The 72089-nt window shown below is 37.8% G+C and overlaps 2 protein-coding genes across 7 annotated transcripts; one reads left to right on the top strand and one right to left on the bottom strand.

Moving 5' to 3' along the window:
* Positions 1-82: 82 nt before the first annotated feature.
* LOC121300951 (interleukin-6 receptor subunit beta-like) lies at positions 83-10471 on the top strand. The gene is made up of 10 exons (XM_041229979.1): positions 83-263; positions 2057-2133; positions 2752-2950; positions 3201-3383; positions 4506-4607; positions 5003-5143; positions 5883-6020; positions 6580-6664; positions 7015-7096; positions 9402-10471. The coding sequence occupies exons 1-10, from the start codon at positions 113-115 to the stop codon at positions 9945-9947; spliced, it is 1704 nt and encodes a 567-aa protein (XP_041085913.1). The 5' UTR covers positions 83-112; the 3' UTR covers positions 9948-10471.
* A 3661-nt stretch (positions 10472-14132) lies between these two features.
* On the bottom strand, positions 14133-48295 carry LOC121300926 (interleukin-6 receptor subunit beta-like). 6 transcript variants are annotated; one of them, XM_041229928.1, is made up of 18 exons: positions 44573-44743; positions 42652-42729; positions 29018-29084; positions 26632-26712; positions 25561-25866; positions 25010-25145; positions 22873-23030; positions 22353-22507; positions 21953-22112; positions 21626-21708; positions 20475-20691; positions 19324-19518; positions 18642-18743; positions 18038-18184; positions 17431-17571; positions 16735-16831; positions 16074-16158; positions 14133-15584 (listed from the first exon to the last, which is right to left on the bottom strand). In XM_041229928.1, the coding sequence occupies exons 4-18, from the start codon at positions 26696-26698 to the stop codon at positions 14946-14948; spliced, it is 2688 nt and encodes an 895-aa protein (XP_041085862.1). In that variant the 5' UTR covers positions 26699-26712; positions 29018-29084; positions 42652-42729; positions 44573-44743; the 3' UTR covers positions 14133-14945. The 6 variants fall into 6 exon arrangements, with proteins under 6 accessions (XP_041085862.1, XP_041085882.1, XP_041085892.1 ...); XM_041229948.1 differs by lacking the exons at positions 42652-42729; positions 44573-44743 and adding an exon at positions 48195-48295; XM_041229958.1 differs by lacking the exon at positions 29018-29084.
* Positions 48296-72089: the final 23794 nt, after the last annotated feature.

The raw sequence follows: 72089 nt of genomic DNA, 5'->3' as shown, positions 1-72089 counted from the left end.
CAGAACATGTATAATCCTACTGGTAGAATAACAGCATGGTAATGGTTAAAACAAACACACAAAGCAAATGCTTTAATAGTTTTGATTTTAATGACAGGTTGAGAACATACAAATGGAAAAGGAACAAAAAGAAATAGGTTTTCACATTGGAGGTTTGGAGCCATTCAGCAACTACAGTGCTTCTGTTTCCTGTATTAAAAAAGAGAATACAATCTACTGGTCTGAATGGAGCGCTGATGGATACGGTCAAACTTTGGAAGACAGTAGGTATATTTAGTAAAGTAATAGGGTTTTTAGATAGAAGACATTACAATGGCTGTACTGATAATATCCTACAATTTGTGATTAGTCCAGGCATCTGGCATGCTGTGAGCAGTTTTATTTATTTTATGACGGCTAGGCATTCCTTCTCGATTACAGCACACCTGGTCTGAGTCTCTCACGCAAGCAGCTTCCTGCTAATGGGCAATACCAAATGCTCCACGCCCACTATCTCCTGGGAGGTATCCCTAGTCCTATGTCAGAGGCATCACAGACACGTCGTATTTGTCAACCAAATCAGCCCAACTCACTAGCTCAATTTACGTATTCATTAGGGAGTTTCAGTTTTAGGGCCAATTTAAAAACCTGTCCTGTCTCAAATGTGCACAGTATCCTCCTGACGTAAACATCTTTTGAAAGAATAAATTAATTCCCACAACCTAAATCCGTTTTTTTAGTCGTGCTTTTTCAGTCCAACACACAAGTATTACTCCCCGCGATTGGGCATCCGTCGACCTTTCTTCCTACATTCCCAGGTTATCGTAAACAAAGAGAGTTATATAGCATTGCCTTTATTACTTTATCGGTTTATGGCACGGCAACAAAAACATATAGTATTCTTTACATTTTTTATTTAAGTAAAAGTATTCATAACCATAAATATGTTCGAGACGGATCGTTTTTTCAGTGTAACTAAACTGTACAGCTCTGCTGTGTGACTGCTTGTAATATACGCCATGCACACAGTGCTGGGCAGTGATTATGTCACGTGACTACATGCAATCTAGGCGGGATATTAAAATACTACACATTGTGAACAAGGACATGGATATCTCTAAAAAGGCTAAAATGTGTCTGCAGCAGATCGTGTAAAGCAGTGTCCAGCAGGAGTTTTACCCAGCGATGGAGGTAAGCTCTTCGTTAGCAACATTACTGTAGATCTCTACCGGAACCGCAAGCAGTTGTCCAACTGTTCGTGCTAAATAACAACTCAGCTATAAGTGCCTTCGTCTCCAACTTTTAACTTTAGATCGCTACCCGTTCTCGTTCTGAATGGACACGCAGATTTAGAATCGAAATGTTCCACTGAAAACTGGGAAGCCAAAGTTTTACAGGTGAACTTTTGACAAACATTGGTGTTCGTTTGTCAACTTATTACATTTTGACCTGACAGAGGTGTCTGCACAAAATATCCCTCTTGAAAAATTGGACAACTAAAAAGTTACGTAAATTCTTCAGAAAGAGTGTAGCAAATGGTGGAGGGATTCCTTCATCAGCCCAGCTACTTGACATGAATACTTACCTAAAGTTGCCGAGTATCACAAGCAGGAGATTATGGAATTGTTAAAACAGTCTGTTTGCTTGTCAGTGGTCACTGACGAGTCAACTGATGCCCAAGATCAGTATGGGTTACACATTGCATCTGACGTCCACACTTTACCTACAGGCTGTTTAATTACAAAAGCTTTCCACACTTACCTACAGGCTGTTTAATTACAACATCGTTTCACAAGCTGTTGTGCATAGGGCCCCCAAAATATGGGTTAGCGTAGGGCCCCCTCGTCCCTTAATCCAGCCCTGGATCTAGAAAATGTAGCCTTTGCCCTGCGGCGCCATCTAGGTTGGCTACAGCAAAGTAGATGTTAGTGGTTTGGTGAAGTAGTCATCAGGGTCCTGACCTTGAGAACGGAATGTAATTACAATGGAACCCCTGTATAGTGTATGCAATGTAAATATAATTTGAAACCGTTATAAACAATACAAGACGATTAATTATTCCTATTTTTGCCACCAGGGCCTTCAAAAGCAGTGGATCTCTGGCGGAGCATGGAGGATCATGACTTCCCAGGAAAAATCTCTCTCATATGGAAGGTAATTCAGAGCTGTTTTCTCTCTAGTTAAGGATTCCCGTGAGGGGAGCTTATATGTTTTTGCCAGCAACCGCTGACATTGCTGCTACTTTAGCTGTTCATATAATATTTCAAATGGGCATCTCATCCCATAAAATTGAATGGAAAGACAAACCGCAAACCATATGGTTTAAAGACAAACATCTTAGCATTCAACTAAAGAGCAAGCTCTTTGAATTTAACACTGGCTGTATACTCAGAACTCAACTGTATTATTTAATTCTGTGTCTAGTTTGATCATCGGTATCGTACCAGAAAAATTAACCCTTTCATGACAGTTATTTTACAGTTACTGCTGCCGCAATGTCAGTCTTATATCTCAAACTGTTTATTTTTTTTAAGTTTGTTTTATTACAGGTGGTGTCCAGTAAAACAAACAAACGTGAAAAACCCCATTTTACTACCACATTATTTTACCCTCATACCAGTACTGTACAGAATAGGCACAGCATCTCACTTGGACTGATTCTTATGAACACCCTACCGGTAGAGAATGATGCAGAGGGGTTGTATGAGTACCTACTATTTGTATGAGTACTTACTGTTTAAGATAACTGAGTGTTCCTATGTTTGCCTGCAGCCTTTAAGTGTTTCTGACTCTCATGGAATTATACTTGGATACAAAGTATATAGAAGAAATCAGCCTTGGATAAACACCACTGATGTTAAGATATCATTCCTCCGGACCACAGAAGCTTGTGAGGTTACTGTGTTCGCTTATAACTCAGCTGGGGACTCTCCTGGAGCCACGCTGAGAATCCCTGCAATTTCCAAACAGGGTAAGCCAGTCTTTCACATCAATTTAGCTTAAAACAAGCTGCAATATTTTAAAAACGATTCAAGTGAATTAACAAACCCCCTTAGCGTGTTGGTTGCGTGGTGTTGCTTGCTGATGGTGACGATCTTCTCTGTTGACTAGTGTGATGTGACGGTTGTTCATGATCAATCATTTATTCTAACAATATACAGTATATTTTGGTTGACTTCATTACATTGACTGGTAAAATCATTCATGCATTTCATTTTTAGATGTTCTACCAGCAGTACCAGTGGTACAAGCTTCTCCTAAAGACAATCAGCTATGGGTTGAGTGGAAAGCTCCTCCATCGGCAGTAAGTGGATACGTGATTGACTGGTGTGTGGGTACAGAGGCCGTTTGTGAGAGAGACTGGCAGCATGTTAACAACACCACCCTTACAACTTATTTAAAAGGTAAGCTACCCTAGACTACTAGAATGAGAACATTATAGTCATAGGGCTTGGTTTTAATCACAACTACTGGTGAAAACCAGTGATATCAAATTCATGTAAACTGTGTTATTCAGATTAAAATAGACTGTAGTACTCAAGTTAATTGGTTACTTTATTATTTTATTATCTACAGTACCTGTAACATAATGGATAATGCAAACCCAGCTGTATGAAGCACTGAATTGACGAGGAATGCACTCTGATCAAAAGGAATTTAACAGACGCTTGATCTATGGAAAAATGTTGTAAACAAAGTCTGAGCAACCATGAATAATATGTCTTAAGTATGACAGTGAGGTTTAGTGGCAAATCAAATACTGGGTCTGGAACATCCAGTAAGAAAGTTACGTATGTTTTGGGAAGTACGCAGTAGAAATATAATAGACTTCCCAGGTATTCATCCATGGTATTTCGTAAAAAGTCAAAACACACTGACCGTGCATTCTTGCACACTTAGAAACAAAACGGCTTCACGTCAATGCTAATGTTTTCACCTACGATGGCTTCGTAAGACCCACTTGAAGTTCTCTTTCAGGGTAAAATACATTTATTTAAGTCTTTTGGATAAACATTGCATACATTGAGAAAGGGCCTACATTATTATAAATTCATGCAATTAACAGAGCAAATGTGGCAAACTGTGTATCTGGATAGCATACACACATTGTTAGCAAACTGTTAATTGTGAGGTTTTTAATCTCATAATACTTGTTGGGGATCAAGTGAAAAGCGGCGAATCATTCTGGCCAATCACATCGTTTTCACACGGCTAACCTAAGCAGTGGATGTTTACAAGCTACTGAAGTCCTGGAGTCCAGTCTGTCTAGTTTCTGCCTTGCCTCTCCTGTTATGATTTCCCCTCCCAGCCTGTGGCAATGCAAAGGCCAATCAGTACTCATTAATCTGCCCTCAGCCAAGAACAGCAACTTGCCGTGACTAGGTTTGAAGAAGCAAGCTCCTAATAACATCACTCATCTACACTTTATATGGCAGTGCCTTTAGAGTGAATACTTGCATGTCTACATTTAGATCCTTCTTATAATGAAATGAAATGCACTCATATCATCTGTGTTGCTTTCACAGGTAATATTGAGCCATTGAAATGTTACAACATCTCCGTCTACCCTGTTTATGAGCAAGGTGCTGGAACTCCTACATCAACTGAGGCCTACCTTAGGGAAGGAGGTAATGACACAATATTATGATTTGAAAGAATGTCATTTAAGAAAGCATTGCACACTCTACCAAATCCCAGTTGTAAAGGACACACCTGTAATTGTCTATGAATGGCTTTAAATACTCGCCCTTTCTTTCTGCTGCTTCTTCTACTGCTATTTGGTTTGACAGCCAGCAATTGCGGTAAGATAGGAAAGAGAGACCATTGTTTCCACTTAATTGGTCAAGGCATTTTTAATTTACTGACCACAGCCTTCAATTCAGTTGTCTTGGCTTTTTCTACACAACAGTTTTTAATAAAAATATGAAACTTACAATAGTTTTTTTCTTTTAGATACTATTATTATTATTATTATTATTATTATTATTATTATTATTATTATTATTATTATTATTATTATTAGCACCAGGAAAAATTCATACACCAGATGTATTGGATATTAAGACCACAGAGGCTACTATCAAGTGGAAAGAGATTCCAAAGGACCAAAGAAATGGTATCATCGTTAACTACACCATTGTTTTCCTCAATGAAGAACAACACTGTAAGCACAACATATACTTTTGATAGTTCAAAACTGTATGTTCGCCAATTTTGCTAAGTTTTTACTTTTCTTTAAATTACCTCTGATCGGTGTTTTACTTAAAAGTCAATGTGACTTCACCCCCTTACCTTACATTTGCCGTGTACTTTCTCAGTTATCTCTTTCTTATCTTTCTACCGTATGAGTGTTGGCCCATTGTGGCCTAAATGTTTCCCCCTGGACTGATAAGGGTCGAACACTGTAGCATCACCAAAATTAGAACCTTTAATTTTCTTACTATTACCAAATACTCTTCGTATTTGCCTATATGCAGTGCTGTAGTCAGGCAGAACTGTTCCTTTGTCTCAGGAAGAATTTGATTTATGTTACAGGGTTCATTCCATAATATTCAGTCTTTGTTATTTTCAGCCTGAATAAGAAAAGTGTGCTCGTTTTAAATGGTATTTGTTATTGTGGCACAGTTGTTTTTGTGTAATATTGTGGTTTCTGTGTGTAATGCCCCGGAACGCCTCTCTGTGATGGGCATACAGTTTCAAGTGTCTGAGGGAGAACACCCTGTTTTCTTGAGAGTGTATTGAGGTGTCAGGTCTGCTGGTCAGTAGAAGAAGAACCCAGTCTGGATGTTTACAGTGTGCTTGAGTGCTTAATCAATGTCCACACCTACAAAACTTCTTCAAGGTTTAATTGCATGTTGTAACTGTCGCAATCTATTGCTTTTACATCTCTCTTTGTTTCCTAGTTAAGACTGTCAACTCAAATGTGCTGGAGTGCACACTGCAGTCTCTGCAGCCCAGCACACAGTACAGAGTTTACTTAAAAGCCAGCACCAAGGCGGGAAGTATTAAAAGCAGTGATGTGATCTTCACTACTTCAGTGTGTAAGAAACCTGTATTTTGGGTTGGAAGCTACATTTTTTTTAAAACTTAAATTGATCTTCAAAATAATGTTAAAAAAAAGTAAATCGGTACATGTGGAATGTAATTTAAGAGAGTGGCTATAGATATAATTTACAATACACCTATAAAGCTATTTATACATTAGTAAATGCTAACATTAAACTAGTGTCTAGTGCATTATTGTTACTGAATTGACATTGTACAGTACGTTAATATTGCAGTGTTCATATTTTTTATATCAAGTTCTATAGTGTGTCAAATAGAGATCAAAAGATGGGTCTCAGGGGAAAAAAAAAAAAAGTGTGGTATGCCCTAATCTAGAAAACTTTTTTTGAGAACCATTCTGTAAGTGTTAATCTTCCTGTTTCAATGTAGCCTCAGCGAAACAGATATGCAAAAATGCACTAGAATCCATCAACTTGTACATGTACTAAAGGAAGTTAGGCTTAAAACATGAAAGGATCGGCTTAATTTAACTGTTATTGCTATTTCACACTATTGTCTCAATAAGTGAATCATGTTTTATTTGATTTTTTGCAGCAACAGAAGCCGTTATGTTTGTAACTGTACCGTTTGTTTTCCTGATTTTCCTCTTGGGAGTGATCTGTGTCATAAAGAAGCCTGTGTAAGTATTGCTATGTTTCTTACAACTATTAATATGATCACTCACAGAAAAATATTGATCAAACCGAATTATAAATAACTGGTGTATAGAATGTCATTATTCCACGTTCTACATGGTTAGTATAAGTAGCTTGTATGAGTTGTTTGAAAGTGTAAATCGGACGTTCCCAAAATGCTATTGGGCAATATCATTATATAACATGAGTGTTATAAGTAGATAGTTTGATACCCTGACGTACGGATTACTCTACTCACACGGACAAGTAAAGTCGTCATTTAGATACACCCCACCTTTGTAAATATTTTATTTATTTATTTATTTATTTATTTTTATTTATTTTGTTTCTGCAGATTAAAAGAACAGTTTTGGCCCTCTGTTCCAAACCCATCCAAAGGCTCTCTGGAACATTGGCTTGACGAATACCATCCTCAGGTAAAACAATGGTTTAATTTAACAAAGTCAGTTTCATACAGTATCATCTCTATGTATCTTCTATATGGTAGGTACTGTTCGTCAACAGGTTGCTGGTTTATCAGCTATACCCTGTTGCTTGATTGTTTGTTGGGACAATGTTTTACATTGAGTTTCATTATCTCATGTAATATGGCTGGGCATCTCAGCCTACGAATATAATAAAGAGTCTTACCATTCAGCTAAAGAGCATGCTGAAGATGCATACTGACATCAGCAGAAGGCGCACACTTTGACTATAGAGCATGCCTTTCAGATTTTCAGTTGTTCTTCTTTAAACCATGAAGTCCAGTCCCTTGCCTTTCCCATCATTTCAATAGGCTGAGATGCTAAGTCATTACAGTTCTTCTTTTTTTTTTTTTTTTTTTTTTTTACCATTTATATATGCTGGGATAACCACATAGAGATGTGACATGGCCAGGGTGCAACATCAATACCATGTCACAACAGTCATAATAAAACTTCAGTGCACAACATTACACATTCTAGTTGCATAATAAATAATTCAGCTCCAAGGAATTCCTTCATTTGAAGCGATGAATCAATTATATAAATTGGTGTTGGAAGGGTTACGTTTTGTTTTGCTGTTTCAGGGATGGAAATAAGACTCTCATTGCATAGCAGTTTAATTCATTCCCAGTTTTACTAAGAGTTTAATAAGACACACCTGAGCTTGTTACCTGTGCACTGTGGCTAATGAAGCATGTAGAAAAACCTGGAATGCTATGTAGAAATTATTTCTATCCTTTTTGTTTGTTTTAATATCAGAATCTATACAAATCCCAGCACACTAGTTTCTTGTGTGCTATTCAATGCTTTTACACAGTGAGTTACAATAACTCCTGCAATGCCATCTCCAGTTCTAACAGACTGAAATGTTGATTGAGTAGCTCCATAGAAACAGCCAGAGAATAAACTTGATACTAGATAACAAAGTTGTTTGCCTGTCTTGTGTCAAGACGACAAAGTGAATAGGTTTGATAAGTGTGTGGAGGCCAGTGGCTTCTTGTGGTGATTGCAAATCGTTACAGTTCTTGTGGTACACACACTCAGTAACACTCCTGAGAAAGCAGAAGGATGTTGCTGCATTGACCAGTGTGTACCAGGCATTTCTAGAATGTCAAAATCTGCAGAAAACCACCAACGGAAAAAACAACTGTGTGCACTGTGTTGTGTCAAGCAACATACGTGCTACAGGGGCCCAAATGACACTTGTTTCCACTTGAACAGTGTGCACAGGGAACTATGTCGCCCTACCCACTGTTAAGCTAGTCCCGTGAACTTTTATTGTGGCTGCTGTAGGCAGTACAGGTTTAGAAAAGCACAGCATTAAGTATTTATTTGTCACTGCTTGGCATTATAATGGTTTTCTAACACAGTGCATAAAGAAGACAAGTTGCCATTAACCCAGGGGATGAAACCGCCATTGTTCAGAAATTTAAGCCATGTCAGACTAGTAGATCTCTTATTGAAATCAGAAATGTGTGGGTCCCCAGGTGGATCATCTGGTAAAGTATGGCCACGTGGCGTGCAGGGTGAATCATACAGTCGACCCTATTGGCCAGGCGCATGGTGAGTTCGGGCTGACATCTGCAGGGCTGGCTTTTGTCCTCCAGAGGCCGGTAGCTTGATGACATCCACTCTCGAGTTCCTGGGTGTAAAATAGGAAATTGGCTTGGCTGTGGGATCAGAGAATGCCCACTGAAATCTTCAGTTTTCCTGAGCTGTGTGTGGAATTACTGCGGTGAGGGAACAATTGTATATTCTAAACTGGGGACAAAATCAGTGGTAGAATAATTGGGTACGTTAAATAAAATAAATAAATACAAAAAAAAATAAATCTTAAAACTGTTATGCAAGTAAGTCTAGTGTTACCCCGGGCACCTGGGTCACCGCTTAGATATTCTTTTTCAGAATTCCTGGTGAACATTCTTTACTCCTGTGATCAAGTTGCCATATTCCATGGGAGAGACTTTGGGGGTTTAAGGCTGTCTGTTCATCCTGAGGCTAATGCTCCAGAAACATCTGCACATAAACCTAATCCTCAACCATAAATCATCATTTAACCCCTGACCTGTAACTTAATCCTAAATCATCAGATTGGGAAATTATTATTCAGACCTCCAGCAGGACAACTCAAATAATATTTTCCATACAACAGATCCTACTGAAAGTAGCTGATGAATTGATAACCTGCATTTGTTTTAAGCCTACAATTATTTATTGGCTTTTTTCTTTATCTGTTTATGTTTATTTTTATTTTCAGACTATACTGGAATGGGCAGTACTGACTCCAGATGATGGTTCTTCCATTTGTGATTTACATCTTAGTGATAGCATTAATTCAGATCATTTGTATTCATCTTCAGAAAAACAGCTTCTTGATTCATATATTACAGAATTGCCCTTGCCATACCAGCCCTTGCCTGGCATTGGAGAAGACATAGACCAGCATTCTGCTAAGAGTAACAATTTTCTGCAGTTCTTTTCTAACAACGAGTATTTGCCCATGGTTCAAACTGCTGAGTTTTTAGCTCCCAAAGACAGCTGTGATGTAACTACGAGTCCAACAGCGACAGAAACCACAGGACCGAAGCAGGCTGCTGGTCAACTGCATGTCACACAAACCAGGCTGGACCTACTGTGTAACACCATAGCAAGAAGTGGAGAGGAAACGTCCCCTTCTCAAGAACTTGCCAGCACCCAGTCATATGTTAAAGAATATGAGCTAACTGCAATAGCCACACAAGGAACTGCAAATTCAGTTTTTCAGAATAGCACTGACCTCCCATATACCTGGTTACCCATGTAGAAACATTTCACGTTCTAATCATTTTTACCACTCATTTAGTTTAAACATATATTAGCAAATGCACTAGCGGTACTTCACCAGCAAGAAAAATGAGGTAGTATTGGTTTGCTGGTCTTTCAAATAAACAAAACATAATGCTGTTGTGTGTAATGCATAACAGTTAAATTAGACAGAGTTGTAATTTATGAAACTAGCAAAAGTTGGGTTTGGATCAAATTAACTCTCTGGACCAGTTTCATTTACATTTTTATTTTTAAAAGAAATAAACAAAGGCAAACCTGATACTGGTGCACTGTAATCAGAACGATAATTGGGCCTAACAAGTCTTCTGGTGTGAAAATACTTTTGCTACCAAATACAAACTGGGTGTTTATTGTATATAATAAAATTACTAGATTCTCATTGCTTGTTTGCCAAAATAAGAACTTTCATGTTATTTTAGTCCTGTTTTACAGTGGCTCTCAAAAGTATTCACCCCCCCCCCCTTGGACTTTTCCACATTTTATTGTGTTACAATATGGAATCAAAATGGATTTAATTAGGAGTTTTAGCCTCTGATAAACACAAAAAAAATCCATAATGTCAAAATGAAAAATAAAATCTACAAATTGTTCTAAATTAATTACAAATACAAAACAGAAAATCATTGATTGCTTAAGTATTCACCCCCTTGAGTCAGTATTTGGTAGACGCACCTTTGGCAGCAGATACAGCCATGAGTCTATTTGGATAAGTCTCTACCAGCTTTGCACATCTGGACACTGCAATTTTTTCCCATTCTTTGCAAAAGTGAATACTTTTGATAGCCACTATTAAGGACTCAACAGTCTCCCTGCATTTATCTGGACTGCTATGCTATGTCAATCCATATGCTAGAAGAATATTCACACCTCAGAGCCCTATGCAGTGCAGAATAAACAGATCCAGTTCTAGCAGAATGCCTGTTTGTGTTTCAGAACCAGTTTAAGTGTTCCCATCCAGTGGCTCTATGCAAAGTGGCAAAGTTAATGATTGTATGTTAATGAGATATTGGTAGAACAGCCCACAGTTGTTTCATATTTTGAAAAACAAGTGGTATCACAGTTGTGCAAAACAATACATATTACCATAACAACTGTGTAGTATTATGTTGTCAATACTGGTGGTCCAGTGGTTAGAGAAAAGGGCTTATAACCAAGAGGCCTCCCATTAAAATCCTGGTTCACTCACTGACTTACTGTGTGACCCTGAGCAAGTCACTTAACCTCCTTGTGCTACTTTTTTCGAGTGACACGTTGTTGGAAGTGACTCTGCAGCTGATGCATAGTTCACACACCCTAGTCTCTGTAAGTTGCCTTGGATAAAGACATCTGCTGAATAAAGAAATACTGCTGTGGTCTCTTGGTTCTGCTAAAGTTTACTCAGGGCAAAACACAGGTGTTGTAATGGTATCACTGTGTTAATTTAGTTAATTTTCAGTAGTAATACATATTTTTTATACTGTACAGCTTTTGCTGTTTAATTATTTTACCCAAACGTACATTTATTGTTACAAGATGTTTGGTTAAACGGTAAACCTCTATAAAATGTGGCCTTGTTTCTTTTAGGCTACAGTTAACAGCAATAAATACTAGGGATTTCCAGCAAGTTACAACTTTCAACCGGCTATTTGTTTACATTAAAAAAATAAATAGTACTCTCAGAACAAAGGTTAGCGTGTCTAGTAAATGCGTAGTGTACTGACTTTTGTGGTCGTTGCAAATCATTATTACAGTTTTTGTGCTGAATTCAAAACCCATGCTAGAATAATTTAACTCTGCAGTTCATTGTACCTGTTGTATCCAGTACAGCTGTAGAAAAGTACAAAAAAGACAAGTACAGAGTGAATAAATGGATATTGCCAGATTAGCAAATTAAAAGGGGTAACTGAACTTTGTTACAATTGGTTCACTGTGTAAATATATAAAAATAAAGATTTAATGTTACATCACGATAGTCCCTTGTGAATTCTTACAAATATGCAATGCACATTAAGTCTACTTTTGGTGTCTGACACTGTGTTTAATATGTTACAGTATTTTACCATACAGATTATAATAAATGGCACCTGATAAGCAGCAAGGACAAGTTAAAAATGAGAGGAGGCCATTCTGATAGCTCCTGATAGCTAATTGGCTTTTGAATAATCCCAACCAAATCAGCATCATTACACACACTTTCTTTGATGTTAACAAAATATATAAAAAGTAAAAAAAATATAACAAGTAAATAAAAAAAAATAACATAAATAGACATTCAATTTTTTATATGCAAAAATAAATATAATAAAAAATAAAAATATATAATTAAATAAAATTAAATATATTATTTTTATTATTTTTATTTTATTTTATTAACTATGAATGAAAATCAAAATAATTCGTTATCGATTGTGCGGAAAATCAATGAAAAATTAACTAAAAGACATAATAAACAATTTAAATTTAGAAGAAAAAATAAATAAAAAAATACAATCATAATAAAATAACAAAAATAAATGAAAAAATAAATTAAATAATGTATAAATTATAACATATAAATAAATAAATACGCTAATAAAATAATTTTTCCAGTAATTATCCATAATTCCAATGTGAAAATAATAATTATTATTTGAAATTAGATTCAGAACAATGACTTAATTAAAAAAACATTGTTGCAATAGCCAATATCACCCGTTACGCCAAATTTAAATAGGTTTGGTTTCCTCATATTCATATCCTTTGCCCATTGGAGAGTGAAAGTGGTATTCTGAATTCTTAACATCAATCATCATAACCTCAATTAATTTATTTTGTATAGTTTTTAACCATCTTTTTAAATTGCCCCAACACACATCAGCTAGAAGATACAGACAGGAGCATTCCATGACTGAAATTCACATTATGTTGAGTACTGTAGTTTCTTGGACAGATGACTTAGCTAAAGGAACAGCCATCAGCCAACCTATTGCAAGCCCAGATGCTTTAATAAGTAGATCACCATGGCAATTTACAGATCAGTTCTTTCCACTATTTTCCTGTTGCTGGACTTAAAAAAAACAAATCAAAACAAAACAACAACAAAAAAAAACCCCATAATAATAATGTTGATACAATTGTTAAAAGACAAATGCTGGATATAGCTGATATCATTGGTTATTTTACAGTATTTATTTCTTGAGTACATTTTTTGTTAAAACAGGTTTCGGGTTAAAATAATTTGGTTAAAGTTCTATTTACATTACTATGAACATGCATCTGTTTATTGTTTAATATGCCTTGGCAAAACATGAGCTATGTGAAAATAAATATATGCTATGTGAAAATAAAAGATTACTTAGAATATTACAGGTTTTTGGTTTGAAGCAGTAAGTGGAGACTCCTTAGAGGAGGCAAGGGAGGCTGAGCATCCTCAACTTTTCAAAAGGGGAAAATATATATGTATAGATTATGTGTGTGTGTGTATATATACACATAATCTCATTATAATATAATAATGTTCAATAAAATTAAATTATTGGCTAAAATTTCAGATTTTTTTTTTTTTTTTTTAAACCTAAACTCATTTATTCAACAATGCTAAATTAACAGCAATTCTGGCTGCTAACAGACACATGCTTACAATTGGAAAATCCTCAGCTAAAAGGCTTATAAATTAAAAACTAGATCGACAGTTGCAAGTCACTCAGTTAGCTCCCTGTTTGTAGGTATTTTCTTTTGTTTTACCGTAATGACTGATGACTAATACAGAGAAACAAAACACAATGATTTGTTTTGTTGGAGTGGAAAAAGAAAAAAAAAATAAGTATGTTGTTTTTTTTTTATTTATACAACCCATTTTTTAAGTTAATAATACTATTTTTTCAATACAATTCAATAAAAAGTGACTTTTACTCCAACACACAAACTCAAACAGAATGGAAAGAAATAGAAGCCTGTACTAGATTTACACTTTTGTGTTGTTCGCTGCGCCTGCGGTGCACATAACTTCATTTAAAATCAACCTAATTACATTTTTTAAAACGGTAAAAACTAAAATCACAGAATTCTGACAGTGCCTTAACTTAATTATCAACCTGTTTTTGCTTCATTGTCAGTGTTAATTTGTGATGTTAAAGCTGAAAATCATGTTTAAAATCCCCATTTCTGTAATGCTAATAATACTAAATACTAAAAAAAGAACTCGTTTGTTTAAATGTTCAATATTATTGTTATCATTTTACAAGAGATTATTGATGACCTTAGAATGCTATGGGGAAGGCAAAAAAATTAGACACATTGCACATTCTCAGAAGCCACCAGCTGCCACTAGTAAGATTAGTGTTGGTGCAACGCCTAAATGCTGTCAGTGAAGCATTTTACATTAAAATTTGAAACTTTACATAAAGAAAACATAAAACCGGTCAATATTTTGAGGCTGATCAAAATAGCTTACAATACAATCAGTTCACTCCTATTATCGACTACCCATAAAACAATAAAATGTTCATTGTTAGTTAGAACAAATTTTTGTTTTACTGTCAGTGTGATCTAGAGAAGATCTATATAGCTTTCCCCACCTACTCAGTTTTAATAATCTCAACTTGACGCTAAAAATATACTGTCGGAAAATGCTGGATAACCAAGAACGAAAAAGTTGTGCAGAGTAGATCATTTTTTTTTTTTTTTTTTTTTTTTAAATATAATTGTAGTTTTGTTGGGCTTCCAGGTGTCCTGGCCATTAATAACGAAGAACAAGTGTGACCTACTGATTTTTTTTAGCACATCCCCTAATATGTTTATGTAACATACTGTAAAAAGTAGCCTTATTGGGATCCACCCTTTGTTTAGATCTATGAATTGACCCTGATGTCAAATTCACTATGCACCAGTACAGTCCTATTGGTTTATATACAATGCCCCTAGCCGCCCCAAGGGTTCATTTAGCTTTTGTTTTGTGTGTTTTGTTTCTTAAACAGAGGCACTCCGGACGAGACAAAAGAAACAAAGGCCTTTTTTTTCACTGTGCCCGGTAACCATTCTGCTGTGGCACGTAGCTTTTTGTCTCGTTTCTTTCCGGGCTGGCGTTAATACCATTCCTGGGGACAGTTTGTCCTTCACTGTCAGGCTGTGAAGAACCTGTGGCAGCAGAGTCCTGCAGAGTTACCTCGTCAGCTGGGCAAAACCCCAAAGAATCACAGCTCGGGTCTGCATCTTCATTTATCATTCTGGGTCTTTTGAAGTACAGTCTGCTAGGACGCCTCACCCCTTGCTCGCTGTTTAAGTTTCCATACAGGTGCTGCTCTTCTGGCCTTTCCTCGCAGTCGAGCAGTGGCTGGGTCGACTCTGATCTTGCGAACACAGGTGCCGATGGTAACTGTCCCCTGTAGCCGGTCGCCACCACTGAGGAATACTGCACTGTGCTGGAAGTGGTTTGTGCCGAATCAGCCTCGTCGCTGTCCGAGACGCTCTGTCGGGGTGATGACATGCACGAAGAGCCTCCAATCCCACTGCTGTGCTCCTCCGATGTGTACTTTCCCTTCTTCAGGGAATCTGATGCCTTGTTGTAATCGTCAATGTTGTCATTTTCTATATTTATTACACTGAAGTCAGTAATAATACCTTCTGGGTAAACCTGTTCTTTTGGACTAAAGTTAGGCTGAAAGAAAAAAAAAGGTTTCTACATTTATATAATGTTTTTCATGGGTTGGACAAATAAATAAATAAATAAATGAATGAATGAATAAAAAAAAAAAAAAAAAAAAAATGTCTAATTCAACTATGTATCTGATTAGACCTGTATCTTGCAGGTATAAATGAACAGGACCACTCAAGTTCAAATTGTGAGACTATGTCGTGATAGGTGATGGAGCAGATCCCTACTGATCCGTTCATTAACCCTTTCAGCAATTCTCATCTACTCAATACCGGTAATCTGGGGCAAACATGATACGCAACTGCACTACAGCTTTGCAAAATAGGGTCCTTACTGAGGGTGTTACCCAGGGTACGTACAGTATGGTAAGAATGGACAAAAGGACTCTCTTGGAAAATACAATGTGTTTAAACAACATGACATACACCCTTTATTAAACTTTTGTACTTATTCAAACTGACTATGGATAACAACACAAAAAGGATTCTTTACCCGAATTGGACCCGAATCAGGTGACCAGTTTGCAATACGACTGTTCCCAGGATCAGGCACCTGTGGCCAAATGTGTTTCTTAATCCTAAAAGAAAAGCAGGAGGACGACAAAAAACATGTTTTAGATTAAATCAACTATATCAACTTATTATTCAGAAAATGTTCTTTATTTTAATGGCTTCAAAGTAAAACACATAAATGAGAATGAAAAAACAGACATTGAAAAAAAAAGAATCACATTTGAAAGTTATGGACTAGGTGAATTTATATGTTTTGATGCCACTGAAGAACTATAGAAAGAATCAAAGGTGACCTATAGTAAGCTGCTTGGGTTAACACAAGAAGTGTCCATACAGTATATGCTCAATACCAAGGAACCTGCAAAGTACAACCTACTGGTGTGAAACTACTGTATATAATATTGGTATTTGATGTACAGGGTGCTACTGTACCTTTCAGCTTACTACTGTGTGATGCTGCTGTGAAATTAAGCAATGCAACTTACTAAAACAAAACAGGCAAGGTGATCACAGGACTACCTCTACAGGTTGGAAGGGGCTCTTGTACATAACACCCAATGCGCAGAATGTAGCGTCTTCACAGGGATGCAAAAACACACCACGTTCTTCAAGACACATAGGACTGCAATGTCTGGACTTACAGGTCACGCTTGTTAAAGCAGAACAGCAGGGTCGCCACAGTGGTGATCAGGAAGCCCAAGCAAACTGGCACGACGATAGCTTCAATTTCCCCGGGTGCTAACAAAAAAAAAACAAAGGGCATTATTTGGTCTGACATTAAAAGGGGGTTCTGTGCTTCCATAAAGTTTAACATGCAAATAGCCTGCTTGAGACTGCATTAATATTATCCCCCAACCCCTGCCTCTCCTCCACTGTTAATATGATGAGGTGCCCCAATAGATCAGATACATTGACACTGAACGGCAGTTAACCATTTGGAGGGAAAATAATCTGTAACAACCCACTTAATCACTCATTTTCAGTCCTGTCTGTTCAAGTTACCGATAGCTGCAGCCCTGTCTTAATAGACTGACCCTGAAAATCCCCCTGGCCCTGCCAAAACAACTAGACTAAGCTGTCAAACCAATAGTAGACACACTGAATTAGAACACACACAAAGTTTGATTTGATAATACAGTAGTCTCTACATATAGGAATACCATCTAAGAGAACACTCTGCCTAACGGAACACCCTTGTGATTAAACAGATTTTTCCCACTGTAAATGCTTTGCCTAAAGGAACAGGAGCTTCACTTAAGATGAATTTGAAAAGTTTTTTTTTTGTATATTTGTTTGTTTTGTAGTCACTGATTAATACACGGTGTAGAATCGCTTACCGAACTTCAGAGTTGTAAATGTAAATTCAGATCCGTTTTTGCCCCCTGCATCAGTATTCGCACTTACGTGCACAGCATACATAGTACTAGTGCCGAGTGAAGTTAAAGTATATTGACGGTTTGTGTAATCAACTGTTATTGCTGAAAGAAAGAAAAGAAAATGATAAATTACATGCAACCGTACATGTTAATTATTTATTCCAACACACATTATAAAGATGAACAGTTACTATCTACAGGGCTGGCATGAAGAAATACAGTGCTCTACATTGGCTAGACAACCAACAGCAAATGCCACTTTATTCAAAGCCTGTATATAAGTTATTATTGAAACAGTGACATTTCCACTTGCATGCCTTAATCGCTAACAATAGCTATCCTTGTATGACAACAAGTTATTATTGAACATTGCATTAACACTAGATAGTAATCAAACTGTAATTGCAGATCAGGCAAAGGATGATGCTTAAATTCAAAAATATTTCCCCAAGATCAGCCAAGCACTTTAATAACCCATAATCAATCTTCGATCTTCTGACAGCCCGGCATCGCAGCCCCACAAAATAAAAATAATTTAAGAAGTAAAAGGAGCCATCTCCTTACTTACATTCTTCAACCCCACCTTCAGCCTGGTAAAATATTGTGTAATTTCTTATGAATCCATTTCGAGACATAAGTGGAATCAAATTCCATTCTAACAAAGCTCCATTTCTTTCTTTTTTTCTTGTTCGAACAGTAGGACCAATTGTAGGAGCTAAACAAAAAAAATATTTTGTAAGAAAAAATAAATAAAACCAGCAAACAAACAGCATGGCTTAAAAGTGGCTTACATGTTGTGCACTTTGATTCACTATATAGGTCTCAAAACATTTACTTTTTAAAGAAACACACCTTGCTGTCTAGACAACATCCATGTGTAAAATATAGAACATAAAAGAAAACAAATAGGAAATCAGCAGCCAGGATTCAGCGACCTTATGAACCAGGATTGTTCATTTTCCTTTCTTAAATTGTCATAAAAATGTTCCTTTGAGTTAAAGGGACATGCAATTTAATAGTGAAGGGAAAATATAAACCAGCTATTTTCTGATCAGTCATAGAAGTTACAGTTTATTTCTGGAGGTTTGTTAATTACACATTAAGCTAGCAAGTTAGAGTAAAACATTTAATAAAATACTGGTATATACTGTACAGGGCACTTGAATACTTACATCCTTGTTCCAGATATTCTTCAACTGAACGGCAAGCACCAGGAATTCCAAAATAAACCGGAAACACAGATATTTTGTAGCGCTTCAGAGGTTTAATATTGCCTAAGGAAAAACACATAAATTTAACTGTGATATTTCAAACGTTTACTTTTTATTCCCCATCACTAAGCCAGCAAATGAACTTGAAATCATGAAAGCAGGAATAATGTACCACACAGTGATGACCATTATTCGCTAGTGACGTTAGTATTATCGCTATCACACCACTAGTGGACTGTAATATTAGGTCGGTGCTGGTTATTTGCAACTACAGAGCACAGAAAACAATTGATCACAGAATTATATATCTATATATCTGTACTTTAGGTAATGGTTATTGATTGAATCATTGAGTCCAACTTACCTTATCAACTTACAGGCTTACACAAAAACAAAAAATTTTCAAAGCTACAGAATATATTTATAATGCTCCACATTATGATTAAATGATGCAAATGGCTCTCACATTCATTGAAAATGTATTTTCTTTCAATATTTATTTAATACAATAAGATGATTAAACCTTAAGCCTAATCCAACCACCACAAAAAAGACAAAAAGGATTCAAGTCAAGTAATAATACATTGATCTTCTTCCCATGACAAGTACTAACATACAGTCATTTTTGTGGTTGATTATTTACCTTTTAGGACTGTATTAATAGATAATGCTGATACACGCTGCCATTCAATGGATTCAGTGGAACATCCTCCCCCTTCCTCCATCATTGCACACCACTCAACAACATACTCCGATTCGCTCTTACGAGGGGCCTTCCACTCTACCCACAACTTGCCGTCCTGTGGAAATGCCTTCAAGTCTTCCACTGAAGGAAGCTCTGAAATAACAGTGAGAGTTAAATATAATAATGCTTAGAAAGTTTCACCACAATTGGATAAGCAGCTCCAGACAGAGAACAGGTCAACCACTAATAAGTGCCTCCACTATGGTATATCCCCGTCGCCAAAGCACCCCTGCAAGGTGACTATCATATCGGATGGAATGGTTTGTAAACATGAGATAAAAGACGTGTGAAAAAGTTATGCATTAGTCATGTCCAGAGATTAAAACAATATGGCTGTGAAATGGTTAATTTCTACTGGACACTACTTTTAATGAAACCTTATTGTGAGAATTCAAGAATACATATCTGTACCACCTATAAAAAGACAATATGGCTTAAGCTTTATAAATATTGTGGCACATACAACCCCAATATGGCAGCCTTCTTAGGTCAGAGGTCAAAGTAAAGGGTGCCACTAGAAGGAGTTTCCAGCAGAATTAGGTTTACAAAAAACATATTAGCTTCTCTCACATGGATGATCTAGTTTGTATTTAAATACAGTAATCTGTCACGTATCCGTCCGTCACATATTCGCCTTTGCTGTTTATCTGCCATGATCAACAACTTCAGCAATGTTAGTTTATTATTGAACAGAGAAGATTAGTTCAGATATTGCAGAGCCTAACAAAGTTTTCATACACTTGTAAGTGCTCCGTGCGCTGCCATTGCTGGTAGTGTCACGTGAGCCTGTTCAGTGTGCTGATATGTAAATAAATCCTGTTCGACCTCCGTCTCGGGATTTAGGGGAGCTCCCTAATAAAAGTTGAATCTCAAAACACTAATTGGGTGAACATAGTAATTGTTACAACTTTGTATAACGGTATTTAAAACAGGATTCATTCATCCACCTTTTTACATATCTGCCTTTACTCTGGTCCCAGAGCAGTCGGATATGCGATGGATTACTGTACATTCTGAAAAAAAAAAAAAAAAAAACTCTTCACACATACCTTTTTGACTGCCTGCTGGAATAAACAACCTTGCACCAGGAGATTGTCCTTTTGAATTAAAGGCAGCGATAGTTATATGATAGCTTGCTCCTTCTGTTAATGTGTAGTCCACACTTGTCCCATTAACTGTGAAGCGTTTTGCTGCAGGATAGTGTCTCCCTTCAATCTGTACTTCATATCCCAATATCTTTCCGTTTGCAACAGAGGGATCTGGTTCCTGTAATTAAAGGCAAAATATGCTTAATTTAAAATCGCATTTATTCAACTTTTTTTAATTGGAAACTTTCTAGACCCAGATTAGAATCAAAATTAAAGAACTGATGAAGATTAGAATGTAAATATAAATAGTGATGTATTCAATGTTTATCTGAGTGTCTACTATCAATGACTATCCGAGTGCTTACTACCTATTGTCAATGACTATCTGAGTGCCTACTATCGTTAGATAACTCTTGAAGGACTGTGATCGTGTAAACACAATCATACTGAAGTGAAAAAAAAAAAAAATGCACTTCATTTCTTTGACTTACTGTATCACTGTATGGGGGACAGATTCCCTTTCACTGCCTGACTTGGTGTTTTTTTTGTCACAGAGACAGACATTTCATTTTTAAGGGCGGAGACAGTTTACAGCAGCATGCAGAAACAAAACATTGCAGGAACTTGTTCAAAAACATTGTAAAAACACTGTAAATCTGATTATTGTATTTATAAATATTTATTTTGAGAAACATCCAATATTTGCCCAAACATCAATATTTTTCAACAAAACTCAGCAAGTATTGTAAGGTCCCTCAGATCATTGAATAACGTTTTATACACGTATCTCTAAGCAGAAAACATAATAATAAAACATGCAGCTTAAAAAAACTAAAAAAGAAATACTGTGTTGGAAAAAAGAAAAAGAAAAAAGGATTTATCGTTTCTAAAGTTATTTTGACCTGTACAAGTACAAGAACTGAATTGCCAAGGTTGTCTACTAATAAGATTGTAGGCAGGATATATTTCTTCTTGGGCACCTCTACAATGGTTTGCTCCTCCTGTTAAAGTTATGTGGACAGTTCATAAGAATGCACAGTAGAATTACAGTCCTTTAGTATGAAGGGTTTCTCCTTGTTTTAATAAGAACAAAGCACCATATGATGCATTACCTTCCATATCAGTGTTACACGTCGATTTTTGTCAGAATCAGAAGGGCCAATAACTCTCCAGAGATCTGGTCTTCCAGAAGGTTCTTAAAAAGTAAAACGAAATAAAAAGATAACAGAAGTAAATACATTTAATACATTTCACTGGATTCCTCTTTGAATAATCAACTAAAGACACGCACATTTCTCTTGCGGATTTAAAATGCAAGTTCAAATTTCAAGCAATTGGTGGTGATAACAATTTTTTTTGGTTGAGCACGCTAAAAGAAAACAAAAAAAAACAGTATCAAAGGAAAAAAATATAAAATAAGAACAAGTAGAGTTGCTTACTGGCTTCGGGTGTGGTTGCACTCTTTTCTTTACTCCAGTCACTCCAGTAGCCTAAACCATCTTCTTTGATGCACCGGACAGAAACTCTATACTCTGTATAGGGCTTAAGGTCTTGAAGTCTAAATGACTTAATGCTGCTTCCTGTTTCACTCAGTGGAACCTGTAAACAGTGTTTAGTGACTTAAGTAACTATTACGTGCCTTTTTATTTCAATAACTGCAACTTCTCTTAAAATGAATTAAAACTGGTATAATATTTACAAATAAATCAAGGCACTGCAACAAGCATGCAGCTCACAGTTTAAACTATTTTGGAATTATTTATTTTTTTTTACCTTTACTTTTGCACAACATAAATATCCCAAATGCGTAGATATTTTGTCAGTTTTTTTTCTTCTTACCTCTGTCCACTCGGAACTGCTGGCGCTCCTGTAGCGAATGTTGTACTTCAGTTTAAAGAGAAGCGGATTTAAAGTGAGATTCCAGGACACCACCAACGAGTTGGGAAACTCCTTTTCAGAACTAATCTTTTCAATCTCTGGGGCACTAGGTTTCACTGTAAAAACAAATACAAATACAAATGTATGAATGTGCTCTATACAAATAAAAGTATAATAATAATAATAATAATAAATAATAATAATAATAATAATAATAATAATAATAATAATAATAATAATAATAATTTACTTCATCACAACATGCAATCATCATATGATATGGCTTCTAGGATTTGTATGCATGCCATTTTATTTGCAGTTATCAATATTTAAAAGAAGTATGAAAGAATCAGGTCAAAACATTGCAACGTTACTACAAGAATGTCAGGTTAGGTGGAACAATGTGTCAGCCATATTTGAGATTCACAAAAAAGAGCCAAGTGAACGAGGCAGGGGCAGGTATACTCCACTAAACACTTACCAATGTCTACTGGATCCAAATGAAGTTTTTCTGATGTGCTTTTTCCAAGTTGGTTCTCTGCTTCAACCCAGATTCTCACGTTGACAAAAACAGGCATGGTTGTCATTTTTAATTCGCCTTCGTCAATTCTGGATATATTTTCTGAGGTATTACTAATCCTATAAAAGGAAGATGAAGAAGACTTTGAATCAGATATTAAATACTATTAAAATTACAAGTGCCCAGGTCTGTCAATTAAGATTCACAACTTACAGTACTCCCCCCTTTATAAGGTGGCTCCGGTTATAAGGAAGTATGATCATGGCTCCCATTTGCCCCAAGATTCCATTCCACTACCACTTGTATTCTCGTTATAAGGTTGAACACAAATAGCATGGTCTCCTAACTATGGTTCCCACCTAAAGCATTATAAAGGGGCAGCACTGTGGTTACAATAGAGTTGAGGGATAGATAACTGCAGCAGATCCTTGCAGACCGTGACAATTCTGTGAAATAACAACAGTAGTAAAACAAGCTGAAGGGATACTCTGGAGGATTTAAAAAGAAGTGAGTAGTGCTTTGTGATGTGATTCTTGTTGTCTTTCAATCATATAGAGCAGGGGTTTCCAAACTGTGGTCCACGATGCAGTCCCGAGTGGGCTACAGGAGCAAATGAGATTTTATATATATATATTATATATATATATATATATATATATATATATATATATATATATATATATATACACACACGCACACAGTCTAACTTCACTATAACGAACCCCCCCCGGGACCTCTGCTTAAAGCGATCTACCCATCCATTTGAATACTAAGTTCTCGATGCCAAATGAAGAGGCAAATTTTTCGGACTTTGCAGGTAAGACATATCACCCGACACTGGAATGTTTTTATCTCTGGCTGTTTTAATTCATCGATAAACTGCTTCATCAAGATCTTCATGAGTTGAGGTCCGAATTCGTTTTCACTGGGTCAGCGCTTCATCTTCAATTGCAGGAGACTTGATTTTTAAGGTTGGCCCACATGGTTGCAACAGTGCTCTTTACCAAGCCCAGTTATGTGCAGATTGTGGTTTGTGATTTTCTTTTAAGGTCCAGATCATCAATAATTTGAAGTTTTGTTTTCAGAGACAAAGACGATCTCTTCTTATTCGCCATCATCACACACTTTGCCTGGTTACAGGTTTAAAAATGTTTTTGTCATTTTTCCTAAAGAATGGCTAATAGTGGGCCTAATGTAGATGAACAGATGGGCCTCATGTAAAAAAAGTTTGGGAACCCGATACACAGTATTATTTTTCTGCAGAAGTTAGCACAAGTGGTATAAGGCAAGTTATACAAAGCTCCCTTAAAACACAAAAGTAAAAAGACTTCCTGTGTTACATTCCTTTTTTAAACTTTCTCACTATATGTCAGTTATGTACTTTTTGTAATCAATAAAAATAATTCAGCTCCCAAGTGGCGCATCCGGCAAAGGTACTCCACGTGAAGTGCAGATGCGCCCTATAACTTGGAGGTCGCCAGTTTTGAGTCCAGGCTATTCCACTGCCAACCCAGGAGACAGCGCACAATTGGCCGAATGCCGCCCGGGTGGGGAGGGCTTAGGTCGGCCAGGGTGTCCTCGGTTCACGACGCACCAGCAACCCCTGACTGAAAGCTGCCCAGAGCTGCGTGGTCCTCTAACGCTGTAGCTCTGAGGTGGCGGCATGGTCAGCCTGCACAGTGAAAAGAAGCAGACGGCTGATGGCACAAGTTTCGGAGGACATATGTGTCCGTCTTCATCGCTCCCGAGTCAGCGTGGGGGTGGCAGCAATGAGCCGGGTTGAAATAAAAAAAAAAATAATAATAATTGGGCTTTCCAAATTGAGGAGAAAATGACAAATTATTGATGATTCCAAAAAAAAAAAAAAAAAAGATAGATAAATAAATAAATAAATAAAAATTTGTGAACAGAAACAAAAATCCCCAGGAACATAGTGCAACCATAACCCATTGAAAGAATGAAGCTGAAATGGTTTATGAGATATTAGCAGTTGAAGTAACAGCCACATTGCAATGACAATTACATACAGGCCTAAGCACCCCTCACGGAACGCTTAATTTGACCGTTTGTTTTCACTTTGACTTAGGACAATACGTACGTCTGTGCTTTGAGTGTATATCGTGTGACCAAGTGTGATTCTCTCCCAGGATTCCAGGTACATAGCAGAGTATCAGAGAGGCTTTTACCATACTGATGCACAATGCAGGTCAGATTCTGAGGCTTCTCAGGGGGAACTAAAACAAGAAAATAATTAGAAATATTGTACCTATTAAGATTTTTAATTAAAAACAAGAAATCCCTGCAAAACACAACACATTTTTAATTCAAATGGATTTCTGCACATCACTACTATTTATTCCTCTTGAAGACTAATGCTGACAACATGTACTGTTTCATATAAACATGGCTTGCAAACATGACACAATTCGGCACACTTCACTTGAGAAGAGTCACTGGACTTAATGGTAGTTCATATCTGGATTTAAGTGTGCATAAAATATGCATACCACCAAGCTACAGTATTTCACAAAAACTTTGAAAAGCTAAACATCCATCATATATCAGAAAGTATTTGCTAAAATTACTTTTTTTGTGTATACATTTTAAAATTCAGATTTGTTTGCTGATAGACTAGAGATAAATACTTACATCCTTTGTTTAAAAAAATTCCGTAGATGTTGTGTTCCATCTGTCCATATGACATGACATTACAAGTTAAGGGGCTGCGTAATTCATCAGTGATGTTGACAGTGATGCGGATAGCTGTATCGTTTATCTTTGTATACTGCTCCTTTGGAACTCTGTGCTGTTGAAATTTCCAGTACATGTTGTCAGCATTAGCCTCATGTTGATCAATACAGGACTCAAACAGGACGCAGGTAGCTGTGAACTCAGTGTGAAGTTCCACTGCTGAAGGAACAGGTTCAATCACACCACACTGGAGATCAAGCCCACCTGCAAAGACACAGTTTACTTGTGTTAATGTATATTTAAAAAATAAAAATACACTAAAGGAATGGGAAAGAATACCTTAATTAAGCTTCAATCAATTATTACAAAACACTTACTGATGCTATAAATAGTAATGCTAAATCTATGGCAACAAAAACATTTTATGAAGACATTTAGGTCGATATGTTTTATAGTATGTTTCTTCTGAATGCACAGTAAAACCTGGATCCAATTGCTATGAATGGAGTCTCGTTCCTTGCCCTGTGGCACATTGGAACGTGAATTGTATCTCAGAACATTTACAACACAATGCTACCAAAAACTATTCACACATTTACCCTAATGCCTTGGTTCTATATCCCACTAGGATTGAGTTGAATGTGATTTGACAGAAAATCAATTCAGTGTGATTTGAACTGGGATTCTGACAGTACGAGTCTGGAATATGGACGGAGAACATTCTCTCTGGCCCAGAAGCTCTAACAGAGGAAACAACATTACAAGCATCCACATTCTTTCATGTTGACAGCAACAGTGACAGTTCATTGTGACATGGTTTTGAATGCAAGTCCCCAACTTTAATACTATAAATTAAAAGAAAATATTACTTACATATAATTTAGAAATATATACTGTATATATAAACCAACATAATCCCTACAGTTTAGACACACCGTGGTAATTAAAATGGTGTCAAATGAATACTCTATCTAGTGTTTTTTTTTTTTTTTTTTTTAATCATCAGGTACTATGTAGTTTATGACTTACCCATCACACATAACACATTGAGTTGGCCAAAGAGGATCAGCACCAACAGGTTCTGAGAAATGTGCATCTTTCTTGATTTCTCTGGAGGAAAAAAAAAAAGATACAATTTAACGTCATTTAAAAATTAAAATAACTGGAAAATCAAAAGTTATCCTTTTCATGCTAAATCTGTTTAACATGTAAATGTTACTTTACATTACAATGGCTTCACTTTAGGATGAATACTACATATCAAATGGCTGTACTCACTAGCAGGCTTGGTTACAATATATACGATGTACAGGAGAGGATGTGCGCTGCAAATTCATCACTTAATTGCAAGTTTACATAGAAAAGCAGTTCTACAGAAAACCACAAGGTGTGGTTGGTTGTGTTTTGCTGGTAAGAAAAAAAATATATATATATATATATATATATATATATATATATATATATATATATATATATATATATACACATGCCATACATGATTACATTTTAAACTATAAAACCTGATAGTAAAGCTTTTTATGCTCATGATGCATAAACCACAAGTGACTGAGAACATGGTGCCAGGACAGGTGTCATGTACAAAAGAAGAGCTGTGTAACTCACATGGTGAGCTTTGAACTACATTACAGTTAGATAGTGAGAATTTAAAACAGTATAGCAAATTGTAGCGAAATGTAAAAAAAAAAATGACTAGACACAAAAACCCAAGAACAACGTGCCCGTGACTATAAGGATTTCGCTGTGGAACACAGCAAAGGAAAGAAGGTACAACTTAAGTGTGCAAGTACTGTTGAGTTACTACTATACATATTATGACAGAAAAAACAGCTCAAGCATTTTGGAAAGTAACCAAAAACAATAATTTCACAAAGTATTTAAAAAGCGAAAGCTCTGCAAAAACCTGATTTACTTAAAACTTGAACAGCTAAAAATAAGCATAAAAAAATGAAATAAAAAAAAAAAAACAGAAGCTTTAATTATAATGCACGTCTCAAGGGCTTTCCAATAGAAAAAAAAAAAAAAAATTGTATTTATTTGACGCAAGTGGCCGAGTGACCCCCTTGGTATCCCTTTGTGTTTCTCAGAGGAATGACACACCAGTCACAACTGTAGCAACTCCAGGTATTAATGGTTTAGAGTTAAAACGCTGAATAAAATCTAGGATTTTGCTGAAGCTTTTGAACCATTTTTTAAAATATCAATGTGTTCAAACATATGTTTCTACAATCGTAAGCCTACAGTGTGAATGATTTTATGTAAGTACGTTTTTTATGTATTTTCCATCTAAACGCTGAACATATTTAGTCAAACATAAATGTTGCGAAAAAGTTTAAAACACCACAACAACAACTTCTTATAAATAAACTGTGATGTAAACGAACAAAAAGTCTTAATTTAGCAGATACAGCGCTAATTTAAAGAAATGTATTACACACCCCGCCCCCCGAGAAAAACAAACAAACAAACAAACAAATAAATAAATAAATAAATAATCCGGAGTCAGTAATGTTATCCATAAATTTTGTTTTAGTCTTTATTAAAATTGAATGTGTTGTATAAAATGTATAACAAGGATGTTATTTGTTGTCAGAGTTCGACAGAATCTTGTGATGTTGCATTTATACCAATGCACAGCAGGGGGAGCAGTGTTCCATTTACTACCGCATAAGATTAAAGAAAGGCAACCGCTTCCATTTCACTTGTGGGTTTCCAGATTTAGCTTTGTGCAGCTTTGTGTAATTATACGAATATGCAATTGTAACAATGTCCAGTTTAAACTTATGGGTCCAAATCTGGGTTTACAGTAAAACTATGGAATGGCTTTCTGTCCGGCTGTAGATTGTGACTTCAACACAGGGTATTAGTTACTCATTTACAAAAGTTGTCAGTTCTTGCCAACAAGTATAACCTTATGTACCAGATTTCAAGTTTGTTTTTTTGCACCAATTGATTTCTCCAGGAATGCTTTCCTGAAGTCAAACAGAAATTTGGCTTAAAGAAAAAGTCAACATTTGAAATACAGTAACACACCAGAAGTATATAACGTATAGAATGTAAAAAAAAAAAAAAGCTTCTTCTGAAGTTGACAAGTCGCCTTTATTGTAGAATTTTGATACATCACTCTTTTTTTTTTTTTTTTTTTTTTTTTTTGGCTTCTCCCTGACTCTAAGATCCATTCAATAAAACAGTTTTGATGAACAGCCAACCTGATATGCTGTCTTTTTCTAGTGCTGTACTGGCAAGTACACTGTGTGTTCACTCTACACTGTGCCCTATTTTTAGCAGGGCTCTCCAGTATTGCACAACCCAGCAAATGCATTGCAGTCCTGTTATCAAGCTCCATGTTATGAATAAACATACTGTCCCAATTGCAGAATATTACAAATAAACTCACCTGGTCAAGAACAGCATGAGCGAAATCTGCATCAAATCACCCTGACTACTGTGATAACAAGGAACACCTTAAAAGAACAACACAGCATACACATTAGTTCCAAACAGGTTTACAAGTTTGCATACAAGCAACAATGGTAAACAGGTCAACTATACTCTATTGGTTTTAATGTCATCAAAATGACTTTTGACTTGACCCCCCGCCTCCCCGCCTCAATATAAAAAACACAGCAAACAAAAATAAACAGTAAACACAGATTTTAAATTTACCAGAGGAGACAGTGTGGGCTAGTGGTTAAAGTCCAGGGCTTGTAACCAGAAGGTCTCCAGTTCATATCCCACCACTGACTGACTCACTGTGTGACCCTGAGTAAGTAATTTAACCTCTTTGTGTTCCATCCTCCAGATGAGGTGTTAAATCAATGTCCTATTGTAAGTGACTCTGCATATAATGCACAGTTCAAAGCATACCTGTACCTTGTACCTCTGGTTTGTACACAAACTATAATACTATTCTAATACATCATTCTTTAATGAAGTGGAATTAAATTGAAGCAAACCAGATAGCTATCTTCACCACAATTTATTCTTGAGGAATGCCTCAAAGACAATCGTTGCCTACTCTTCACTCAAACGCAGCGAGTGTCAACCACAGCACTAAAAGAAGAATGAATAAATTACAGGATACAGTACTTCTAATGCTAGTCTTTATTTTTTCAACGTTTGATTCTCCACTTTAACTAATGAAATCCAATCACATAATGCAATTCAGTATACAGTTCATAATACTATTACAGTACACCCTCGCTTAACACCCTTCATTATAACGAACCTTTGTTAGATAATATAAACACACACTGTCAACATCCTGGTCTCTACGCACAGGATGCCACCTGCACAGTGAAGTCAACTCTTGTCTTAATAAATAATATGCGCTTTGTAACTATGCCTCCCAATCGAAAATCATTTTATGTTGCAACAAAGCTGGGCACATAGATCTTTAAAAAAGCAGTAACGCAGGCATCTCTGTCGTGAATACAGGTTGTCAAAAAGCACTCTGTTTTTTGGCTTGTTCAGCAAACATGCAGCAAATCAAACAACAACAACAACAACAACAACAACAACAACAACAACAACAATTTGAGGATCTCATGAACTTTTCATGTCGGTTGATTTGGAATAGAAACTCAGTTTGGGATTTTTTCATGTTGGATTAAGATTTGGTGCACTTTGAAACAATTCGTGTCAGATTGATTCTGAATAAAAGTCCAGCTTCAATTCGGGATTTTTGCTTTTTGTACTGTGTTTTAATTCTTTAACTAATAGGATAAAGCAAAGGCAGAATACTGCAAACATGAAATGAACAGGTACATGTAATTCTACTTGTATTCACAATCTCATCTCATTATCTTATTCCAAAAGTTTATCGCTCATGTTGATTATCCTTTCGCTATAACAAACCGCTCGATATATCAAACAAAAGGCTTGGATCCCAAAAGGTTTGTTATAGCGAGGTTGTACTGTATAATAATAATAATAATAATATATCTGTTCTGATAAATGACTACAAAAAAACAGAAAGGAATTAAATAAATCTTAAAAAAGAGGAAATAAAGAACAAATTATGAGAGAATTGAGAAAAGCTGACAAACTCAATAGGAATGAACTACTTGATTGTGAGAAAAGGGAACAGAGGGTTAAGAGAGTACCATTAACAATCTCATATTTCTCAAATTACTACCAAACATTTCAAAAATTGTTTGGAAGCATTTATGTATACTTCATAATTTAGAAAAAAGTAAAAGCACTGATTGTAGCTTTTAGAAGGGATGCAAATTTGGCTGACATTTTAGTCCACAGTAAACATAAAGGGATCATAGATACATTAAAGGACATTGAAAACTGTAAAAGCACATGTAAAGTGTGCAAATATATTAATAAAGATAAAAGTGAAATCACAAATTATAAAAAAAAAATTCAGTCTTAAATCCGTCATGCAAGGATAGCAACCTTGTATATGGTATATTTTGCATAAAATGTAATAAATAAAATATGTAGGAGAGACCGGTACATCATATAAGGCAAACGGCATCCATATAGGCTCAGACAAGCTCAATTTGTGGACCAAATTTAGTGCAGATTTGGCTACGCAGCACCAAAGAAGCCATGCTTTACTGGCATTTAGTACATGTACAGAGGTGTTTTTTTTTTTTTTTTCCCCCATCTCAATCTGCTATATTGCCATGGTACTTCATAAATGAGGTAAACAACGCACATTTAACAAAAAATTTACTTGTCAAAGAAATTGCTTCTACCAACGCTTACACACTATTTAGAGGAAAGAAAAAAAATTCTCATAATTATCAGCTCAGCTGCATTTGTGATGATTCAATCAACTTTCTGTTATGGTTTCCTGTTTGACTCAATCCAAAAGCACAATCTACATTACAAACTGATAGGACGTCTTGCCCCACGGCTTTTTTGGGCTTTGATCCTGTGCTCCATTATGTGCAATGCCAATTCATTCAGGTATTATTTTACCTGCCTGTTCTATACTTTCATTGTCAATGCAGATTAATTTCAAAATATGTTAACAGTCTCTTTGCAACTGTCTTTTTAGATCAGACTTTGAACTCAGTTGGTCAGTTTGCAGCCTCTCTGTTGTTTCCTACCGTGACAAGTGTTAATGAAAGGGCTACAGGCTGTTCGGATAAGTCATATGCAAGCAAGTCAGACATTTTAAAGTTGTTATGAAACACATATCAATGGCTGTACTGTTTGTACCAAAGCTCAGCCCCGTCCTGAATTTCAGCAGCACACCGCTGGATTGGCATGTAAGCAAAGACACATTCGAAGCTTGTCCCAGTAAGCATGCTTTTCCACTTACATCATTCCACTGAAGTGGAAGAACAAAGAAACATTACTAGGAACCTAAGTCAAATGAACACTGTCAGCTTTTACTGAAGTTGCAGTTACACTGAAATCACTTTTTTTTAATTACAGAACAATGAAAAGTATTATAAAGTGTAAAAGTACAGTGCATTATATTACTAATATGGCTGCAAGTAAACTTTAAAAAGAATACCATTGCAAATGAACTGAACTTGAAATCTGCATATACCATTCTGATCACAGGCATTTTATAACCACAACAGTAAGGTGTCCTCCGATACAAAATGTGTGAAATGTAGGCCCTTCAGTATGTGTAAATACACATACTATATGAATTTATGGTGACGCCTGCTGGCACCTGTTTATTACAAAATAAAAGGTTTAAACAAACAGATAACAACAGGATACGGCACTCTACGTCAAAACAAATAGACATAAACAAAACAAACTACACAGACAAAACACGGTGAGTTTTTAAATAAACAAGTATTGTGCTGGTCCCACCAGCACGCAATAGCAATTGTTATTAAATTCTTTATCCTCTCTCTCCCGTTCTCCACTCACCGCACACCCAACCAGGAGTATGTGAAAACGTGCATCTATATATACTGTTGTGCTGGGATTCAATTCCTAATTAATTATTCACTTGAATCCCAGCACGTGAATTAATTATGTGCAACCTCGTGCTCACATTTTAACTACTTTAAATGTACGTGAAGTGATGTACAATCCCGTGCCTAAATACAAATATACATTTTAAACACTCGTGTTACACAGACCCGTTTATATCCCGTGTACCAATGACTATACACCAACATTTAACAAACCACACGCAACATATAACAGATAATATACACAGGGGCGGGCACTTTGTCACTTTCTCACATGGTAGTTTGTCTAAAGAATGCCAAAAAGCACAACCAATCCAAGAAACACTTTCCAAGCCTTAAGTATAATCAACCAAAAGCCAGTAATCATGTCTACACAGCCTGTGTAAGCCCTCTGATGAGATAAAATCTGAGAACCACGCGACTGGAATCCATTCATGCAAGCTGTATCTTACTGCAATGATCTGTTCTGAAAATACTGTCTTAGAGGGATGGCCAATTCATGACCGACAGTTCAATTCACAATAATGCTGAATAACTTAAGCCCAGCAATGTACAAGCAAACTATAATGACATTTAGGTGGCCAGCTCCTAAGATAAGTCTACATGAGCTCAACCAATCAGAACTCAAGTGTGTCACTCCGAAGCACCGGAGTGGCACCGAAGACAACAAATGGCCTAAAGCTGTGGATCCAAATATCCATGACCAGGGAAGAAAATCCCCATTGCAGAATACAGCAGTTTCACCCATTCCACGATTTAATACAAGCTTGATTAGCCACAGTGTACAGGTAACAACTTGCTCAGGTGTGACTTATTAAACCAGGACTGGCTCAAACTGCTATACAATGGGAGGTTGTTTCCATCCCCACCTATGACTTACAGAGGTCGCGTTAATGCAACATTTTGCGTCCTAGACACAAAATAAATCAACTGGATGGGAAAATATTTTGTCTTACGTTCACGGGACTCACACATTGGGAAAGGGACGTAGACATGCATATTCGTGGTAATTATTACACTGCAGGAAAATGATCGCATTGCTTGATAAAAAATAACTGTTCTGCAATATAACAACCTTGATTAAGGTACACTCCAGTCCTGTAGGTGGAAGCAATAAGACTCATATTTGGCTTACGCAGCAATATTAAGGATATTTACTTTTCGGCCCTGTCCACACTACACAGCCGATCTCGAGAACCGTACTCAAAAACGTTTTAATTCAGCTCAAAGCGTCCACATTGTAGTACCGTTTCATGTTTAGTCTGACATAATGCGTACCCACACTATTAATATTAAAATAGTTTGGTTATAGTTCCTAGCAGTGCAATGAACAGTGGAAATTAATATGATAGGTATCCCACCACACACTGTATTTTATTTTAAAATAATGTGTTATGCCCCATATTAACAGAAGCCCATATTGCTAAGAAATAAAAAGTATTTTGGAAAAAGTAAATGTGAAATCACACAAGTAGGCTTGAAGTTTTGTGGTTTTATTTTTAATCAGACGACATCCCTTTAAACAAATTTAGCGGATTCTGTTTCATAATTAAACTCGGAAAAAGCTGTTAATTATAAAACACTCTTTGCTTTTACCTTCATATTTTGCCTGAGCCTAATTTTGGTCCCTTTAATTTTACTACAAACAGAACTGACAAACTACGTGAATTGTTCATCCCCGATCCTACTTTTAACTCGCATTACATTTTCACATGTGCGTTTCAGGAACGCATGAACAGAAAAGCTAGTGTGATCTCTGGACTTACCTCTAAATGGCAAACCTTTTTCCCCTAGGAGTGATTTATAAAGGGTGCTTTTTACCCTACATGCACATCACTAAATACCACAAACACATAGTGGGAAGAGACACGAGAAGTTAAGAGTGGGTTAAAACCTACTGTAGCTAATGATAATAAACTGCCATTTATCCCCCCATTTATTTAATTCTTTAAGTCTTACAAAGTACAAGTGGTACTAGACAGATCATTATCAAGACAATAAAGGGGTCATTTAAAGCCATCTTTTAAGAATAAAAATGTACATTGTTTTTAATACAAATCTCAAAGAATTAAATAGCAGTAAAAAAAAAAAAAAAAAAAAAAGTCAGTGACCTAACTGGTGAGGTTGTAAAAGGTGGCTTCATAAACCTTTACTATTTCACTCACAAACTACACATGCAGTGATGAGGTTGTACAGGACAATGCACAGTTATTTAAATGCATTTTAATGTAAAACTAATAAAAAAAAAAAAAAATAATAATAATAATTTGGATCAAGAAAAAATCTTAATTCCATAGCTCACATGATGTTGATCTTTCATCTAGGTACCGTACAGCAAAGACATGCAACAGCCACACACTTCACTGCACTAGTAGAACAGTTAAAGCAAATGGTCTTCCTGTTGTTTTCACACCAGGGACAGTTTTATCGGCTAACCTCTAAATTCTAACTAACATGTGTGAGGAAAATACAGACAGCTACCATACTGAAGTATTCACCGAGCAATACTGTTTGGTTGTTCATGACGCCAACCACTGTAGCTCTTTGAATTCACAGCCATTGGGTGTGTATGCTACTGATGTACAATACTTATTCACTTTAAGTCTATATTTTTCTCACGCCTGTTAACTTAGAATTTAGCGGTTCAGTGGCCACAGATTCAGACTTTCAGACATAGAAACATAGTTTATTTGATGAGGGTTAAGAACCGAATCATTTGCTGTCTTAGTATGTACAATTATCAAAATGAACATTGTTTTCTCAGAACAGAATATCACCATTATTCACAGAACATATACGTCCACGTGTAAATAAACATTGTAGTACTCACATACTGTACTGTACCCAAGGAGTTTTATGGTTTTGTGCTGGCTATAAAGATTCCACTAATGAAGTGTCTATGTGGTTTGGTTACATACCGTGCTGTGGTTATGTACAAAAATAAAACTATAACAAACCGCAGGAGAGTGTACAAAGTTTCAAGAAAAGAAAGCTACTACTCCAGATCTCTTGGGTAATTTCTCATGAGCAAAACCGTTGCCACGTTCCTAGTGTAGCTACTGTAAAATATGTTTCAACCCAACTGGTTGTAATTAAATATGTCTTCTTCTGTAAACAGGGCATTTGGTCCGATTAATGTCCCTGGAATTGAAGTCTAAATACAGACACTCCCGTAAACTTGAGTACAATATAGTGATGCATGTGTTAAAATTGTCAACAAAAGACGTGACTATCCGAGTACACAAATAGCAACGTGCCTAGAAAAGACAAACCAAGTTTCCTTAGGAATTCCAAAAGAAACGTTTATAAATTTCAGCATTTCTAACAAACAGTACCAGCTTGGACAGGTCAGAAATGCTGATCAGACCCCCATATTTTTCAACATGCCAAGCAAAACCACAGTTCAGTGCTATCGTGGTTGCTAGGTTACATGTTGCCTGATGCAATGGAGTGTTGTGTCGCGCTTGCTGTTGTCGGGATGTGTGATGTCGTAAGTGAGTGGTGGTATGTGTAAGACAGAGATGCCATCTTAAGTATTATACAGTGCACAGTACAATAAACAAGCTCCGTGGTTAATCTACAACAACACTGTTTCGTGTCAGTTTTGTACGATACAACAGCGCAATTGAGGTTGTATCTTTGTAAATGCGTATTTATTTGATGTTTTATTTTTTCCTCAAATTGAGGGTGGTAAATTTGGGCTGCATCTTAAATTCGAGGGTATTTAAAAGTATTTAAAAGTAGTAAAACTGATTCCCTTCAACATCAATGTCATGGTTGCTGACACATTTACCCAGTGGTCCTACAGTACCCTAGCAAATACAAAGTCACTACTGGCACTTCAAATGGTCTCCAAAATATGAAAAGGTGGCAAAGGCAGCTTTGTAACATTACTGCTACAAAAGGGAAAAATGGATGATCATACTTGAAATTAATCTAGAGCTCTGAACTTTTTGCAGAATGTGATGCATAAACTGAAAAGTCACAGGACCACAAAGGGTAGACACAATTAAAAATCTCCATGCGAGATTGGCAAACTACTGTTTGCATTTAACTTTTGCAGAATCTTCGCAGACTTCAATTCATTCTAAAGCCTTCTCAGTATTATTCCTGATACTAAACACACAGGGCCTCGTGCACTAAACGGTGGAAAACTACCTGAAATACAGGAAGGCGTGGCCACTCTATTCACTAATATAATAATACATATGAATAAGGCAAGCTAAATTATTCATTTGCCAGTCATCATAGCACGTGAAATGCTGCACGTGTTACACACCATTTATTTTAGTATATGGGCACTCCAAAGGACAGGTAGTCCGGCTCTCACTTTGTCAGAATGACAGCGACCAAAGAGGCAGCAGACGGCACCAGCTACATCTTCAGTGGGTCTCCGTAGGATGAGGGGAGGCGGCCCGGAGTTGCACAGATTTCTGTATCCCCTTAGAATTGACGCCTGTGTAGATCAAGATCGTTATATGTGAACGCTTGATGTTTCTGAACAGTGTTTACATGTAATAAAATTAAAATGTATTTAAAAAAAAAAAAATACAGTTTTATAAGATTACTTTTAATCTAGGGTTTTGTGTATTCAGCAACGCAAGAGGCTATGAAATTAAATTGTGTAGCCTTTCATTTGATATCACTATGTAACACAATTTTTGTTCCTGGGTAGTAAGTGTTATTTCCTAATTGCTTATGCCTCAAAAGTATAGAAAATGGCTATTATTCCCCACAGACTTTGCTTTTGTGACCAGGACAGGTAAATTTCAAAATATCACTATTTTTTTCGTTCACATAAAGTCAGAAAAAAACAACATATGAATCCAAATTAACAACAATTAAAGTAACACAAAAATGACTACAAAAGATTTAGAAGTGAGTAGTTTTTCGAGATTTACGATTATACTGTAAATTTACTGTATAGTCTGTAAATTCTATAGTCTGTACAAATGTACTGTAACCGTAAGCAGCCCCAGACTGATAAGGTTGATTTTTAAAGGCTGTTTTATGGTGCAGCTGGAAAGAGTGCAAAAATTAAACTAAACAATGGGTCAGAAAGTTAAGCAATTGATCTCAAATATTGTTTTGTTGTTTTTGTTTATAACTAACTGTTGTTTTTTAGGAGGACTGTCTTTAAAGAGCACACTGATATCCAAAGAGGGACAGGATGTTAACCCCAGTCCAGGGCAAATTCTAATACAAGCCAATACAGTTCTGGTATGGTTACATTTCCCCTTGGCTAATCTCAAACAAGGCTTTCCAATTTCAAGGAAGAGGCGAATGAGATGGCGCATCGCAGTGAATCTATCTTGCTTGAATATCTTATAATAACTTACAGACATCAATGACAAGCACAGCATGAATAAATAAATAAAACAAACAAATACAAAATAACTATACTGTTAGCTGAGCTTAAATATTGTCTTTTCAGATGGAACTCACAACAGTTGAAAGCTACACAGGGAGAGATCAGTCTACTCTCTGAGACACCACCAAAAGTTTTACGTTTAAGTGGGACAAAACCTAGTGTGTCTGTGACAAGGCAGAAAAGCGCTATGTGTAAACCAGTGGGGCAGGGCAAAGCCCTGCTGATGAATGCATTGTTATTTGGGATTATGTAGAACGGGTGAATGTATTTGTGGCAGTGCGATTGCCCTGCACAGTGGTAAATTAGTGTTGGTGTGGTTTATATGTGGGAATGGGTTTATTTTGTGACGTTTTGGAGTTGATTAGTTTGATTGTATTATTGTTTACAGACGGGCGCTCGATTGAGACTTGCTGCCTGCTATGCTTGGTTGAGGGAAGGGCAGCAAGTGATTGGCTGTGCTGGTCCTCAATCAGCAAGTGGGCGGGTCTCGACCGAGTGTCCGTCAGTTTAAAAACATCTGCGGGAGATAGCTCGGGGCTGCTGCAAGGCCTGCCGTTTTCACAGCACCTTTTTGAGTTATAGTTTGGGGTATTGTGTTTTATTTTGCACTTTTTGTACAGTTTGCTGTATTTGTCCTCTGTGCGTTACCATCGCTGGTAACGTCACATGACCGCCTTTATTTTACTTTCGTTTTCTGTTTGTTGTTAATAAATCCTGCGCGCCTGTGCCGGCGTTTCAACACCAACCTCTGTCTCTCTGTATGCTTGAACAGCGGCGACCCACACGCGTGACTCGAGGAAGACCCTGTCACAGTATTATTTTGGGGTGTATTTAAAATAATGGTTTGTGGTGATGTACAGTGGCTTGCGAAAGTATTGACCCCCCTTGGCATTTTTCCTATTTTGTTGCCTTACAACCTGGAATTAAAATTGATTTTTATTTGGATTTCATGTACTGGGCATACATAAAATAGTCAAAATTGGTGAAGTGAAATGAAAAAAATAACTTGTTTAAAAAAATTCTAAAAAATAAATAATTAAAAAGTGGTGCGTGCATATGTATTCACCCCCTTTGCTATTACGCCTCTAAATAAGATCTGGTGCAACCAATTACCTTCAGAAGTCACATAATTAGTTAAATAAAGTCCATCTGTGTGCAATCTAAGTGTCACATGATCTGTCACCTGATCTCAGTATATATACACCTGTTATGAAAGGCCCCAGAGTCTGCAACACCACTAAGCAAGGGGCACCACCAAGCAAGCAGCACCATGAAGACCAAGGAGCTCTCCAAACAGGTCAGGGACAAAGTTGTGGAGAAGTACAGATCAGGGTTAGGTTATAAAAAAATATCCGAAACTTTGAACATCCCACGGAGCACCATTAAAGCCATTATTAAAAAATGGAAAGAATATGGCAGCACAACAAACCTGGCAAGAGAGGGTCGCCCACCAAAACTCACGGACCAGGCAAGGAGGGCATTAATCAAAGAGGCAACAAAGAGACCAAAGATAACCCTGAAGGAGCTGCAAAGCTCCACAGCGGAGATTGGAGTATCTGTCCATAGGACCACTTTAAGCCGTACACTCCACAGAGCTGGGCTTTATGGAAGAGTGCCCAGAAAAAAGCCATTGCTTAAAGAAAAAAATAAGCAAACACGTTTGGTGTTCGCCAAAAGGCATGTGGGAGACTCCCCAAACATATGGAAGAAGGTACTCTGGTCAGATGAGACTAAAATTGAGCTTTTTGGCCACCTCTCATCACCCCGAGAACACCATCCCCACAGTGAAGCATGGTGGTGGCAGTATCATGCTGTGGGGATGTTTTTCATCAGCAGGGACTGGGAAACTGGTCAGAATTGAAGGAATGATGGATGGCGCTAAATACAGGGAAATTCTTGAGGGAAACCTGTTTCAGTCTTCCAGAGATTTGAGACTGGGACGGAGGTTCACCTTCCAGCAGGACAATGACCCTAAGCATACTGCTAAAGCAACACTCGAGTGGCTTAAGGGGAAACATTTAAATGTCTTGGAATGGCCTAGTCAAAGCCCAGACCTCAATCCAATTGAGAATCTGTGGTATGACTTAAAGATTGCTGTACACCGGCGGAACCCATCCAACTTGAAGGAGCTGGAGCAGTTTTGCCTTGAAGAATGGGCAAAAATCCCAGTGGTTAGATGTGCCAAGCTTATAGATACATACCCCAAGAGACTTGCAGCTGTAATTGCTGCAAAAGGTGGCTCTACAAAGTATTGACTTTGGGGGGGTGAATACTTACGCACGCTCAAGTTTTCTGTTTTTTTGTCTTATTTCTTGTTTGTTTCACAATAAAAAATATTTGGCATCTTCAAAGTGATAGGCATGTTGTGTAAATCAAATGATACAAACCCCCAAAAAATCTATTTTAATTCCAGGTTGTAAGGCAACAAAACAGGAAAAATGCCAAGGGGGGTCAATACTTTCGCAAGCCACTGTATTGTTATGATTTAAAAAGGTATTGTTGGTTTATTTAAAACAAACTACAATGTTTTGCTATTGTTTGGAAGCAGGGATGGGGTTAAGGCCCATTGTTTGGCAGCAGAATGTGTCAGTCTCCGGATTGATTCATTTATGGCTAATTCGGAGATGGCCACGTGTATAAAAGCACAGCAGCTGCTCAAATCAGGGTGGGAGGTGAAAAGAAATTGAAAGAAAAAAGTAAAACAACCGCTACTCGTACTGGAAGGACCGGCACGATATTGGTTTGCTGTCAGGGTTTGCGATTTACTTTGTTCAAACCTTTCGTTTTTTGTCTGCCTCTTTGATTTGTTTTTGTAATTGTAGTAATACAGGCACCAGCGCTTCAGCTCGCAGTACCTGGTCTGGGACATCACCACCAAGCCGTCCTGTCACACGTGGTGTTAAAGTGGGATAACAGCACCTCCACGGAGTCAGGCTAGATCAGGTACACTTTTTTTTTTTTAAATGGAGAGAGACATGGAGGTAGCCGAAGATGCATTTAGAGGAATGGGGCCATCCACACTGCCCAACAATAACAATTTTCTTTTTTTTTTTTTTAAACAATAGAAGCCCAGCCTCAGTCATTTTGGTTTTAAAATGTAATTAACACATGTAACACATATGGAGCTGCGCATTAATGTACCTTTCTGTCCATATGTATTAAATATTCTCAAAGTATTGTGACAGGATGACAGAGGGCTGAGGCTCAGAGACAATGTAAAGGCAAAAAGTAAAGTTCTTTAATAAACAAAAATAATCAGGCACAAGGGCCAACAGAAAAGAGGTTCAAACAAAATAAGTGAACTTACAAAGTAAATGGTCAGGTTCCAAGTCTTTTTAAAAAACAAGACACTCTTCTTTCAAAACACAAAACTCTCCAACACAAAGCAAACTCCCAAACAAAAGAACACCTCCAGCCAGGGCCTCTCCCCTGGCTTTTATCCCCTGTGGCTGGAGCCCAATTAATCAATAATCATTCAACTAGAGCTCCAGCTACATTCTCACATGTTTTTTTGGCAGGGAGAAATTTAACCCCCCCCCTGCCAGTTCCAAACATATTCATATAGATGGGGCAGTTCCCCGTCACAAGCATGAAAAACAGGAGTGCGTAAATAAAGGATATATTACATTATACCTAAAAGCCCCGGGAGCAGTCACATTGACGGCCACCCAGAAAACAACTGTATTGTGATTATACAGAACGGTATTCTACTTTATTATTTTTATTTACCAGTCTGCAATGTGTTTAGCTGTAATCAGATCAGTCTCTACTCTCTGCCTGAGTGAATGACTGACAGTCTACTGTTTTTCAATCAGCCTTTTCAAAGGCAGGTGCCTGTTTGCAAGCTGTAAAATGCCACTAAAAATGTTGTATTATTGTCTACTGTAAAAGCAGGAACCAACCTCTTATCGTGTGACAGCCAACCTCAGTATGGGGCAGGTTGTCACAGGTGACCGGCGCATTTTCAACCATCTAAACATCATATTTGGAATAAAGTTACGCTGAAATAAAACATCAGTTTGTACGTGAAGGGTTATTCTTCAATATAATGAGGAACAGAACCTCGCCGCTTGTCACCAGATTGAGGAAAATAATAAAGAGTAAAGTGTGACAACCAGCCCGGCCTCCCCTACAGTGCTGTGTAAGGATTTAGAGAATAGGACATGTTGTATGTAGATAACTTACAAATATCAGGTAATTGGTGTATAGATTTAAATGTATACACGCACGCACATACAGTCTATTCCCACACATTTATATACACTCGTTAATGTATGTCATTGACAATAAGGCGTTGTGGCAAAGTGCCTGCCCCTGTGTATATTTTATGTTGTATGTTGTGTGTTCGGTGAGTGGAGAACGGGATTGGAGACAGAGGTAATAATAATAATAAGAATAATAAGAATAACAGTAATAGTTAAAAACATCAGCTCACTGTGTTTGTTTAGTGTTAGTCTGTTTTTGTTTCTGCTCTTTGTTTTGGCGAATGTGCCGTGTCCTGTGTTTTTGTTTGTCTTGCAACCTTTTATTTTCTGTCTTTCTGTGCACTATAAAATCTGAGCGAGAGTGTTCGATCAGCTCCACCCAACTCCACCTCTCTCTTTGTTTATTTCCTGGTTCCTGTTTCTGGTCTGACGTCCCCCACTCCAGCCATCTTTGTGGCAGGGGTCTAGTAAGCACCTGTCACCCAGCTGACAAGCTAAAGGTGGCACATTCAACGCATGACCAAAACAGCATCAGATCATTGTACTGAAAACTCACCATGCAGTAGAGACCTACTGATGGGAAGCCTGTATATTGTTGCTGTTTTCGCAAGCACGGAATGACATCACAGAATGCCTGAAATACACAGAAACATCAGTGTGCAAAGACTTCTGAAAATAAAAATTCACAAACAAAGAACTAGATTTTTGTAATACAGAAACTTTTAGAGAAATTGTTGCGTGGGACATTTTGTAAACCGCAGCACAGACATGTGTGAAGGAAATGGCAATTCAGTCAAGCAAGAACTGCACCTGATTATGTACACTTTTTATTGCTAACATGAATAAAATTGTACAGTAGGTAAGCGCAGTCCAAATGTATAGAACATGCCCACAGTTACAGAAGTTCAATCTCTGTGCAGATTCAGCACTTAATTGTAATGAAATCATTAGCTTAGATACAATGCACAACATTTGATCTAGCAGCACTGCAAAGAAATAGCCTGCCAGCCCCAGGGAAAGAATATGCCTATTTCAAGGGGTATTGTGGAAATATATTCATACAGTACATATTGCACATTTATCATTTTTATCATACAACGCTGAGTACTGTAGCAGAACATACCCCTTCAGACAGTAGTAGAGGGGCACCTCTTTGAACAACACTCAGCACAGCTGACAGCTACCTTGTTGAATGACTGCTGAAAACTTAACTTGCTCAAGTTCTGGGCCTTTGATGTTGCCCCTTTTACCTATGAGCTTTGCAAGTGAGTTTGCACTTGCTACTTCAATTACCAGAATCTGTAGTACACTCCAGTTGTATTTTTACTTTTTATGTGAACACAAAAAAATACAGACCTATATATAGTTGAAATGTTGACCTATGCTACAAAATAATACCACAGCCTCCACAGAACCAGAGGACAAACAGTAGATAATTTAAATAAGCATTATATGGTGACATATCCCACATTTTGGTGTAAAAAAGTAGAAAGAAAAAATATAAGACTTCTTCCTATAGGATTTACATGTGACAACCAACCCCAGAAACTATGTGACGACCTGCCCCAGCCAGACTTTACATGATAATTTAATTCTCTCAATACTACTGGGAGAACCTACTGGTTTTGTATCTCGTTCCAATACTACTATGAGTTATAACATATTAACAAGACATGCATTTTTTTTACTTTGGGCATGAAAAAAAAAGAACTATGTGCTAACCTTTATGTTAGATGCAATTGACCTCAAATTACAAGATAGTTGACTTCCAGACAATAGAACACACATTCAGTGTTATTATCACCTGTCTGCGCCATCTAGTTTCATAGCTATGAGCACTATGACAACCAACCCGTTTGATAATCAACCCCCGTCTCCCCTATATTTGTACATTCTTACACCGTATAGAGTAATATAGTGTTCCTGTAACAACTACACCGTACTCAGATTGTTGTTGCAGTTTGTGTATATGATTATATATTTTATATTGTGTTTCTCATATTTTAAAAATAAACGTTAAAACGTTAAAATAAATACCTTATATATATATATATATATATATATATATATATATATATATATATATATATATATATATATATATTTCGTCGCTTCGTAGCCTCCAGTAGGATATTCAAGTTAAAAAAACCAACTACAACAATGTTGTTATAAAAGTAAATTTTCAGTTTCAAATTTAACTTTTGGTAACTTTTGGTTCTCTCTCTCTCTCTCTCTCTCTCTCTCTCTCTCTCTCTCTCTCTCTCTCTATATATATATAATATATATATATATATATATATATATATATATATATATACATATATAGTTATGTTGCGACTCTACAACGCTGAGTCTCTGTATCTCTCTCCTCTTCTCTCTCTCTCTGCTCGACTCTCCTCTGAGTACTGCGCTGACTTGTGGGCATAGACTGTGCTACGTGCATTGTACAGAACTGAAAATTAAGACTGGAAACTTACCAATTCGTTCTATGTTCTTCAAACTCAATTAACCAAATAAACTATTCCGATTAAAAAAAAGAAACTATGTAAGAAACACCTTGTATTTAATTACATTATATACTTAAATAAACGGTTGAAAACATAGACTTTTCTTAACAAGCTCACTAGCAACTATGGGCGACTGTCTATCATGCGCAAGAATGTCGCTCATTGTACTGTAAATCCTTCCTACAAAACATTCTTCGGAATCTGATTCGTTAGTGCTGCAGTCAATCAAGCTTGTTCCGTCACAAGTTTACGCGAAATTTCCCGTTATTCTCCGCCCAGTTTATTTATTTTATTTATTTTATTTAAAATACATTGAACCAGCAGGAGTGACAGACGCAGACACACTGTTGAACTGTGCGAGCACGGTTGTCTTTGTTTCTAGTGCTGTTCTTAGAATGCAGTAGTCAACTATGAACACTGTTCTGTGAAGCACTATCTCGGTGAGTTTATAAAAAAAACAAAACAAACAAACAAAAAAAACCCCGATAGGTCTACGTTTTTGAGTATTGTATAGGTGACAGTAACACAGGGTACACAGGTTTCCTGTGGAAACAGAGATGAAAATGGCTTATTGTCAGGGACTGCAGTCATGTGGCTTGGGGGAATGAATATGATATCATATAAATGATGTAAAGTTTATAGTATTAGAACAGCTAAAAGTAGACAATGCCACATATAGAAGAATAAAATAAAATGGATAAATAGACTGAACACAATTATGCCAGGAGAACTCAACAGAAAATAATGAACTAATTAATTCCAATAAATACATACAAATTCAAAATAAATAAACAAAATTAATTCAAAAGTTGTGCATGCTGATGCGCTGGAGAGGCCAAATCAAGGCTGATCCTCAGAGCCAGCATTGCATGATAATAAAAATATGAGTTTATATAAAACAATGTTAATTAGAATTAATATAGATTTAAAGATATAAGTAAAAATGATGTCACAATATATAGAAAACCATTACATCATGTAAGAATAAATCATGGATTTGAATATAAACAACAACCAGTAGTTGTCATGCCGTCACACACCTATAAATACCTCCAATGTTTTGATTCAAACATAGGCTCCCTTGAGAAAGATATGTACAACACATTGAAATATTGGGCAGCTGGCTCTTTGAGCTAAAATATATACATTAGCTCTATAAGCCAGCTGCCCAATGTTTTGATATGTTGTACATATCTTTCTCAAGGAGCACTTGTTTGAATAAAAACATTGGAGGTATTTATAGGTTTAAATTAACTTTTAAATGCTACAACTGGGGCCTTAAGCAATACTTTTTTCAATTTTTCTGACTTATGTAAAATCTGCAAGTGTTTCCAAACTATCTTAGAAATATTAGGCAAATGTTTAGAGTGAGTCATTACTAATGGGACTCTTTTGACCTTTTTATCTCAATTTTTATAATCCAGTAGATCATCTCTTTTTAGTTTATCCACTTTTCTTAACTCTGTCTCTATAATTCTTTCAATCCTCTTTTTTAAGATTTGTTTTTAATGCATTTCTTTGTTTTACACAGTCACTTTCGTATTCTTATTCCTAGCTCCTTTGGTATTGCCCTTTTAGTGTGTATTGGATGTGCAGAGGACATGTGTAACTACTGGTGCCTGTCAGTAGGTTTACAGAACAGGTCAGTCTCAATTGAACCTTCTTGAAGTTTTACTACGGTATCTAAAAATTATATTTCTTTTCTTGTCCATCGAAAGTCCACCTTAATATTACTGTGTATTTCATTTGCCATTTTATGAAACTGGAAAACAGATTCTTCTCCATGTGTCCAAACCCCAAAAATATCATCTTCAAACCAAATGTATTTTAAAGGTTCTCTTTCTGTTTTCTAAGTAATTGTTCTTCCAATTTCCACATGTATGTACTGGTAAAATGCATTCCTAATTTAGATCCTATTGCTGTACCATCGTTTTGTTTGTAATTCTTATGAACAAATGTAAAATAACTGTTTTCTAAAACTACGCTGAACATGTTCAGCACCTCTGCTGTTGGTATTGATTTATCTAGTCTATCATCTAGTGCTTTTTGACAAGCTTCTAAAGCTTTTTAAAGTTTCTAAAGAGCAGGTGGAGGCGGCAGAAACCCCCGCAGTCCCCATTGGTGAGCAGCTGACCCAAAAACAAAGACAACAGGTAGAGAAACTATTATGTAATAACACTGTAACAATTTTTTTTTTTTGTTGTTGTGCCTGGGTAGTAAGTGTTATTTCCTAATTGCTTATGCCTCAAAAGTATGGAAAATGGCTATTATTCCCCACAAACTTTGCTTTTGTGGCCAGGACAGTGAGATATTATTATATATATATATATATATATATATATATATATATATATATATATATATATATATATATATATATATACACACTGTATTTACAGTATAATCGTAAATCTCGAAAAACTACTCACTTCTAAATCTTTTGTAGTCATTTTTGTATTACTGTATTACTAAATTAATTAGCATCACAAGGGTATCAATGTATTATAAAAAAAATAATAATAAAGGGGCCTCTTCAGTGAGTTACAGGAAAATAATTATATCTCGCGTTTCTGTGACAACACAGAAACGCGAGATGTAATTATTTTTCTGTAATTCACTGAAGCCCATCTATTCTATATATCACTACTGAGGTATTATGCTTTTTTTTGTTTTTTGTTTTTTTTTTAGAATGGCTCAGGATGCAAATATAGCCGTCATCCATGTATTTCTATTGAGAGGGAGAGAGAGAGAGAGAGAGAGAGAGAGAGAATTAACGTAAAACCAAGGCACTGAAGTACCCTGCATCAACAGGTCAAAGGTAAAGACATACTTTCCAAAAACACATTTTTGTTACCACCTATCAAATTAAGAAGATAATGGTTTTCATTTTAACTTGTTATTTTTTTTTTGCAAGTAAAAGTTTCCATAAGTTATATATTAGTTAGTATAGATATGCCTGTCAGTGTCATCTTCTGCTTATGTGTGCCACATTATCACACTCCAATGACATTTATCAATATATTGAATTTCACCCCACTTAATCTCTTTGAGAAGATTAGTGCATAGGATTATAAACTGTACTGCACATTGCTGTCTGGTATTGTTGAACGTTTTGATTTACAGACAGAACGCTGCAATGTGTATGTTTGCAGTTTTTTTTACAGTCTGTGTTGCATCAAAATGTGTTCCAAGTTGTATTACTTACTTTGTCAGTTTAATGATGAACTCCTGATGAAATCAAACACCTACTGACTCTATTTTTGCTCAGTCCCTTTGTTGTGATATTAAAGGGTTTGACTGTACATTTAAAACAGAAGCTACCTGTACATATATATATATATATATATATATATATATATATATATATATATATATATATATATATATATATACTGCGACGGTTGCACACTGAGGACACTGACAACAAAAAAAAGAATTACAAACAAATAAATAATAAATAAATACAAATAAAATAAAAAAAATAAATAAACTGGAGGCAGGTCTTTTTCTAGAAGTAAAAAAATAAACAAAACACAAACTGATCTTAGTAGTCTTGCAACAATGTCCACAAGCTCCTGTTCATTCACCGTACCTCCAGTACTTCTCTTCCAATGGGATACTTTCAGTTTTATATGGTGTTTCAGCACTCCATTCAGACAATCCAAGCTGTTCCCCAAACACAGAAAAATGAACCTTTTATAAAGGATCGCTATTGCGGCCCAGATAGACCACAGGTGCTGCCAAATGAGATCATTACTAATTTATAAGCAAACTCTGTGTCCTATACTAGCAGCACCTGTTGCCTATAATTCAGTTAACTCCTCAAACTCATGGCAGGCTGATCCCAAACCAAATGTGGATCATTCCTGCTGTCCCCTGCTGTGGGGCCCAGCTTGGTTTCAGCCAGCCACGAGCGCCTCCTGCTGGTTATTTTGTGAGCTGGCTCATATTCCCCCCTCCTTTGCTTCAGGGCATTCATGTGATAACACATCTGCATTTATATGATCCTTATCGGCCTGGTGTGTCACATCAAATCAATATGGCTGAAGGGTCAGAAACCACCAGGTCAATCTGGGTTTAGTGTCTTTCTGTCTATAGAACCAAGTTACTGGGGCATGGTTGGACTAAAGTGAAATGCCGGCCCCACAGATAATACTTCAGTTTTTCAATAGCCCACCTAATTGCTAAACAGTCTTTTTCAATTGCTGAATATGTTTGTTCCCTAGGTAAGAGCTTCATACTCAGAAACATAATTGGATGTTCTTCCCCATTAAAATCTTGGGATAGAACAGCACCTAACCCGACTCCCGAAGCATCAGTCTGTAAAAATCTTTTGAAAAATCTGGGTTCCTAACAGGCTTAGAAGACAATGCCTGTTTCAGGTATAGATGGAAAAACGGGCAAATGTGTGTCTTTTCGTTCACATAAAGTCAGAAAAAAACAGTTTTTCGAGATTTACGATTATACTGTAAATACAGTAGACTGTACTGTAAGACTTTATGTGAACGAAAGACACACATTTGCCCGTTTTCCCATTGGAAATAGTGATATTTTGAAATATCACTGTCCTGGTCACAAAAGCAAAGTTTGTGGGGAATAATAGCCATTTTCTATACTTTTGAGGCATAAGCAATTAGGAAATAACACTTACTACCCAGGAACAAAAAAAAAAAAAAAATTGTTATACAGTGTTATTACATAATAGTTTCTCTACCTGTTGTCTTTGTTTTTGGGTCAGCTGCTCACCAGTGGGGACTGCAGGGGTTTCTGCCGCCTCCACCTGCTCTTCACGGGACTCAATAAGATCAGCTTGTCTGGAAAACAAACAATCTCGGGCTTTCCAAGGTTATAGTAAATTTATGTGGTAAATTTGGAACCTTTTTCTTTTTCCAAGCTGGTGCACTTTATAATTAACAGGTCCTACCTTTTCCACAATCTCGACCCTGCCAGCGTGCTAGAAGTTTATGAGCATCCATGGGCACCAGAGCCATGACTCTGTCTCCCACTTGAAACTCTTGCACCCTTTCCCCTTTATTATATTGCCGTTGCTGCAGTCATTGTTCCTGCTGTAGGTTACTGCGGACGAGCTTCGACATTTTCACTAAGCAATTTCTTAAGGCGGTTACATATTCACCCACTGCCCGCCCCCTAGTTGGCTCTGCTTCCCATGTTTCCCTCAGGACATCCAGGAGGCCCGTAGGCTGCCTGCCAAATAACAACTTAAATGGGCTGAAGCCTGTAGACGCTTGGGGAACTTCCCTATACGCAAACATTAAATATGGGATGACTACTTCCCATTCATTTGGGTTTTCCTGGGCTACTCTTTGCAACATCTTTTTCAAAGTATGGTAAGCATTCAACCAAACCATCCGTCTGTGGCTGGTAAACCGACGTGCGCAGGGTTTTAATTTTTAAGAGGGCATACACCTCCTTAAATACTCCTGACATGAAGGGGGTTCCCTGATCTGTAAGGACTTCCTGGGGCAAACCCACCCTATGGAAAATGTGCATTAAGGCCTTGGCTATGGCTTTGGTTGCTGTATTACGTAAGGGCACCACCTCAGGGTATCTTGACCAACATATGTTGAAACCCAGACTTTGATTTGGGCAGGGGTCCAACTAAATCAATTCCTACCCTTTCAAATGGGGTCTCTATCATAGGCATGGGGACTAGTGGAGCTTTTTTTTTTTTTTTTACTGGATATCCGCTGGCATTCGGGACATGAACTACAAAACTCAGCAACATCATGACTTGTTTTTGTGTTCTCTGTACAATTAACTGATAAAACAACTCGCTGGGCAGTGAGCCCTTAATAACCCTCTATAATAAACCCTGGTCATCAATTAAATGGGGAGTAGCGCTATGTTCACACGTACCCCAATATTCCTCGTCCTCCTCCACAGCCTGATCGTAAGCAGCTCGCAGGTTCTAATCTTGTAATTGAGCTTGTCTGAATCCCGAGTGAAATTCATATTTCAGCAGGACTGTAACGGGGGAGATCTGTACTGACTCTGCTGGCGTGTTCATAGTGCTGCAGGAAGAGGGCAGCAGTCATCCAATACCTGCCTGTGGGTCATGGCAGTGACACGGAGAGGTGGGAAAGGGGGTATGTGGACTTTCCCTCTCTCTGAGTGGCTGAGAGGTGGGTCTTGGGGGAGGATGGTTAGCCCTATAAAATAACACTCTACTGTTTCCTCATGTCTGCCCTTCTAAGACGTACCAGGTGTACGGAAGCTTGGGTCAGAAACCGACAATGACGGAACAGAGACAAAACCGGGAACGAAATTGGAAAGACCCCAAACGAAAGATAAAGAAACCTAGTGTTAGCGGGGACACTGTGGGCACACCCCTGTGTAGTTTTAAAAAGCCTGAGGAACGGTCAGATTAGGACAGAGACCCTGGCCGTGCGGGTAGTAACGGCTGGGGTAACACTGCCGAGTGCAGCACCTTTTGTTTGTAGTTTGGTATTACTGTGTTTTCTTTTCCCTTTTTCTTTCACCTTTGGTTTTTGAATTATTATTTCGAGCACCTGCAAGTGCACCCGCCTTGGACTTTCTTACCAGTGCTGGTATTCCCATGGTCCTGTCTATCATCGTTGATGGTCAGGCTACAGACAGCAGCGCACTCTGCGGGCAAAACTAAATCATTGAATTAAATAAAACTGGGCACCTGTGCGGTGTTTCAAGTACACCTGTTCTGTGTTCCATGTGTTAGTGAATTACCCACCACTCTTCCACAAGGTCAATGACCTGAAGCACAAAGCCAAAGCCACACTGGACTGGTTGAACAAGAAGAGAATTAATGTTCTGACTTGAATCCAATTGAAAATTTATGTCAGGACTTGAAGATTGCAGTCCATCAACGATCCCAAACAAACTTATCAGAACTGGAGCAACTTTCCTGTGAAGAATGTGCAAAAATTTCACCAGTGTACTGTGCAAAGCTAATAGAGACCTATCCAAAAAGACTCATAGTAGTAATTGCTGCAAAAGGTGCTTCTGCCAAGTACTGACTTAAGGGGCTAAATATTTATGCAACCAGTAAATTTCATTTTGTACATTTTTTTTTCAAGTTTTGCTGACATTTAACCTCCTCCTCATATAACAATGTTCAGATTAACCACTACAGCTTTGAATAAAAAAAAGTTTGTTTGAAAAACTGTGCTTCCTTATGTTGTAATTCAACAAAATGTGACATTACACACACACACACACACACACACACACACAGTGCCATGAAAAAGTATTTGCCCCATCTGATTTTCTGCATTTTTGCACATTTTTCACATTGAATTTGGTCAGATCTTTTTGTGGGTTGTAGTATTATATAGAGGGAATCAGAGAAAAAAATGACACTAAAGTTTAGTGCTTCTTTCATTGGTTTGGTGTGCAAGGTAATCAAACACGCAATCTTCAGGTGTGAAAAAGTTATTGCCCCCCTAGTTAACTCAACCCAATTAAAGGGATAATTGGGTCAGCTGTTTGAATACTTTGGTTAAAATCAGGTCTGATTTGGGCCAGCCCTGTCCAATATAAATCTGACTAACTTTGGCCCTAACCATCAGAGGAAAGTTGTCAGCACAGAGATTCTAGAGGTGCATCATGCCACAACCAAAAGAAATTCCTTAACGACCTCCGGAAAAAAAGTTGTTGATGCCTGTCAGTCTGGACAGGGTTACAAAGCCATTTCTAAGGCTCAGGGCTCCACCAAACCACAGTCAGAGCCATATTGTCCAAATGGAAAAAGTTTGGGACAGTAGTGAATTTTCCCAGGAGTGGCAGTCTGCCAAAATCTCTCCAAAAGCAAGGCGTAAAATTGTCCAGGAAGTCACAAAGAACCCTAGAACAACATTCAGTGTTCTAGAGGCCTCTCTCACCTCGGCTAAGGTCAGTGTTCATGACTCCACCATCAGAAAGACACTGGGCAAAAATGGGATTCATGGCAGGGTAGCAAGGGGGAAACCACTGCTCACTAAGAAGAACATGAATGCTCATCTCAAGTTTGCCAAAAAACACCTGGATAATCCTCAAGAGTTCTGGAACAATGTCCTATGGACAGATGAGTCAACAGTTGAACTTTTTGGCCAACATGGGCACCGTCATGTCTAGCAAAAACCAAACAGTGCATTCCACAGTAAAAACCTCATACCAACGGTCAAACATGGTAGTGGGAATGTCATGATTTGGGGATGCTTTGCTGCATCAGGACCTGGACATCTTGCCATCATTGAAGGAACCATGAATTCTGCTCTGTATCAGAGAATTCTACAGGAGAATGTCAGACCATCCATCCATGAGCTGAGGCTGAAGCGCAGATGGGTCATGCAGCAAGCCAATGATCCAAAACACACAAGCAAGTCTACATCAGAATGGTTGAAGAACAAGAAATTTTAAGTTTTGGAATTGCCTAGTCAAAGTTCAGACCTAAACCCCATTGAGATGTTGTGGCAGGACTCGAAACAAGCAGTTTATGCTTGAAAACCCACAAATGTCACTGAGATGAAGCCATTCTGCATGAAGGAGTGGGCCAAAATTCCCCCACCACTCCGTGAGAGACTGATCAATAACTACAGGAAGTGTCTGGTTGCGGTTATTGCTGCTAAAGGTGCTGTAACCAGTTATTGAGTCTAAGGGGGCGATTACTTTTTCACACGGGGTGTTGCATAACTTTCTTTAATAAATAAATGAAACAAGTATCAAAATGTTGTCCTATTTGTTCATGCAATGTCCCTTTTATCTAAAATTAGAATTTAATTGAAGAGCTGATAACATTCAGTGTCAAAAATATGCAAAAATGCAGAAAATCAGACAGGAGGCAAATACTTTTTAACAGTACTTTATATAATAGCATGGCTTCAGAAAATAACAACCCCTGATTGGTTAAACAGCACCACATGACCGTGCGTGCATGCGTTTTATTTTTATATACACACACACACGGTGCCTATAGAAAGTCTACACCCCCTTGAACTTATTTACATTTTGTTGCGTCAGTGCCTCAGAGTTTCATGCATTTAAATGAGGATTTTTTTTCTATTAAGCTACACACTATACTCCACACAGTTAAGGGGAAAAAGTTTTTATTGAGAAAAAAATTATATATTAAAAATACAAAACTGAAAGATTGTAATTGGATAAGTCTCCACCCCCGAGTTAGTACTTGGTGTAAGCATATTTGGCAGCAATTATAGCTGTGACTCTGTTGGGATACGTCTCTACCAATTTTGCACACCTAGATTTGGCAATATTTGACCATTTTTCTATACAAAACTGTTAAAGCTCTGTCAAGTTCCTTGGGGAGCGTTGATGGAGAGTATTCTTCAAGTCATGCCACAAATTTTTGACTAGATTTAGGTAGGGGCTCTGACTGGACCACTCAAGGACATTTACCATTTTGTTTCTTTGCCACTCCAGTGTACCTTTGGCTATGTGCTTTGGGTCGTTATCATGGTGAAAGGTGAACTTCCGTCCCAGTTTCACCTTTCTTGCAGGTTTTCCTCAAGGACTTCTCTGTACTTTGCTCCATTCATTTTTCCTTCTATCCTGACAAGTGCCCCAGTCCTTGCCGATGAGAAACATCCCATTACATGATGCTGCCACCATCACGCTTCACAGTAGGGAAGGTGTTCTTTGGGTGATGCACTGTGTTGGGTTTGTTCCAAACATAACACTTTGCATTTAGGCCAAAGTGTTCCATTTTAGTTTCGTCAGACCACAAACTTTTTGCCATATGGCTACAGAATCTCCCGAGTATTTTTTTGCATACTTCAAAACGGGATTAAAGGTGGGCTTTCTTGAGTAATGGCTTCCTTCTTGCCATCCTACCATATAGACCAGATTTGTGGAGTGCTTGGGATATTGTTGTCACATGCACACTTTGACAAGTCTTGGCCATAAAAGTCTGTATCTCTTGCAAAGTTGCCATTGGCTTCTTGGTAGCCTCTCTGATCAGTCTCCTTCTTGCTCGGTCATCCAGTTTGGAGGGACGGCCTGTTTGAAGCAGGGTCTTGGTGGTGCCATACATCTTCCACTTCTTAATAATCGTCTTGACCGTGCTCTAAGGGATATTCAAGGCCTTTGATATTTTTTTTATACCCATCCCCTGATCTGTGCCTTTTCACAACTTTGTCCTGGAGTTCTTTTGAAAGTGCCTTGGTGCTCACAGTTAGTCTTTGCTTTGAAAAGCACTACCCAGCAGAGGGAACCTACAGAAACTGCTGAATTTATCCTGAAGTCATGTGAATCACTACAGTTTAACAGGTGGAGGCCACTTAACAGTGTGTGGACACTTATCTAACCAAGTGTGACAGGGTCTTCCTCGAGTCACGCGTGTGGGTCACCGCTGTTCAAGCATACAGAGAGACTGAGGTGGTGTTGACACGCCGGCACAGGCGCGCAGGATTTATTAACAACAAAAAGAAAGTGAAAGTAAAATAAAGGCGGTCATGTGACGTTACCAGCGATGGTAACGCACAGAGGACAAATACAGTAAACCGTACAAAAAGTGCAAAATAAAACACAATACCCCAAACTATCACTCAAAAGGTGCCGTGAAAACGGCAGGCCTTGCAGCAGCTCGTGGGTATCCCCACCCTGCCCCAGTACCCGGGCCGGGAGCTCCCGCCGACACCCCCCGACCAAATCCTGGACTACCCCTTCCCCCCAGTCCCTTCGCCCTTTCCGGGGCCAGTTGATGGGACGATCCAGCAGCCACACTCCTCCCGGGCAGTTTCGCAGGCGTTGGCTCCGCTGCCTGGTACTGCTCGGCCAGTTCGACCGCCCGGTCCAGCGTGTCCGGCGCCTGCCGCTGGACCCACAGCCGAGGTCCCGAGGCTAGACACTCCAGGAAGCGCTCCACCACGATCATTTCCACCACCCTGGCTTTGGTGTTTAGGTCAGGATTCAACCAACCCAGGGCGTAATCCTTCAGCCGGTGGGCGATGGTTCGTGCGTGTTCCCCTGCCGCAAACTGCTCCTCCCGGAATTTCTTCCGGTAGCCCTCCGGTGTGGCCCCCACACGATTTAGGATGGCTGCCTTCAGCAGGGGGTAATCCAACATGTGCTCCGGGGACAGCGTCCTCGCAGCTGCTTGAGCCTCCCCGGTGAGTTGGGGCAACACATAGCTAGCCCACTGGGCTTGGGGCCATCCGGCCGAGATCGCCATAGCCTCGAACACCTCCAAGTAGGCGTCCGGTCGATCCTCGGCCGTCATTTTGGTGGGTCTCTGGATGGAGTGGTCTGGAGCTGCGGGTCTAGCCGCCCCCTGTACTGCCGCGGTGAGCGTCTGGCGCAGGAGGTCCATCATTGCGGCAAACTGAGTCGCATCCATCGCTAGTCTGCTCCTTCTATAGTTGCACTGCTTGGGGCAGTGCCAGTGAATCCCACTTCTGACACCACGTGTGGAAGGGGTGTGGGTAATTCACTGACCAGGAGACAGACAGGTGTATTCGGGAAACACCACACAGGTGCCCAGTTTTATTTTAGACCGGTTCTTTTTTCTCTCCGGCAGAGGGCACTGTTGACCGTGGGCTGCCTATCAACGATGATAGACAGCACCACGGAAATACCACAGCTGGTACACGAACAGCAAATGCACTCGCAGGTGCTCAAAGAAATAATAATGAAAACAGAAGGCGAAAAGAACAAGGGAAAATAAAACAGTAATAAAACTACAAATAAAAGGTGCTGCACTCGGCAGCGTTATCCCGGTCGCCGCTACCCGCACGACCCGGATCACCGTCCTACTCTCTCGGCTATCTAGCCTGCTCTTTCACAATACGCCGGGGTCTGCCCAAGGGTTCCCCGCTCTCTCTCTCTCGCTGATTCCCGGTCCCGAATCAAAGCGTCCGCACCCTTAGCGCGTCTAAGTGGGCAGACCTGAGGAAACAACAGAGCGTTATTTTATAGGACCAACAATCACCCAAGACCCGCCTCCCAGCCATTCAGAGAGGGGGAAAGTCCACACACACCCTTTCCCACCTCCCCGTGTCATTGCCATGACTCACAGGCGGCTGTTGGGCGACTGCCGCCCTCTTCCTGCAGCCCGTGAACACGCCAGCAGAGTCAGCACAGATCTCTCCCTGTTACACCAAGCTATTTCAGTTTTTATTTTAAATTAATTTTCTACAAATTTCTAGAATATTTTTTTCACTTGGAAGTTGTGAGGTAGCATGTGTAGATAAATGAAAAAAAATAAAAAAAAACTATTTCAATGCATTTTAATTCCAGGCTATAAGGCAACAAAAGGTGAAAATTTTGAAAGGGGGTGTAGACTTTCTATAGGAACTATATATATATATATATATATATATATATATATATATATATATATATATATACACACACACACACACACACACAGTGGCTTGCAAAAGTATTCAGACCCCTGACCAATTCACTCATATTACTGAATTATAAATGGTACATTGAAATTTAGTTTTGTTCGATATTTTATTTTAAAACACTTAAACTCAAAATCAATTATTGTAAGGTGACATTGGTTTTATGTTGGGAAATATTTTTAAGAAAAATAAAAAACGTAAATATCTTGCTTGCATAAGTATTCAACCCCCATACATTAATATTTGGTAGAGCCACCTTTCGTAGCAATAACAGCTTTAAGTCTTTTGCGGTAAGTATGTACCAGCTTTGCAAACAGTGTCGGAGTGATTTTGGCCCATTCTTCTTGGCAGATTTGCTCTAGGTTGTTCTGGTTGGTTGGATGACGCTTGTAGACCGCAATTTTCAAATAGTGCCACAGATTCTCAATGGAAGTGAGATCAGGACTTTGACAGGGCCACTGTAGGACATTCACCTTTTTGTTCTTGAGCCATTCCAATGTTGCTTTGGCCTTGTGCTTGGGATCATTGTCCTGCTGAAAGGTGAATTTCCTCCCAAGCTTCAGCCCAGTCCTTGCTGATGAAAAACATCCCCACAGCATGATGCTGCCATCACCATACTTCACTGTAGGGATGGTGTGTCTTGAGCCATGGACAGTGTTAGGTTTGCGCCACACATAGCGCTTTGAGTTTTGGCCAAAAAGCTCCGTCTTGGTCTCATCTGACCAAAAAACCTTTTCCCACATCGCAGCTGGGTCACTCTCATGCTTTTTGGCAAACTCCAGATGTGCTTTCAGATGGTTCTTTTTGAGTAACTTCTTTCTTGCCACCCTCCCATACAGGCCAATGTTTTGCAGAGCTCTTGATGTGGTTGACTGGTGCACCATTACTCCACTCCCAGCCACTTAACTCTGTAGTTCCTTCAAAGTGATTATTGGCCTCTCTGTTGCTTCTCTCACAAGTCTCCTTCTTGTTTGAGCACTGAGTTTTGAGGGACGGCCTTTTCTTGGCAGTGCCTGGGTGGTGTGATGCAGCTTCCACTTCCTGATTATTGATCCAGCTGTACTCACTGGGATATCCAAACACTTGCATAGATTAGGGAAAGTGTACAAAATAATATCCAAGTGTTTGGATATCCCAGTGAGCACAGTTGGATCAATAATCAGGAAGTGGAAGCTGAGGGATGGCCTTTTCTTGGCAGTGCCTGGGTGGTGTGATGCAGCTTCCACTTCCTGATTATTGATCCAACTGTGCTCACTGGGATATCCAAACACTTGGATATTATTTTGTACACTTTCCCTAATCTATGCAAGTGTTTGGATATCCCAGTGAGCACAGTTGGAATACTGCAAGAGAATCTTCTTCAGTCTGCTAAAAAACTGAAGCTTGGGAGGAAATTCACCTTTCAGCAGGACAATGATCCCAAGCACAAGGCCAAAGCAACATTGGAGTGGCTCAAGAACAAAAAGGTGAATGTCCTACAGTCCTACAAAAAAAAATATCGAACAGAACGAAATTTCAATGTATCATTTGTAATTCAGTAATATGAGAGAATTGGTCAGGGGTCTGAATACTTTTGCAAGGCACTGTATATATATATATATATATATATATATATATATATGGCATGGCTTGCATACTAATGAGCTGCTTCACACTGAATAATCACTATCCACCACTACATTCTAAATTCCATGACAAACTGCCATTTTATTTGTTATTAGTTACAAAATCACAGCCAAAAATGAACGACATTCCACCTATTTCCTTTAATATATTTGGGGATGAAACTCCACATAACTGGTACAGCACCAGCTTTCTGAGGGAACATGGCTGATATATATATTTTTTGTTCCATATTTATGTAAAGAAAATACAATGTATTTTCAATGGGAGCTGTATCAGGAACAGGGCAAAGGAAGTTAAATCAGATGGGTTTAGGTCAGGATGCTGCCACTTGATTTACTCCATTGTAATCAGAGGAAAAGGATGTCTTCTTGAGCAATACTTACAATCTAAAATGTTCCATTTACACACACACACACACACACACACACACACACACACACACACACACACACACACCCTGCCTAGAGTAAGTATTCACCCCTCTTGGACGTTTTCACAGTTTGTTGTGTTACAACCTGAAAATTTAAAAATTTCTTTCGATTTACACAGCCTACTCAACACTTTGAAGAGGCAAGATCATTTTTATTGTGAAACAACAGTTAATGAAAAATAAAAAAATAAAAACCTGAAATGTCTTGGTTAGATAAGTATTCACCCCCCTGAGTCAATACTTGGTAGAACCACCTTTGGCAGCAATTACAGCCTTTTACAGTCTTTTGGGGTAAGTCTCTACCTGGTTTGCACATTGGATCGTACATATTCGCCCATTTTTTTTTTTTGGCAAAATTGTTCAAGCTCTGTCAAGTTGGATGGGGATCATTGGTGGACAGCAATCTTAAAGTCTTGCCACAGATTTTCAATCGGATTCAAGTCCGGGCTTTGATTGGGTCACTCTAGGACATTCACTTTCTTGTTTTTAAGCTTTGTCTATGTGCTTGGGGGTCATTGTCCTGCTGAAAGGTGAATCTCAGTCCCAGTCTTAGGTCTTTTGCAGACTGAAGCAGGTTTTCCTCAAGGATTTGCTTGTACTTAGCTCCATCTATTTTGCACTGACAAGCTTCCCAGTCCCTGCTGATAAAAAGCATCCCCATAGCATGATGCTGCCACCACCATGCTTCACAGTAGGGATGGTGTTACCTGGGTGATGTGCTATGTTGGGTTTGCGCCAGACATAACGCTTTGCATTTAGGCCAACTAGTTCAGAGTCTCCCACATGCCTTTTTGCAAATTCCAAGCGGGATTTTACATGGGCTTTTTTCAGAAATGGCTTCCTTCTTGCCACTGTTCCATATAGGCCAGATTTGTGGAGTACCTGAGCTATTGTTGACACACGGACAGTTTCTCCCATCTCAGCCATGGAACAGTGTAGGTCTTTCAGAGTTGTCATTGGCCTCTGGGTGGCTTCTCTGACCAATGCCCTTCTTACCCGGCTGCTCAGTTTGTGAGGACAGCCTGCTCTAAGCATATTCTGGGTGGTGCTGTATACCTTCCACTTCTTAATGATCGACTTGACTATGCTCCAAGGGATATTCAATGCCTTTGAAATCTTTTTATACTCCTTCCCTGATCTGTGCCTTTTCACAACTTTATCCCAGAGTTGTTTTGAAAGATCCTTGGTCTTCATAATAATAATAATAATAATAATAATAATAATAATAATAATAATAATAATAATAATAATAATAATTAATATAATAAATAAATAATATAAATAAATAAATAAATAAATAAATAAATAAATAAATAATAAAATAATAATAATAATATAATAATAATAATAATAATAATAATAATAATAATAATAAATGTTATTTTGTATAGCGCCCTTAAAAGCGATCATCTCAGAGCATATCACAATTAATAGTACTGCAATAAATAAGCAGACTATGCATAAAAAAACACAAGGAATTAAAACAATCATAAAAATGCCTTTCTAAAAAAGTAAGTCTTTAAATTAACTTTGAAAACACTCAAAGAAGCTGAGTCCCTCGTCTCTAGTGGAATAGAGTTCCATAATTTGGGTGCATAGCAACAGAAGGACCTGTCGCCCATAGAGCACAGGCGGGACACAGTAGTCTGAGATCAGTAGAGCAGAGATTGCGAGTGGGAGTGTAAAAAAATAACAGATCTGACAGATAACTCTGAGCTAGTCCATAAAGAGTCTTACATGTCAGCATTACAATTTTAAAATCAATTCTTAAAGTGATAGGCAGCCAGTGCAAGGCCTCCAAGACAGGAGTGATGTGATCTCTTGAGCGGGACCGAGACAAACATAGAAGCCATGCAAAGCCAGGGGGTTGCACCTGAGCTTATTTAGGAGTGTCATAGCAAAGGGGGTGAATACTTATCTAATGAAGGCTTTTCAAGTTTTTATTTTTAATTGATTTGTTTTTTCACCACCCCCCCACACATATTTTTTTCACACATTAAAAGTGTTGGGAAAAAAATCCCATTTAAAAGCATCAAGATTCAGGTTGTAACACTACAAACTATGAAAACGTCTAAGGGGAGGGAATACTTCCTATACACACTAATACTATTGGTACAGAAAGGAAAAACTTAAATTATCAGTTCACATGCACACCAATGCAGCACAAGCAAACACTTACTCCTTGAATGTACAGTTTATGCTTCTACATATTTAGTTTCTCAATAATGCTGTGGCAGGAAACGACGTTGTGGTCACTCAAACCAGAAGAAAGCACACACAGCAGATGGGTACGGTGCAGTGGCGCGTGCGCCATTTTATTAAAGAGAACAAAAATAAATAAAATATTTAAACAAAAATAACACTGTGCTCACAGAGCACAAAAACAAAATAATAAACAAAACAAGTCACTAACACCAAAATAACAGATCCAGGTCAGGTCAGGTAAGTAATCACTTAATTAATTCGGGAGATGGCCACCTTCTGCACGAGTTTTTAATGTGGATGGGGCTTCCCAGCCACGCTGCAAAATAATAACAAAACGCACGGCGGTTCACTGTCATCTATACAGAAATATAAAATAACACAGGGGCGTAGGGGGAGACCCCGTTCTAAAAATAGACAAACAATACGATTAAACAGCAGGGCTTTCCTACCGCCCTGCTACAAATGCATTTAAAACTATAGTACAAGTGGAATCATTTCTCTTTCCTAACATCCAGTATAGGTGGAACATTAAATTCTAACATTAACATTAACTCCTCTGTATCAATCTCAGTACAGGCTGCGCGGGTCTATTAGCAGGTGATGACATCGCTTTGCTTACAGTTCCCTCAGCTCAACTACACAGACAGTGGCCCTGTGTCTACCGCTCACAGGCAATATGGCTAGTTAAACCCAAGCATTTATCATTTAAATGCAAAACAAACCTTGTTCAATTACAATTCGTCTAATAACATATCTAAGACTGTCTATACTAAGACTGGACTACAATTGTTTAATAACAATGACACAAGTACACTTTCAAATAAGCACTTCCTATGACAATTTAAGCAGCTTATTTACTTTTTAACAAGGTTCAAACTCTGAGATTTTGCATACGTGCTGTAAAAGCACAATTTAAGATAACTATTTTATCAACTTATGTGTGTTGTAATTGCAGTTCATTACTCTAGTTCTACAAGAGAAAGTTAATGAAATATTCCACGGTTCCTTGCAGAAGACCCAAAAGTCTGCAGAATAAATCTTCCATTGTAAAATTTTCAGTTTGTTGCCACAAATCTTTTAACCCAAGTGGGGCTGTGGGTCAGGGTAGCCATGTGGTGATGTCAGGCCAGATGCAGGAACAACAACAAATAGACACTGCAGGTACTGTGCAATGGTGTTTGAGCCGTTTTATTTTTAAATAGCAAAAATTAAATAAATATTTAAACAAAAACACTACTCACTGAGCAAACCTAAAGGTTTAAACAAAAACAAAAATCACGAACACAAAACACCAAACAAATGACCAGGTCAGGCTGGGCAAATCGCTTTCACTGTTCCTAGATTATTTCTCTCCTCTGAACAACCCACCCAGAGTGCAAAGAGCTGCAGGCTTTTATGCAGGTGACCATCTCCCTATTAGCACAAATTAATCACTTAATTCGAGGAGATGGCCACCTTCTGCACGAGGTTTTTAATTACTACTGGCAGAGGATGAGCTACTGACCTTGTCTCTGCCAGAACACATTTAAATGAAAATCACAACAAAGCAAAAAAAGCATGACTACGTCATCACATTTACATAATAAATCATGATAATAATAATACAAAACAAATATACTTTATAGAAGCAGGGCTTTGCCCTGCCCCCTTCTCCTGTACAAGGCTCCTAGACCTGTTACAGGCTCTTTTATTTTCAAAACACACGTTGGGGTTTTTGCACACATCCCATGTGTTTTTCTATCTTCAAAATCCAAGTGGGGGTTTCACACACGGCCTGTGTGTTTTCTTCTTTCCTTCAAAGCTTCGCCTTGAAGGCAGACAGTCTCGTTATGCTGTGGTTACGACTGGAAACAGAGCTTGTATCTTAGCCGGGAATGCTTATTTTTGACACGTAGATAAACTGACTTGCAGGTGTCTCTTTTTCCTCAGCAGGAGTCCTGAACAGAGAGCTTTCTTTGACATTTGTTTATTGCAGGGTACAGAGGTATAAAGTTTAACACTATCTTGTCTTATGAATCCATTTTAGACTCAGAAACCAATTCAAACGTTCTGGCTGCAAGTTGCCAGTTCTTATAGGACTTTCACATAAAGACCTGTACATTACCCCTACAGTATGAAGCCTTGGTGTACTTCTTGACAGCACTCTCCTTTGATGCCCACATCTCCTCCATGGTCAAATCTTCCATCTTCGAAACATCTCCAAAGTCCGCCCCTACCTTTCTGTCCCAGATGCGGAGATACTTTGTACTGCATTTGTCTCCTCTCGACTCGACTACAGCAGCTCTCTATATAATGGCATGCACAATAAACCCACTGCAGCTAGTTTAGAATGCCGCTGCCAGGATCCTTACCAGATGTAAAAAACGTGATCACATCACCCCGCCCCCCGTCTTGCCCAGCTGCACTGGCTACCTGTAAAGTTCACGATTATATTCAAAACTCTCCTGCTCATCTAGTGCCCTTCATTACACAGGTTCTGAGTACCTCCTCAACACGCTGACCCGGTATGTCCCTGCCCGCAAGCTGAGGTCCTCCGACTCTGGCCTGCTTGTTATCCCCAAGCAAAAGTGCACCACACTTGGACAACACTCATTTAGCTTCATGGCTCCGACTCTTTGGAAATCTCTTCCAGCTTTGGTGCGTGATGCTCCCACCGTAGCTCGCTTTAAATCAACTCTCAGAACCCACCTGTTCTTTCTTGCTTTTCATGCACCTTAAGCCTGAGACCTGTTATAGCTGCTGCTACTACTTCATGTATTATGTTACTATCATGTATTCTGCACTTTCCACTGTATTTAGTGTACTATTTTGCTACTATCACGTATTGTGTACTTTCCACTGTATATAATGTATTATGCATTTTTTAAATGTATGTTTTCCCACTGTATATCATGTATTATGCATTTCTCTGTATTTGAAGTTTTATGGATTTTCTTGTATTTACTGCATCTTGTAAAGCGCTTTGTGATGGTGTTCCACTGTGAAAGGCGCTATATAAAATAAAGATTGATTGATTGATTGATAGATATAACTGTCTTCCATTGTGTTGGACAATGGGTTGTCTCACTCTGCATGGGATGAATACATTATCTAATTATAACTTCCTTCAGTTGTCTCCAGCTTTCATTTCCTCCATAAATTCTGATCGGATGCTCCAATCTAATTACGATCCTGCAGAGACCCTTTGTATCGGGTTCAGTTAAAGTCCACTGGTCAGAGAGGTCACTACTCCCTCCTCTGTTCTGGGTGCTCGGACGTTGATCCAGTCAACAGTTCACATGCTGCCCTGCATACTGTGTGCTCAAGAATGAATCCAAAAGATTAGTTCAGATCTGTACTTATATCAAAAATAAGTATTAATTCCAGGCAATTGTGCCTACATCTCACACTACTTAAAATGCATGCATAACTCAGTAACAATGCTACTCATGGCATATAAAATTATAATTATACCACCCAAATGACTTTTTCTGTGGTGCTTTCATGAGAATAAAAACTATCATGGTAACAGTCCCAGTGAATATTTTTACAGCCTGCACCATCTGCAGTCCATTGCCTGTCACACATCCACCCACGCAGACACAAACTATGTGAGGCGAAGATGATTTAGTTTACCGGAACTGCACTGCCTGAAAATCCCTTAAAGTGTGACCTTCTGCTGTGCATGAAACCCTGCTCTTAGCATAAAATAAATAATCTGCGAAAATCCTCCTGTTAGGAGGATCAATAAGTATGTTAGATGTACAGTATTGACAGATTTTTTTTTATCCTATTACTTGTTCTGTAGTGTTGAACATTGTATGCTGTATTTCTTATATATTTTGTAAAGAAAAAAGAAAAGAGAACTCTCCTAATTCACTGCCCTCTTTTAATATTTATTATTTTATGCTTTTTTTCTCTTTTTTGTTAAATTATCATACTAATGAAAGAAAACTCCTTTGCTGATATTATTTATTCAGGAAACCTCTTCTGCCTTGACACTAACTTTTTGCTGACTTGTTACAATAACCTGTCTTATTATTAAGGAGGCTGTGTGGTACAGTGGTTAAAGAAACAGTCTTGTAACCATGAGGTCTCTGGTTAAAATCCCAGCTCAGCCACTGATTCATTGTGTGACCTTGAGCAAGTCACTTCACCTCCTTGTGCTCCATCTTTCAGGTGAGACATTGTTGTAAGTTACTCTGCAGCTGATGCATAGTTCACACACCCTGGACTCGTATTTTGTGAAGTGCTTTGTTATGGTGGTCCACTATGAAAGGCACTATATAAAAATAAAGATGGTTATTATAAAAATATGAGGTCTTGAGGCAATGAGAATTTAAGAATGGTGATTACTTTTGTATCTGACTGGAATATGAAAGCTGTCTTCATAGCACTTGATCTGAATTAAAAAATGTCTGCATTTAAAAGAATTCCGCATACTGTGAATGGAAATCACTGAACGATAATCTTTCCACCTGGCTAAACTATGGAGGGAATACTATTTATTTGTTATGCATATGCAATCTCTGACTTTAAATTATGCATTTTTTGTTAGTTCAGAAATGATGGGTAAGACAGCAGATCTAACAGGTTCTGATAGAGAAATATATTGTATAGTGACTCATTTTGGTGATCCACTGCAATAGATTCTTTGAAAAATACTTAATTTGTATATTTGTATACTTTTAGTATTTCATTCCCCTTCAGAAGAAAAAGTTGAAATGACATGCGTACACTTCTGCAGTACAAGATAGAGATGTGTGTATGTGTATATACACATACACACACACACACACACACACACACACACACACACACACACACTATTAACCTGAGCAAAAGCAACTTGCAACAATCAGCATCAAATCCCTTCATTCTTACCCTCACACATTTTTTGTAAAGTTGCATTAAAAACAAAAAAAACAAAAAAAAAAAAGGGGGGGGGGGGGGGGTTTGTTGAACTGTGTTTTCGACCATTTTATAATTCTGTCCAGGACAATGACTTGATGAAATTGTGAACCTTGCAATGCCTAGGGGATATGGTCTCCGAGCCACAGTAGAAGGAACTTCTACTTGGGTACAGCTGCACAAACCACAAAGAGATATCAAACATGCACTAAGCCAAGAAAATAAAGTAGCAATTGACAGAGAGAAATTAAGAAATGGAAAATACATTACATTTAATACTATAAAACACAGTCAAACCTGTACTAAACAGCACTTGTGAATTGGGACCACTCTGATGAATCCCATGGGTTATGTTTCTAAGCACAAATCACCTGGAAATAAATACTTCTTTTAAACAATTCAACTATTTTTTTTTTTTATAAACAGGTGTATATAAGGTCTCGAGCAATTAGTTCTTAAACAGGTGACTAACATGGGGAGAAACAAATACTGTTTGATAAGGGAAAACTATTGTGGCATTTGAAACAACTATTCACATGAACCCATGCACTGACTGCAAGTAGTGAGCAAACCTATTGGGAGATACCAGGGAATAAGAAGTTACACAGGAGAGATCTTAACGTCTTAAAAACTGTACAAAAGAGCCAGGCTCATTTTGATGAGCAGATATAGGTCTGAAGTGCACCCTCTCCCGAAAGTAATAGTACCTAAACCTTAACACATTTTGCACTTCAATTGGCTACATAGGTCTTAAAAGTGCAGTTTATAAAGAAACACATGCTATAGTATTTTAATGTTAAAACATGACTTCTGGTATTACACCAATTAAAAGATAGCTCTCAGTTTGCTTGACTTGCCCTCCAGGAACTTCGTTACTACTTTATTTCCTTGGTCATTCGCCTCAGCAGTTTCTTTTAGGTCAAAGCACGTAACTGTCTAAAAGCACATCAAATCAATAGCAGAAGCAGCCGACTGGTTATAGAAGAGAAAGAAGCCAGTGAAGGGGTTGGGACAATTTCACCTTCCAGATGAAGTTAACCAGGAAGTGCAAGGCAGTCTAAAAGCTGGACTTGCAAACAGATTTCATTTTAAAGTGAGAGCAAACAGATACCATGTTTTAAAAGGAAAATACATGTTTGCTTAAACATGTGCTTCTTTTCAAGCTCTGTATAATGAATGGCAGAGAACATTTATGGGAATATGTTGTTAGCTACAATTTATTTAAGGTGTTTGTGGCAAAGTGGCTGCTGATTGTGAATAGGTGCAAAGGTGATGCAGTGCAGGAATAATCACAGACAATTGTAATCCGGTTTGGAAAAGTTTATTTTCTCTTCAATCCAGGTCTGGTGACCAAAAGAACAAGCCCCGGCAATACACAACAATGTGTAATGCGCTGAGCTAATAACAACGGGTTTACAGCCCAAATAATAACACCTTAACCGCCCCACAGTATTAAACACGGTCACCAGTCTGGGGAGTGTGTATTAGTGCTCGTGGTGGGAGATAACAAGTTTATTTTGTGACTGTGGTGAAGTGATGTTCCGGCTTGTGCTGGTCCAAGGCGACAGCTCCAGATAAGTGCTTAGCTGTCTAGTGATACACAAACACAGACAGTTACCAAACAAACAAAACACTCAAATACTTTTACAACGCTTTCTCTCACAGTCCTTCCAGTTTCTCAATACAAACAAAACCAAGCGAAGGAAAAGATTTACGATTCTCCGCCCCCTTTATGCTATCACGCATGACTCCTTGGTAAACGATTGCAGCCGTCTACTGTCTGCAGCTGCTACATCGTTTACCTTCCGGGTCAATATCTTCCTGCAACGGAGTCTTGCCTTCTTCCAGGTTGACCGATTTCCCGACCCAGGAAATGAACTGTCAGGCCAGCCCGTCCAAAGACTTCCCCTTTTGCTACTTAGTGCCCTCACAGGTCAGGAGGGAGATTTACAACCAGACTTCATTATATTTCTGTCAGTGTTGTAAAGACGGTTTTATTTTGCTTTATACATTGAACAATTTGGGAAATGTGATCCTGCTTCACCATACTTTTTTTTTTCTTCTTCAGAATCTCATTTCATGAAGACCAAACCATTTACATTTACAGACAGCAAGATCCCTCTTTGCACCTTTGTAATTGTAAACCAGGAAAACTGCCAGAGGAGGTTAATCCCTTTATTCTTAGCATTTCTCTGACCCTCATGCAAACCGTTAACAAAATAAAACATGCTGTAACTTGATTGTTGAAAATAGTTTTTTTCAGAAACATTAATTCACTAATTACAGCACAGAATACTGATTGTTAACAAAACAGCTGGCCTTTTTGACAAGTTATCAGGACTAGAAACAGATTAACAATTATAAATCCTTTCTGAACACCATGTACCTGTCCCAGCAATATCGTTTTCCAAATAACTGAGAACGATTCAATAATTTGCCATTTCAGGAATTACCTGTGAAATGAAACCAAAACAGACACCCTTGCCTAAGTCATAGAATATCTTGTGAAGTCTATATTTTGCAGTAAATGTTGAACAGCACCAGGGTAGCAGTGAATATGATACTGATGCTAAGAAGAGGAAAGGGAATGGATTTTAAAATAATAGGCTGGATATCTTTAAGGAACTATAGAATATGAAAGGAAATTAAAGTAATCCCCTAACACTACATAATGAAACAGTTTATTACACCGTGGCATTAAACATTAAAAATAAAAATGAATGCTATTTGGGTTTCCGTTCAAATGTGGATTTAAGTACTTCTCCTTTTTAAGTCCGGCCTGCCCTAACAGACATTCCACAAACTCTAAACAAAACCACAGCTGAGAAAAGCACTAAAGCCCACATTAGAATTAAGAACTGGCTTCCAGTCAGTCCGTCTAATTTGGATAAAATGCATTTATAAAACTTGCTGTGTAAGCAGTCAAAGTTTTATATAGAAAAATCTAAAACAGACCGTGGGTAACAAGTGGCCACGAGAAACAACTTACAATTAGGACATTCTACAGTAGACTTGCTAATCCAAATCCTGGTAGTTCAAATTCACCTATTGTATATTCCCATTCATGCATCATAATGAAATCCATACTGATAGCAGCTATATAACTGCATTTCCACACAGGAACATTTAAAATATTACTGCAAACAGTGAATTTAGAGATATAATATAGTGCAGGGACAGCATTTGAAATCTTTTTTTTTTCTTTGTTTTTACTATGTAGTTGATAAAAAAAAAACTTTTAAGTGAAAGCATGGTAGTTGAATGACCCACAAACCCACACCTCTCCTTCACAGCTGTGCATTTCATTTATCAGCTGTCATGCAGCTCTGACCATAGTATTTTATTCTAACCTGCTATTTATGTTTGATAATGCTTCCATGAAATTGTATTTAGCATTTCGACAGTGCTTCCTTTATATCACAGAACTGGTTCAAATCGATACTCTCATGGCTCCTATTTGCCCAATAGTGCCAATCCACTAATACTACATACATGCTATAAGGAAGAACACTCTTAACTCTGACTCCTTACTACAGTGCTGCAGAAAGGGATGATTACTAAGAAAATACAGACCCAGTTCTATTGTGACAAAAAAAAAGTATATATCAATGACCTTGTCATGATGCCATAACCTGAACTACAATTATTAATAAAGCTGCAACTTAAAGGGGAACCCAAATGCATTTTTTTGTTCTTTAAAAAGCACTAAAAAATTCTTCCTATTCTGATTTGATATAAAAATATAAATATTGGAATTTGTATGACTCCTTTCTGGGTTACAAACAGCGTTACAGTAGGTCTCTCCAACAAGGAACAGATGGTGAAATCCAAGGGACCTTTAATTTAGTCAGCTGTTGAACGAAAAGTAACTAATCAGACAAACTGGTTATTCAACAAAACCGATGCTGCATGTGAGTGAGACTGCTGCTTAAACGTGGCTTCAAAATTAATAAAATAAGTAACTGATTGAAGTTAGTAATGCCTTTGGTAGTAATTATCTTTTTGACAGCGAAGACATCACTGCAATCAATTCTTTCCTTCAGACAAAAAGTCAATGAAGAATAGCCCAGAAAACACAGTAAGAGCCCCTCAATCAATACAAACTATAAGAGGATTTGCAATCAATATATTAAGCCCCTTTGGTACATTCAGGACTTTAGTTACCTATTATGCAATTGCAAGGTTTGAGGGAGCACTCCGATTGGCTAGCGACATTCTAGATGGGGTGGATTAATCTCTGGTAGACCACCAGCTGCCATCTCATCACACAAACTTAACACATCACTCCGCACAGTCTATGAACAGGATTTTAAAAATATAATTATTGGAGTTTATCATGTTTTATTTCTAGAACTTTCTCTCTAATTAGCTGTTCTTTCTTTCCCAACCTTTTTATTTATTTGTTTTAGTCTTGTTCTTATTTAGTCACACCGCTGTCCTCTCCTACTTTACTGAATTAAAGTCATTTTTCAATGCCTAATTAAATATTTACCATACACCAAGTACAAAATGTACTGTATATCTTTTGACACCCAGTTTGAAAAAAAAAAAAAAAAAAGTTTGGATAATGTGAAATACTTTTTTGTGCTTCAGAAAAGAGAACTACTAAATATATGATAGCTAACATACAGACCACAAAAGGGAATATTCCTGTACACTCATAAATAAAACAGAAGGCAAAGTTACTGGCTGTGAAAATGGCTGTTTATGTAAATTGCAAAGGGTTAGATTCTCAAAGCTATCTTCTCCAAATTGCTACTCACATACTTTCTGAAAGGAAATAAAACCCAATAACAATTCTAAAAGAACCAGTCACAACTTTAAATGACCGATTACCCCCGACATTAAATGCAGTTTATTTCTGATTTGCTTTATTGTATGAAAAGAGTAAAGAGTTTTGATAAACTAACCTACAATGTGCAACCTATGTAAATGCTGGTCATTAAACTTATCTATGTTATATTTGTCTCGGCTTGTGTACTGTAGTACAAAAAAAACCACGTTGAGATTGTTCCTATTAACGCATTCACAGCAACTGACAAATGCAATGAGATGACCTTCAATTTTTTTTAAAGAAAACAAATTTATTTTAATGTGTTTCTATTGGATTTCATAAGAAGTTATTTTCAATTCTTTACCCTCTACCAACAAGACTGACTGAAACCAGAAAAAGTGAACATATTACCCCTGTTTTGGCCTCTTTACGCTGGCTCCCGGTGCAGTATAGAATTGATTTAAAAATGTTGCTGTTAAATACGAGGCCCTGAATGGGTTAGCACCTAGTTATTTTCCAAGCCGCATTCTGAGATCACAGGATGTGGGGCTGCTGGTTATTCCTAGGGTCAGCAAAAGCAACACAGGAAACAAGGCTTTTTCTTGTAGAGCTCCAAAATTATGGAATGCTCTGCCTTCGTTTGTCAGGGAAGCTGGGACCATTACAGTTTTCAGGTCAAGACTAAAAACACACTTTTAAAAAATGACTCTTATCTTAGTGTCATGGCCGCCCAATCTATATCAAAGTAGTACTGACTATGCCAGCATGGGAGATACCCGTACAGACTACTAGAAAAAACATATGCAAAATCCCTCTTAACCATGCGCACGCATCTTAGCAGGGTGCACTGACTACAAAGAAAAGGCTTACACAGGTTCGATAACAGTTCCACTAGGGAGCCACACCACCTAAAGTTCACAAACAACCAGAATTGAAAACGCAGACCACAGCATATACATTTAAAATACTTTATTCAGTTGACCACTCATTTCAGCCATTTAATCAATAAATACAAATAAAATGCAACTGATTGTACACACACATATGCTTCTAGCATGGGCGTCCACAGAATTAATTCAGGGGTTCAAGTTCAAGGTGTTTAAAAGTAGTCGAGCAACGTAGTTTTGTATTTTGTATTGCATAATAATTCTTCTAAGCCTCATTTATACTGAACAAAAATATAAACGCAACATGAAACAATTTCAAAGATTTTACTGAAAA

This window comes from Polyodon spathula, chromosome 2 (assembly GCF_017654505.1).
Source record: "Polyodon spathula isolate WHYD16114869_AA chromosome 2, ASM1765450v1, whole genome shotgun sequence".
NCBI classification, from domain to species: Eukaryota; Metazoa; Chordata; class Actinopteri; order Acipenseriformes; family Polyodontidae; genus Polyodon; species Polyodon spathula.
The sequence above is the reverse complement of the archived record's forward strand: the minus strand, read 5'-3'. Positions and strand labels throughout refer to the sequence as shown.

Excerpts from the sequence above, each read along its gene's own strand:
- LOC121300951 (XM_041229979.1), top strand. The coding sequence starts at position 113 with ATGGAAAAGGAACAAAAAGAAATAGGTTTTCACATTGGAGGTTTGGAG. Across the intron at positions 264-2,056 it reads CGGTCAAACTTTGGAAGACA|GGCCTTCAAAAGCAGTGGAT; the intron begins GTAGGTATATTT and ends TTTTGCCACCAG. Across the intron at positions 7,097-9,401 it reads TTGACGAATACCATCCTCAG|ACTATACTGGAATGGGCAGT; the intron begins GTAAAACAATGG and ends TTTTATTTTCAG.
- LOC121300926 (XM_041229948.1), bottom strand. The coding sequence starts at position 26,698 with ATGCACATTTCTCAGAACCTGTTGGTGCTGATCCTCTTTGGCCAACTC. Across the intron at positions 19,519-20,474 it reads TCCAGCAGGCAGTCAAAAAG|AGCTTCCTTCAGTGGAAGAC; the intron begins GTATGTGTGAAG and ends CTGTTATTTCAG. Across the intron at positions 16,832-17,430 it reads ATTTACAACTCTGAAGTTCG|CACCCGGGGAAATTGAAGCT; the intron begins GTAAGCGATTCT and ends TTTTTTTGTTAG.